The sequence below is a fragment of the Passer domesticus genome, chromosome 10 (assembly GCF_036417665.1).
Source record: "Passer domesticus isolate bPasDom1 chromosome 10, bPasDom1.hap1, whole genome shotgun sequence".
Lineage (NCBI taxonomy): Eukaryota > Metazoa > Chordata > Aves > Passeriformes > Passeridae > Passer > Passer domesticus.
This window is the reverse complement of record NC_087483.1, coordinates 34,803,069-34,875,157: the sequence shown is the minus strand read 5'-3', so window position 1 is coordinate 34,875,157 and position 72,089 is coordinate 34,803,069. Positions and strand designations below refer to the sequence as shown.

At 40.1% G+C, this 72,089-nt stretch overlaps 1 long non-coding RNA gene across 1 annotated transcript; it reads right to left on the bottom strand.

The window, feature by feature from the left end:
* Positions 1-36,842: 36,842 nt before the first annotated feature.
* LOC135309176 (uncharacterized) lies at positions 36,843-59,786 on the bottom strand. The gene is made up of 3 exons (XR_010369473.1): positions 59,689-59,786; positions 59,180-59,341; positions 36,843-38,040 (listed from the first exon to the last, which is right to left on the bottom strand). It is a non-coding gene; the product is annotated as an uncharacterized LOC135309176 (long non-coding RNA).
* Between the last annotated feature and the right edge of the window lie 12,303 nt (positions 59,787-72,089).

Genomic DNA, 72,089 nt, shown 5'->3' with positions numbered 1-72,089 from the left:
ATGCCTTCAAATGACCTGGTTTATTCTCCTGAGTATCTCATTCAACTGAATTTCATCCAGTTACTCTTCCATTGAGACCAATCACTCAGGCCTGATGAAAGAATTTTTTTTGGTTTTTTGACAGAGCAAAATTTTGAGGATGGAATACAGTTTTATTTTGTAGACATCAAGAAATGAAGAATCCCTCAGTTCTCATGACTCTCACTGCCAAGAGATTTTGTCTGTTTGGGGGGGGTTTTAATTACTAGTAGTATTGTCTGATATGCTTTCAAAATCGTCAGTCTTTCATTCTTCTTTTGGTGGTAAATCCTGAGTTTCCCCAAAAGTATTTTAGGTATTATGACCAAGTGATTATAATACTTAAAGTGAGCCTCAAGTTGTTGACTCTCAGCATTTTTTCTAGGCCTTGAACAGATTTTAAAACTCTTTCTTCTGTAACCAATTAGTTTTTTACCATCCTTTGAAAAATACGGAGCTATAGGCTCCAAAGGCAAGGCATGAGGCAATATTTTGTAGGTCCTATAGCAATGCCTTTCTAGTTAAAATGTTTTACAGCTGCATTTAAAAGGTCTAATCACTGCAGAGAAGCACAGCCTTCTCCTGCCTGTTGTGAGTTTACCTCAGGATTGCACCAGCCCTGTCTGACACAGGATTTTACTGGCAGCTCAGGTGCAGTTGCTGATGTGTTATTATCCAAGAAACTTCTCAGCATCCCCACTTTACACTATATCAGTCCTTATTTCTAAAAGCATGGCCTTCAGTTCTGGACCTTGAATGTCTGTTCTTGCCTTTGGATCTGCTGATGTGAGCTTTATTTGGATTTCCCTGGTGTTGATTCCTCCAAGTGACCATCTTCTCCTTACAGCATCAACGATTCCACCAACCTCTGCATAATCTGTGCACTTTATCAGAAAATATTTTTGTTCTATTTATCCTCACAGGCTTGATGAAAAGGGCATATACTTATTGGCAGAAATTATTCCTGAGAAAAAGTATAAAATATTCTTGTGCAGTGGTGGCTAAGTATTGTTTATTGTAACTCATGCTCTACCATGCTCAGCCTCCAGTAATTCCAGGTGATATTCCTGAGCTGTTCATATGGGTGATTCAAGACAACCTAGGATAAGAGTTTAGAAGATGCTCTTGTTGCTCTGTTAAGTGTTTGTGCTGTGATTTCAGGGCAGCTCAGCCATCCCTTGTTTCAGTAGGTTCCCTGCAATGCTCCCCGCCAGAAGGTTTTTCCTTGTGGGAGTCAAACATTTCTTCTAGACTGAATGAGCCCACTGAGCTCTGGTGTTCAGAGGAAGAGCATATTTTAGAGCTGTAGAGGAAATTTTGTTTTTAAAAAACTCAAGACTTGTTGTAATAAACTTACTTGAATATATCCTGGTGCATATCCCACAAATTCTGGGATATGAAAGGCCCAGAGGTTTGAACCTATCTCTAATGTTCATCTTACAGAGGGGGTCAATTGCTTATATATCACAAGGGATTTAGAGTATCTCCTGTCAGTGGAGTATATGCCCAACCCCATGGTTTAAAACCCATAACAGCAAATCCAAGTAATCTTCACATATTCTCATTAATTTAGAACTCTACATACTGTAAGAGCATTTTATTTTGATTACCATTACTGTGCTGGTCTGGTAAATTTACTTCTTTGGGGGTATTTACTGCCTCATTCCCTTCAAGTCTTTTGCGGGCAGTGAGGTGGAGGAAGAAACAAAAGTCTTGAATTGTGGCCTAGAGAAACCTGGAATAGTGAGCCTGCCTTCAGACACAAGATCAGATTCATTAAAAAGTTTTATCTCAAGTAATGTATCTATGGCAAGAAAGCCTCACTACAGGTTGAATTAGAGGACATGGGGTGTTGGGTTTTTTTATCAAAAAAAATCCCCAAAATCAAAACAGCTGTATTTCAGCTGCCCATAGAACAGTAGCACATGAAGCACTTGTGCCAGATAAATACATAAAGTGTGGTGAGCCACAGAAATAAAATATAAGTGGGTAGCAACACTATGTATTGTTTACATAGAGACTTGCCTTCTGGAAAGGGGTACAACCCAGACTGGGGGGAAAAAAATAAAAATTGGAGGTTTTGAGTAGCTACAGATCATTAATAAACAAAAAAATTCCCTAAAACATTAAGGAAATGAGAAGCTTAGGCAAATTAGCTGAAAATTGAGAGAGAGTTCATTAACTATCATAAGAGAAGCCCTGTCTTTCCAGCACAATGTTTAACCACATAAAATGCTATGAAGAGGGCTTTAGGAATTTTTCTATTTGAACTTTGAGATTACTAAATAGTTGTGCCTAGCTTGCTAACATTTTTCTGGTTTAACACTCACAGTTTTCAGAGATGTGACGTTTCTCTGGTAAAAATCAGCTGCTATCCACAGCTATGCTGTGATGTGCAGATTCGTATTCAAAATCAGAATTAGGTCTGAAATTTTTTCCTCAGAAAATAATAAAGTTGCTGAGTCTGAATTAAGATGCTTTTAGCTGGGTTTTGTTCCCATGAAGACCATTCTTCTTTGCTATGTGAACAATGTAGAAGAGTCTGGGGCTGATTTTCTAGCTTTAGTTACTTAGACTAGTGAGAAACAGAATCAGGTCAAGGCTCATACTTTAGTCTTGATTTGAAAGTTTAGATCTGATTCTAAAGAGTATTTAAAACCCTTGGATAAAAGTCCCTGGATTAAATAAATAAATAAACAAAATACTGAAATCTGTGTTTCTCTAGGAAGATGTTTTCTTCAGGAAGACATTTTCTTCAGGAAGTCTTAGGTGCTCAAGATCTTTTCTGAATTTTATTCTTTCAAGTGCTGACTACTTTCCAGCCAGACACAAAGGCTTGCAGCTAAATTGGAGTATGGAAGTACTGGTGCTCCCAAGAGCATATTTTATATCATATAGCCCTTCCAGTGAGGACAAGAATAATTGTTCATGTGCTAATAATTAAACATGGTCTTGATTTATTTTTGCTAAACCTAAATTTGACATTTTTTGCAGAACTGAGAGCAGAATTTGGCCCACTGTATTGAGATGTTTCTTTCAAACTGATTCTTTCATTGTCTCCTCTTTTTTGCAACTGAATGTGGAATGACCCTTGAAGTCAAATAGAAGGAGTAATGTTTTTATAGTTTAGGTTTGCATTGAACATTTAATGCAGGTAAATCAACAAGTGGTGCTCTGTGTAGAGAAATTGGGTTTCAGGGGTTTTTGCAATGGATAACTAGAAGTAAAGAAAGAAGTCAGTGTAACTGTCCTAGAATTATCAACAAACTGGAGGAAAAAAGTATTAACAGAGCAGTAGAGTAATTGCTCTTCCACTAAGAAATAGGAAATGGGCTCGAGTGTGCTTCTCAGCCAAAAGGGCACTCTGTGAAGAATGGCATTGTAGGGTGCACCCTTGAGTCCAGATCAAATTTGTGTATTTTAATGGTGAAAAGATTATTTTTCTATCCAGCAATGCTGCCAGCTAATCCTGCACGTGAAAGTTGAGCTGCACCCTGTCTGATTCACACTTCATCACCTGTAGCAGGGACTGGGCAGCTGGAGCAGGCTTTTGCTGGTGATGGAAGAGAGTCCTGCTCCCTCTCCATTAGCTGGGCTGTGCTATGCTAAGTACAGTAGTAAAAACGTATTTTTATAATGAAATTCAGTAGATATGGTTTGAATGAGTGCTCATATTGAATGGATCTGTTGAGTCAGTGTGTTACTAACTACAGCTGCACGTTCATTCGAAGCCACAGCCTAAGGCCAGCTCTGGGTTTAACTTTGTGAACTTAAAGAGTCAATGAAACAACTCCCTTCTAAGCTCTAAGAGGTGGACAGGAAAAGTCAGCAAGAGCAGGAGGAGCCCTCCTGCATTCTCATTCATAAGAGATGTGTGGCAAGATCCAGTCACCTCCTGAAATCAGGGAAGCCCAGAATTAATTTCCACTGTAAAGGCTCCCATTGAACTCAGTCTGGATCAGATCCCGAGCGGAAGCAATTCATCTTCTGACTGCAGGTCAGCTTTACAGCTGTGCAATGCTTCACTTGTGCTCTCCTGTTTGGAAGTTCCAGTGTTTACCTTGTGCTGAGCTGGCAGCAAGGGGCTGGGTTTCACTCAGGCTCCAGCACTTTCCTTTTATCACTTGGGCACAAGCTCCTTTCAGCGCTTGGGCACAAAACACAGCAATAGGAGCCTGGCTGTCAGGAGGCAGAATAAGATACTCAGTGCCCAGACTGGGCATCCCAAAACTGATGGAAAAAGTTCTGACAAAAGGCCAAACTCTTCAATTTGCAGCTGGTTGGCAGAGAAAGTGGATGTGATCAAGGGCTTCACGTCTAGGTATGGATAAGGATCACAAAATAGATGAGAGAAGGATACTCAGACTTTACTCTGAAGTTTAGATGGTTAGACTGATCACAGTTTAGAGGTTTTTTCATATTTGCTTTTTAAAGGGACCATGTGTACTCCAACTTTATTTTGATTTGTTCTCAAATATATATTTTTTGTTGCCTCTTTCTAAAAACTCCCAAACATCACCCAAAAAAACCACACCCAAAATCCATTAAACCATTGAAAGAGAACTCTATATTGCAACATTCTACAATACCACATACGGACAGCAGCCGGGGTGGAGAACCCTTGTACTAGAAGTGTCACAAAACTCCAGTGGTCTTACTGACTTTGCAGATCTCTGTGAGAATACCATCAATTTCTAACAACTTCCACAAGCCTGTTCATATGAATAGACCCACATATTGCTAGAATGACACAGTTTACATGTTCTGTGAAGTTACAGAATAAAATCTTCAGTTTAAAAAGAGGTAAAACTAATGAGAAATTAAAGGAAGCGGGAAGAAGGCTATGCCTTTCTTACTTACTTTTAAGAGTTGGGAAATATCCTTGTCTTGTGGCTCAAGGGAATTTTTCTACTGAAGGAATAGAGCCCCAGCTTGGTGCAACTTCAGCAATGCATTCAATGCATGTCTCATTTGCTGTTTGCTTAAGTATTTTCCTGTGCCAGTGTTTGGATGAAGAAGCTTTTCCATAGACTGGACACTGTTTACATTTTAGGTAAAAGCAAAAAATATCCTCATTAAAGGGCAGGCTTGATTCACAACACAGTTGTAGTTTTTAGTGCCTTATATGTTCTTAAAAGACCAGGTTAAGGAATTTTTCCTTTCAAAATGTTGAATAAGATATTTATCTCAACGGTGTCCCTTATAATCAAAGCCTTGATTAGAGGTTCCTGTCATGAAAGACCAGTAGCTGCTGCAATTAAATATATAATACTTCTGCTCCTGTTACAATTTAGCTTTTTTTTTTCCTTAAGACACATCCTTATCTGATGAAGAGTTTGAGGGACAGCAACTACTCTTTCTTCTTCCCTTCCCCCTTGTCCTGAAAAATATTTCCTCAGCCTCACAGTCATTCATTAAAGGAATTTTGGTAATACTTTATATCATTCACTTTCCAACTATTTTGGGGAAAAAAATAAAAAATAACAACAAAATAGCCAAAACATGTTGATGCTTGTTTTACAATTAAAGGCATACAAAAAAAAAAGATAATGATCAAGAGGAAATGTCAAAGAATCACTGACTTTGAACTACTTTGTGAAAAATATGAATGAGGATGATCTGGGAGTAAAGTGAGCCCTTCTGGCATGGCTCAGTGGGCAGGTGACATTGTATGAATCAGCACTGTCTGCACAGGGATCTCAGTACATATGGGTTCAACTCTTAGAGAAGACATTGAATTTAGGCCCTACAAACTCCAGATCTGGTAAATCTTATGCACTTAGAAATACTCCCAAGAGCAGCTGCCTGAGTTATAATGGATGTAGAGCTCATGGGCTGGTTGGGTGGGAAATGAATGCCCCTGCACTGATCCCTGCAGCAGCTTCCTGACAACTGCTTGGGAATCTGGCAGCAAAGCCCAGAGCTGAACAACAGCCATAATTGACCCCCATTTATGTTCATTCCTACTAAAAATGGTAAGCAGACATTTACTTCATTTATTTGTGTGAGAAACAAACAGGATGCCTAATTCTAGACTGTTCTAGTGAGTTTAATATATCTAAACCAACAAAATTTTTCTTTTATTTATGGTGAGATAAGGGGAGAGTGGAAGGAGAGATATTTTCCTTATTCTGATGTTATTTTTTTGGTTGCAGGGCAGAAAATGAAAGTTCTGACATTGTGGCAGTAAAAGCTGACCAGTATCCTGAAACCAGAGAGCACATGTTCACTGATGTCTGAGCTACCATGTAAAGGAGAAGTGGGGGAAATAACTCATTTAATTATCTTACCCATCAGAAAAAAAAGCAACAATCACTGTAAAGTGGTTGGAAAAATGTGAGATGTATTTTTATTCCCTTGAAATGCTCACATCTATTAGAGTCTAACATTCTCAAACTCACAGATAACCCCAATTACTGCCCACATGCAATTCCAGATGGAAATCACAATCTGTAGACATAACATGTCCTTTAAAAGACAGAAAAAGGAGTGTCATTTGGACTCAGAAGTTTGTAAAGAGAAAAAGAGAGCAAAAGAGGAGAGGAGAGGAGAGGAGAGGAGAGGAGAGGAGAGGAGAGGAGAGGAGAGGAGAGGAGAGGAGAGGAGAGGAGAGGAGAGGAGAGGAGAGGAGAGGAGAGGAGAGGAGAGGAGAGGAGAGGAGAGGAGAGGAGAGGAGAGGAGAGGAGAGGAGAGGAGAGGAGAGGAGAGGAGAGGAGAGGAGAGGAGAGGAGAGGAGAGGAGAGGAGAGGAGAGGAGAGGAGAGGATTACACTAGACTTTTATTGTCCTATCAGGCTTTGCAGTCACAAATGATTTGATTTCCCATAAGACCAGAATTGTGCCAACATTCAGAACATAACTCACAAATCCTCAGTTTTTGCAGCCACAGACAGCTTTGTGAAATACAGGTAATTTTGTATAAGAATACATGGATATGGGTGGATATATATAAATATGTGTCTTTCCAGTATATATATGTGCATAGATATTTAAACTCAATTCTCACTGGAAAATTTTTTACAGAACTAGTGATACAGATGCACAAAGGTATCTAGACCAAGTTTGCCTTCAGGGAAACTCAGAGGTTTCAATACCAATCTGTAGAGTTTGGCTGTTAGGTGTCAGAGAATCTGTTTCTGCCTCTGCCCCACAGTGATCTGGGCTACCTGAGGGCTACCTCACCTGGAGCTGTTGTGCCTCAGTTCATGTGACTGACAAGCATTGAAATCACATTGTCAGCAAACCCCCACAGTGTGCATTTTGCTTTCCCATTTCTCTCAGTGTGTGAACACCTCACAATGCTCAGAAGCTGTAAAGGGGCGATGCACTCACATGCAGTGCTGATAAAAAAGTTCTTAAAACTGCAAAGAAAAGCTGAATTATGTGGGTAACTTGATGGGAGAGGTGGTGCTGTGGATTCCCTGAATTCATCAGACACAGTTGCAGTGAATCCATGGAGCCTTGCACCACCGTGCAAAGTTGGCCCTTTAATTATGTTGATTATCCTAAGCCAGATTTTTCCTAGCAGACAGATCCCTGCAGCCACACAAAGACTTTTGTCTACAGTGACAAATCTGCACAGAGAACTGCCTGGGCAGTGTTCAGAGCTGGATCTGGCCCTGAGTTTGTGTGCATACACTGAATGCCAGGTCTGCAGCCTGAGCACACGTGGGCCATGGAATGTGTGTGCCTGCCCCACTCAGTGCTCTGCTGCAGAGATGAGCTCTGCCTGTGCCTGTGCCAGGTAGGAGGATCTGCCCCTGCTGCTCCCACAGGGCCCAGGAAGGCAGGTTAAAAACTTGCCTCAAACTTCAGGCATGGTATTTGTTTCCATCACTCTAATTTAAAATATCAGGTGATAATTTGCACACAGAACAATAAAGACTATGTCTGTATCTATGAAATCATAGTCAGTGTCCAAAACCTAGATATCTCTAAGGGAGAGAGAGAGCAGATACAAAGGAAAATCTGTTTTGATTATCACACCTGATAAGCCTCATTGGTTCATCATGTCCAGCATCTGCACTGCTGAAACCTAATGATCATGAGTGAAACCTTTCTCCGTGACCCATAATAAATTGTACTTGAAAGGTGATGAATTACTTTCTGCTTTTTGCATCTTGGACAAAAGGATTCTATCACCCTTTTCTGCAAAATCCTACAAAGGAACTAGCCCATTTTACGTTAAAAAAAAGGAAATAAAGAAAAAAAGAAATAAAAGACTACATGGGCTGTTTCATACTCTTGTGGGAAAACTCAGTCTAAAAAGAAATAACAAGTTTCTGCCAGTTAAAGCGAGGGGAACATTTTAACAACAGTCTTTGCTGTTTCATTAGTTGCCCTTCACATATATTGCAAAATACGACCTCCAGTTTCCACATTGTTGTGCCAGTGACTTTCCAGTGCCATCCTAGCTCTTCCTCACAGCAGTAACTTGCCACAGGAGTAGTTTTACTGAAGGCATAGGAGTGCCTGCCCATCACTGAGGTTTGGGGCTCATGATCAGCCCCAGGACGGCGAGCAGTCTGTCCGAGAACAAATGAGGGAATTTAGCAAAATGTATAAGTCCTTCCCATGCTACCTACTGAAACAAGCAGATCTATAGTCAATTTATTGAGCATAAATTACTGCCAACCTTCACTAGAATAATTTATACTCCTGAGCCACTTCAGACAGGAAGGCAATAGGGAACTGTCAGGATACATGAAGTTTTATATAGAGATGAACGAATAGCTCATTATTCAAAGTCAAATGATATTCATATTTAGGGGTCAGAGAATTTGGGAAATGTTTAGACCCTCACCTGAGACTGAAGTATGAATCCTCTTTCCCCATAAGGTCTTCTCAAAATAAGTGCTGGCTTTTCCAATCCTATTGCCTTACCAGAATAGTTAACCCAGGCAACAGTTGGGTGGAGAGAATTAATAAGAGTAAAGGAGCAGGAAAATTAACAGAGGGACTCAGTTGGCAAAGGATTAAGGAAATTAGTAAAAACAAAGGGAAAGAGAAATGAAAATATACAGATATGCGATGAAAAAAAGAGGTGGGAAAGAAGAGAAATAAACAGACACTGAAAAATAAAATTATATCACAGTGTTATTTCTCAGAATGACATTGTTCATTTTTTGATTGTGCTTGATTTTTTGAAAATGTTTGCACAATGCAATGCAAAAGGCAGAATATTTTCTTCTGTGCTGCTCTGTATATCAGCCTAGGATAGTCAGGCTTTATGAAGTAGAATGACACTTTTGCCACCTTTTTTTCTGTTTATTGTAAGGTCATAAAAGGTTATCATCTCAACCAGAAACAAATCAGTTTCCTTTTTAATGAAATAAATCCAGACTTACTTTAAATCAATTAAATCACAGATCTCCTCTGGAGTGGAGAACTTGCAGTAGAAAAAGAACCTGTTCCTGTATCTTAAGCTCTGGCTTTCCAAAGTGACACAGGGCATTGCTTGCCCTTTAAGACTGAATTTCAATAGAAAGAGCCTGGCTGTTTTTTCAGCCCTTTCCCACCCCATCACAGTGGTATTTGGGGCACTGTGCAAACTCTCAGCCAGCACAACTCTCAGTTCACCCCGAGCCAGGGGGAAGCAAGAGGGAAGGAGCTTTGCAAGTGACAGGAAAAATGTCAGAAAGTAAGACTTGATTTTCTCTACAGTATCTCCATTAATTCTGAGGAAATTCTCGTGTTCAGTGAACTTGAGTGGCACAGTCACAGAGAAAGTTCAGGGTAGGTTTCACTCCAAATTTCCCCGGTGCTGCTAACTCCCCAATCAGCCATTACGTTAGTTTACTAAGTCATCTGTACTCACCTACAGCTCCTTCACTTCATTACTCCCCGGCCAAAATCTCTTCCGAAGGCTCCTCTGACAGATTTATATTCTGAGCATCAGACAGGAATGTGGTTCTCTGTTTTCCCTTTACCTATACTACATAAACATGTCCTTGCAGGGCTGGCCTGAATCCTGGTGCAGAGGATCCCAGGCTGAGCAGCACAGACACCTACAGAGAACTCCTGAGCTCCCTGTGGCTCCTGCAGACTGCTCAGGGGCTCAGATCAAGTCTCACCTCCATTTTGGGACCTGTTTCTTGACAGCAAGGGCTGTGGTCAAGGGAAGCCATGAAAGACAGGGAAGCATTTCAGAGCCATGTTATGCTCATTAGGACGGTGAAAGTTTGCTACACCAGTGTAACTAGGTGGAGTGTCCACAGCTTTTTGGGTAATTTAATTTTGTTCTGCAAATCAATGGGAATTTTTGGGGGGTCATTTTTAAGAAACTATTTTCTTGTATCACACAGGAGTGACTGCACAAAACCCAACCCTCCACCTCTGTTCAGGCGATAGTGGCTTTCCAAAGCCAACCTCTTACCCCTTTTCCCCCAAGAAGGTAGTGCATACTAAAGTGTTGCTAAGGATAAGAGTTCTTCCTTTCACAGAATAGTCCTCCTGTCTCTTGAGAACTTCAGCCATGAGAATTTATATTAAATGAAACTAATTAGCTAAAGGTTGCATCAAAACTCTCACAAAGACCCACTGAGATCAGATTCCTTTCCTGCTAGTTATCTCCCCCGCAGATCCCCAAACAACAGAAGGCATTGTAGAGACAATTGTAGAGATGCAGGTATGAGACCAGCACGAGCAATGAGGGCTGTTTCAGTGGTACAAGCATTGGGGGAAAAAGGAAGGGAAAAAAGGCATCCTTCTCAGCCATTTTCTGAAAAAAAAACTCCAACACGTTACTACAAAACTCTGTTAATATTGTGTTGAGTGTCCACAGTCCTGCAAAGGGCTGAAAATGGCACAATCTTCACCTTGAGCTTTGACCAGCCACATTGCTCTCATGCTTAATAGATTATTTACCTGGAAGCATTATTGGGATACAAAAGTGCCTTTAAGAGATGTAAAATTCAAACAGAGAAAAGTGGCCTGACCTGATGATTTTGCTCTTCCAAATACTCCCAGAAGAGAGACACAAGCACCAGTTTACACACAGCTTTCCCTTGGTCTGGAAAAGTGCTGCCCACACACGTGTAGCACCAGGAGGGGAACCAAGCACAGCACCAAGCTCTGGTTTGGAGCAGGGGCTGCTAAGGGCTGCAGAGAAATTCCAATTCCTGTTTCAGTGTGTGTGCAAGCAGGCACAAGGCTATTGATAGTGTCAGCTCCTGCCTGCAGAGCTTGGCTTGTCCCAAACCACCTAACCAGCCTGCAGCTCAGAGCACAAGGAATGGTGCTGTGTTACCCCAGGCACTCTCTGTGATGGATGTAAATCATACCTGTAGGCTCCTGAAGCATTTAGTCAAGAAAATAAACCTGCAATACACACATATTGACCCTAAGAATTCTTGCCTCAGCTACTCCAATATAATATAATCCTTATTTCATTTGCATTATATCGAGGAGCGAAGCACCTTAGAAATACATTCTTCATGCACAGACTGATGCCAAGAGTAATAACTGGAAGATCATAGCATACTCTAGAGGAAAGATTTTGTTTTCTAAGACCAAAGATGGAGAATTTTTGGTTGCAATTCCTTAAAGAAAATTAGAGAGTCAAAGAGACAAGGAATGGGAGGATTTCTGTGTATTAAACATTACAACTGGGTTTGTTAGCTTGCTGTTTTCTGAAGAAATATAGGTAAGCAAGGCAAGATAAATCACAGAAATTTGAAATGCCATTTGGCTCTCCTTTAGTGTTTGAAATTCTTCCATATTACAATAGATCTTCTCTCCTTGTGCCAGCTAAATTGAATTCCTCTTTTTGGGCTGTTTCTTTGAAGGGCTTTGGATGAAATGTCTCATGCAGTTCAGTTTGGAAGCTTCCCAAATCAAAACCCCAAACCCAACATTTGTTTCAGTTGTGGGGAATGGGAATGCAGATTGTTTTTTACCTGTTCATGAGACATCTGCTTTCACTATTTGGCATAGCGTGGGGCTGAGGTTAGTGGGGGAAGGCAGGCTGATTAGCCTCAGAGGATTTATTACATTGGATACATTGAAGGGCTGATTTTGCCTCCCTCGCTCTCATTCGTTCACAGCCCATACATTGAGATACACAGCAAACAATTTTTAAACCATTTAGATTTAATTATCGTCTCTTATTTAGCATTGAGAAATCGATAATAACTAGTTGGTACCTGTTGTTTTTGGAAGTTTTGCCCAGATTAAACTTCTGGATTCAGCAATGGAAGTCACAGAATGGGAAGTTGATTTACAAACTGCCTTTAAATCCAGTGACATAGGCTAGAGTGCACTGAATATTCACAAGCTCTATATTAGCAGCCTCTACTATTTTGTGCTCCCTGTGGCTCTGGTTCAGCTGAGGAACACCCAAAGTGATCCCAGATTTTAAAGTCCGGATGATCCTGAACAGAGCAAATTTCAAATTAAACCAGAATGCTTTCATATGCCTCCTATGCACACTTAACACTTGACTACATATGCTAAAATTTGTTGAGGTTTTTGATATGTGAAGTTTTATACAAATTTGAGTGAGAATTAAACCATTGGTAGACCATGATGTTTTGTTGGAAATATTTCTAAGTAAAGCATATTTGAGGATGATGCCATATCTCTTTGTAGGGACAAAGAAGCTTAAAATGTGCTGTGAAAAACAGCCAGAGCTTGTCAGATGTGGAGTTTGGCTGTAAGAAAGGCTGGTCAGAAACCATCTGATGACACACAGTTACAGCAGAAATTATGATATTTAATTGAAATTGTGAAGTTCACAGCGCCTGCTAGGTCCAAAAAAATATTACCCAAACCAAGGCAAAATTTTTCTGAGAGTCCATGCCCTGATCAGAAGCAGATTTTTTTTAATAACCTTTTTTAATTTTAACAGGTCCAGGACCCAAGAAATGCTAGAACCTCAACTAAAGTCAGTTTTTCTTCCAGCTTTGCTGCCAAACAGGATTCAGACCTGGTCACAGGCAGGATCCAGGCTGGAATCTGGTGCTGCTTGGTCCAGGTGACATTAGTGTCACTTTTTGCTGGACATCTGATGGATGCAGGGAGACTGGGTGCTTTGAAAACACAGGGATTTAAGCTTCTGAAATGAAATTTTAGCAGCTTTTTTCCAAGCTGGGGATTTTTGCTTTGGTCTAATTCAGGATGAATGCAGACTGTGGAAGAAAACAGTGAAACCTTTCAGGTCCAGTTGTGCTTGATATTCTCCCTGCAAAGGTTTTCCTGTAAACAAGGACACATGTGCACCCCCAGACATATACACACACCAAAATGTTCTTCCCAAGCTCTGTTTTAACATCAGCATGTTATTTGCTCTATTACCCTTCTGGGTGGCCAATAAAATATCAAACAGCAATTCAAGAAGGCAATAGATAACCACTACAGTGAGCTTTCTGAAAGCACAGTCCGGGGTAAGCAGGCAGATTTATACATTTCAATTTGAGGCAAGAGTGAAATAATAACAAACAATAACTGGTTGGGGTTTCTTTCCCAAGCAGCAACTGCACAGAATTTACTTAAGGTATGCAATAGCAATCTTGATTTTAAGATGAGGGCTTGGATTCTCACCTGGTGAATATCAGCCCAGATCCATCACTCAGAGCACAGATTGCTAAATCATGAATGTTATGCCTCAAGCAGAAGGCACTTGGCCAGCTCCTTCCCTGTGTTAATGATTTCTGTACATTGTGCAGATTTACATCAGCCAAAGATCTGGCTGAATGCCTCCTATTTTTGCTGAGACTGTAAATACAGCCCTGGTCTCTATACTCTGCAGAAATTTTCACAACTGTAATCATCAAAACCTTGCCTGGCCTTGATCTCTTTTTTCCAAGCTTTTAGTCCCATTCCCTGCCTTTACAGAACAGCTAACAGATTTATTGTTGTCAATCCCTCTGTGGCTAAGATGACATACTGGTGGTACATGCAAAAGTTGGTAGACTACTAGAATATCCTCATCAATATATTTTCATTTCTGGGAAATGTTGAAAGAATAAGAGATTCCATTACCTGGAAGTAAAGTGCTCTTCTAAGGAATGCATCTTGCCGTGCTTATAGTGTGGCATTATTAGTTCAGTAGCATCACAAATGGAGAACAAAGATGGAGAGGGAGATGAAGACATGCCCTACGTGGTAAAAGAAATGCTGCCATGCAGTAAATGAAGAGGAAAAGCACAGCATGATATGAAAGAGGAGGAAACTGGGGCTTATAAAACTGCTGGTAATCTTATACTGACAGAGGGAGGGGAGAAAAATGGGGTTTGAATAAGCAGGGAAGGTTTTAGTTAATGGGAATAATATCTATCTCTGACTTCAGGGTTTAAAGATTCAAAATCTGGGTTTAAAGATGAAATTTTGTATTTAATCTAGTCCTTTAAAACAAAACAAAATAAAACAAAAGATTTATTTCTTATAGCCAAGTCCTTGTGAAGGAAAAGACAGCTATAAAAGATGTAAGTTCAAATCCCACTGAGGACAGTTTTTGTGTCGATTTGCAGGTCAAGATGAATTCTAGGGTCTTGTATTGCCTTTATTTGGACTTGCTGACATTGTTCCTAAGAAATGGCTTATCTTTATTAGGGCTTTTTATACTAATGCTAGCAAGAAACTCACCTTTTCTGCTCTAAACTGAGAATTCAGTTCTCACTAAAGGCAGAGGAATTAAATGTCTCTGAAAAAAACCCACTCTGAAAAAAAGAATCAAAAAGTGTTTCACTTTGAACAAATCCTTCCAAATTCAAGTTTTTAAAGCAGCTTTACTTTTAAAGTGTATTAAAGGAAATTTCAAAACAAAAAAATCAGTTTGATTTCAAGCATTCTGGTTTTAAAATGATGAAATAAAACATTACAGCATTTTCAACATCATGGTTTTGTTCCAGACAATTTGGCAAAGCTACAATGAATTTAGAAAGCACTTCAGTATTGCTAAAACTGCATTTTTTTCAAAGAAAACAAAAACCAGCCAGAGCTAATGTGAACCCTTTGTTATGAATTAAATGAATCTGTGTTATGTTTTGAGCAAGCTCACTTTTACCCTATTAATCTGGGTAGAGATTTAGTTTAATTTCAAACCAACTAACACAACACAACTTGGTAAGCAAAATCTTGTGTGCATGTTCATTAACATTTTCAACTCTAGGGCTTTAAGTCAGCGTGAACTGGAACCTTCTTTCTCTGAACTGCAAAAAGAAAGAGTATAATAAATCACAAATCCATTGTGGAACAACATGGCAATATGCTTTCATGTATTTAACAGAGTTTGCCTTTCCACTTCTGCAGGAGCTAATGGTTGATTTAATCCAATGTTGAAATCATCAGACCTTCACTCAGATTTAGTTTTAGCAATGTGCCTCTGAAAAATAAACTTCCAGACTGAGCATTCCAATCTAACAGGGGATGCTACTTGGGATGTGCTAAACAGTGGCAAAAATGTTTGATTCAGAGAAATGTAGTAACAATGGGCAACATTTTGTTTTTCATCAAAGAGTTTAAAAATGCAAGTTTCTGTTTTATCTTTAAACATATATGGAATCTGTCTGTGGCACTTTTTTGTTGTATATCATCTCCCTTTAGAAATACCCTAAAATGCTTTATAAATAGAGTATTTTTTTAATAATTCTTTAAGTAAGGTTCCAATTTTTTTTTTCTTTGAGCACATAGAATCTTATCTTGTGTATGTTTTTCCTCTGAATTCAGAGCTATTAATGTTGTCTTATTTTTTCATATTAATTAGTAATAGATTTTCTTCACCTGAAACCAGGCACTCTCTTGTGTTGTGCAGTCATTAAAGGCAGGAGAAGCTCCTGTCCCAGAAAGATTAAAAATTGAAGTGATATTCCTAACCAGCAGTCTCAGAGTTATGGAAACATTCTCACAGAGTTTATTCTTTTAATCAAAAAATCATATAAATAGCATATTTTCTAACTAGCCCTTTTGTCAGATCCCAGTACAGAGGCTGTTGTCCTCACCCCTTTCTTCATGCCTAGGAAAGCACATGAGGAAGAGCAAGCAATAATTCCTCCTCACAGAAGGAGCAGCTTCACATAGAAAGGCATGTGCTGCAAAGCTCAACAAAAGCTAATCAAGCCAGCTTGTCAAATTTTCTGCTCTTAGCCTATGCTGTCATTTTCCACACATGCAACTCCAACTGCAGTCAGAGGAAGGGTTCATATTAACCAAAAAACAACAATAAAGAGCCTTAAGGAATTGTACAAATCACAAAAAAAATTGCAACAACTCACGGAAAAATTATATCTGCTCTGAGTGTTAGCTGCAACTTTCTCCTCTCTGACAAGAAAAACTCAAATGCCATGTTCTACTTTCTGCTGAACCTCAGTGTATTTTCTAACTGCTCAAGGGGAGTAGTAGCTTCCTTTTGTCCCATTTCTCTGCCATATATACAATATATTTTGTGCATCTTATTAATACAGTGAAAATGGCTTGAAATCTCCCATTCTAGAAAGATAAGGGGAAAAGTTGTTCAGAGGGTCTGACTGCAGAAAAAGAGCAATAATTCATTTGGATTATGGTTTTACAGAGTAGAAATGGCATTGTTGACTAGACTGTGATTATAACATTCAGTGCCCCAACCCTGCAACCAAATTTCTGGGGACAAACACTCTCACTTTAGAAGAGTGTGCAATGTTCTCTGTAGTGTAAGGACAATATCAGATGTCCTTGGAGGCTTGTGTAGATCCTCTGGATATCAGGAGAGTACCTGGGTACATGTTCCCAGATTTTTGGGAGCTCTCCAGGCTTCCATCTTGCAGAAGCAGAGCATTGGAGAATTTCCTCCCACCAACATGCTTTGAGGCTGTTTACTGCAGATTCACATTTTTTTCCCAGAGCAGTCAAAATTAGTTTGGCCACTGGCTTTTCACAGCAAGTGGGGTTAAACATAAATCTGCCTTGGGCTGCAGGAAGGGGGGTGACAAAACCCCACCATTGTGGTGCCTGTAAGTAACAGATATTCCCCTGTATTCCTCTCCACTGCTGAGTGACAGCAGCTGGAATTTATGAAGCATGGTTGTGCTTTGCACTTTCCCTGTTTTTACATTCAGGAGAGAGAGAAAATGCCTCTGCTTTGTTCAGTTTGTCAGGCTGCTTCCTCCTTTGTGCCCAAATATGTGCTGTGCCTTACAAAAGGTCCCTTCTTAAATTACATCCCCAAAGGTGAACGGGATATGTGCAAAAGTCATTTTGCCTTCAAACAGTATGCCACACCTGTATGGGATATGTGACCTTCTGATAGAGAAAAATGACCAAAACTGACTGTGCAATTCCCACCTGAGTTGCTGCACTCAGGAATTTAAGATGGTTCCTTACTGCACTTGCACAGGGCGAGCCCTTTCACACGCTGGAGCTGACAGGTTTCATTCTGATGGCCAATATGGGCAACATGACTGAAACTGGACACAAAGTAAGCCAAAAAAATTAAATTTCGTATTTTCACTGCATATCTGTCTACAGCTATAGGAGAAATGCCTGAAACTCTTTCTCCTTTCTGGAGGCCATTCCTCCTTGCTGAGCACAGCGCACACGCGCATGCGCACGCACACACTGCTACCACTGCAAATGACTGAAAGCCATCAGGCTTTCATGATGGGAAGGGGAGGAGAGAAGGGAATCCATAGCTCAGCAGTATTATTTCCCCCACTTCCTTGCAAAACCCCTCTCACTGGAGTTTCATAGGCTCTCTTCTCCAAATTATTTATGGGAGAGGGGCAACCCACTCGACGCTGTATGTGCCATTATCCCCAGCTATTATCCAACAAGTAGTTAATGTTGTTTGAAGCAAGCATGATTCCTTCTGAGCTCCTCTGTGGCTGCTACTGCATGCCTAGGGCCTGGTTGTACTCCCTTAAAGTCGATGCTAAAACTTCCCAGCCTCACAAGGTGGTTGTGAGGATAAGTTCATTAACGTTTGCAAGGCCCCCAGATATCATAGTGCTGGGAGTAATATAAGTATCTAGATAGCTAGTTCTCAAAGACAGCATCTCTGAGGGTCAGATTCTGCACTAGAAATTCCCTTATGCCCATCAATTAACATTTGCTCTTGAATATGTATGTATCATGATGTTTTTCTATTATACATATTTAATTATGACTTATTCTCCAACAGCTATATAGGATATGGAAAGAAACATCACAGAAGCTAGAGTTTTGCAGACTACCTCAAGAAAAATAGGTTCTGAAAATCTGGAAGAGTCTAGGAGTTTTATTTTTGTCTGAATAGCTCCATCTGAGTTGCCATTTCTCCATAGCAAAGTGTTACTTGTCCCCATTGTGACATGCCCATGACTGTAAATGTTTAAATATCCCTTATTCCCTTATGATTTCCACTATAATTTATTTCTGTTGCAAGCAGAAAGATGTCTGGGTCAAACTTTCAGCCAGGATGAAACACATAAAAAGGGCAAAGCAAAAGAACAGTAGTAGTCAAGAGAAGTTTGCTGAGGGGCATATGTTGAGCAATCTTTTGACTGAACTGGAAAGTCTTGTGTCTATTTGAATTCTTAAAACCTTTTCTCACCTTTTTTCAATGCAGTGGGTCAAATTCACTGCTATTGTCAGTACCAAAATCATAAATCAGTGTTATAGTCAAGTCAGATCAGTGTTAGAATGCTTAAGCATGTCCTTCGTTTGAAACATAGAAATGGAAGTCACTAGAAACAATTGTATCCATAAAATGAAATACACACTTAAATTTATTTCATTGGATTGATGTTTTAATCTGGTTTTATGACTTTAGTAGCGAAACAGAGTCATTTTCCTAAATTAAAATTAAATGGAATTGTTGAGAGTGCAAATTATTGCCAGATACAGTATCTGTAACTGGCATGAGGAACACACATACAATGCAGTTGGCTGTAAAGACTCAACTTCTTAATTAATTTTCCTGAGGCTTAGCCTTTCATTTAAAATACAGCTGTTCCAGTTCCAGAGGAAAAAAAAAATAAAAACCACCCTTGGAGACATGGCCCAAATGCAACCAGCTCAGCAACGTTGGTTTGAATTTGCAGAGAGCCTGAAACAACATCCATGACACATGAATTTCTCTACCAAGTGTATCCCGGAGCCAACCAGAATCACGCTGTTTCAAACAGAGACATTGCTAGCTAATTTGTCATTTATTACAGAATTAAGAAATGCTATCGTGTTTTGAAGGTATCGTTTTCAAAGACTGGATGGGGCATCTGCTGGAGGGCAGTGCAGGAAGAGCAGAACTCAAGGCAGAAGGTGAAGAGGGAGACATTAAGCTGGAGATGTTGAGCAGCTCATTATTGGTTTTTAGCCTGCCATAACTCTCTGCTTTGTGCCTTCTATTTGGGCTCCAAGTTCTTACTGAGAAGGACTTGTACAACACATGGCAAAACATCCCTCACTGTGCCTAGAAGCCCCAAATCTAATACCAACAATAAATAACAGTAAGACTCTATTTTCCCAAGGGAATGGGCTTTGCTCTCAAAAGCTTAGAAACCACCCCATTTCAGCAAACACATAAATCTCCATTGTAAAAACATTATGTCCATTTATATTTTTTAAATGAATTCATTCCATTTGATCACTTTCCTTTCAAATAGTTTGGCTGTTAATTGGATACAGGCAGGACACACAGTCAGAGCACTCCAACTTCCCTGTTGATTCCACATTTCCAAGCAGATATTTTGAGAGACAGGCATTGTCTGTTAAATGGGAGTTGTGAAACACAACTAAACCGGGCACTTTTAAAACTTTTCAGTTGCCTTAGGTAACTAGACAATTTTCTCTCTCTCTCTCTTTTTTTTTTTCGATATTCCCTAGGTACTTGCTGCACTGCATGCCAGGGAAAAAAGCCCTGGAGGGAATATTAAGGTCAGGACGAGATGGAACTAACAATATACAGAATATTTCTGCCGTGCATAGCCATCAGTGCAGGGTTTGCCCTCAGCTTCCCTGGTGAGCCTTAGTTACCATTGCTTCAGTATTCCCTGGGTATCTCTTGTGTTATGAAAGTCCCCACTCTGCTGTGGGGAGGGGAAGAGCAGAATAGAAAACAGAATAACAATGGGAGGAGAGGAGCAGAAACTAAACAGTTATTCATGAAACTGTGCTCATAAATAGGGAAAACAGTTCCCTGGGCCATGCTGCACCCTCTGGCTCTCATGGCCACACAACCCCTATGGCCAGAGGATGTCCAGCACTCACCCAAACCACGGCTTCAAGCAGCTAGGGGACTGACATGGAAAAATGAATTTACAGTGGGGTTTGCTGGGCAGTGTGAGCTGTCCCACCTCTGCCCAGCTCCTGCAGCTGTGCCAGCTCCTCAGGTTGCTGTTCAGTGGGCTTTGTGCAGCTCATCATCTCAAAGTGCTCCTCATTTAATGCCTTACAGCTTTCACATGGCGCGAATATTTTTGCATCAGTTGAAGAGAACTGTAAACGCTATTGTCAGTTTGGTATAAGGGTTCCTGTATAACTGTAGTAACTCTGCTTCCTATTTCAATAACCCAGCACAGTAGGGACAACATTCTGCCATAACACAATAAAAGATTTTTCCAGGCAGGGCTGACACACTCTGAAAAGCAGAACAGATAGTGCAGTCTCATCCTGATGAAATTAGCAGGGGAGAAATATAAAATCTCCACCTTCCATTACACACATTCATGGACATTTGGAATCTGATCTGAGTAGGAATCTGAATCATTTTTTTCTCTCCTCTCATTTTACAGCATGTATATTTACTATATAAAGCATAGTATTTTCTAAGATTAAACAAGTGTTGTATTAGGAAGCAAGGAATACAATAAACCTTTAACTCCCAGGTCAATAATCATATAACAAAAGGACTTGATGAAGTGCCCTCTATACCTTTTTTTTTAATATGTCAGCAGGAATAAAAACTGCTTTACTTTTTACCTCAGCTTCACTACTTTAACCCAAGCTGATGGCAAGAAGCCTAGAAAATATTGCTAGCAGCCTGTTCTCTTATGACACCCACCCTTCATCTGGATGTAATATCTCAATATTGCTCCAGAAGATTGGATTTTATTTAGTCTTTTAGCATGATGTGAAAAAATGAACCAAATTCTTAGATGGCAGGGGCTTTGTCAATTAAAGGAGTCTCGTTTACTGGGAGCCAGCTGAACAGCTGACTTTATCATATGCAGGAGATTAATGAATGCTACTGCTAGTCAAGAGAAACAAGAGGTCATCCAAAGACTACTTTGTTTGCTCTCTGGGTACTTTTAAAAAATGTTTCTTTAAATACTTTTAAGGCAGGCCTGTTCAGTGCTGTAAGGAGCACACTTGCCAGTTAATCTGTGATACACACCAGCATCAAAGATCTCTCCCAGTTTTCAGGTTTGCATCTAAAGAAGCTTTTGTGACATCCAAGCTGGATAGGGCTGTATTTTTTTTAGCACAACTCCTGCTAGGAGGGCAGAGAATGGGAGATGTTTTCTGCACCTTTCCACTGCCCTCCTGTTACTAGTCACACCAAACATTTTTGTGGTTTGGCACCTCGCTTTACGCAGAAGAAACTTCAAATTAAGTACTTGGAGCAAGGTTTTGAATGAGGGTCACTTACTGCACCGAAGTAGTGTGAAAATCATCTGTTTGGTTTTTCTTATACTGAAAGTTTCTAAAAGTCTCAAGTTCATTTTGCACCACAGTGAAAACAAGAGCTGGAACCTTTAACATTTCAGAAAAATACATTTTTTTTTCCTGGGAGCCTTGGACTTGAGGAATTCTGGGTGTGCACTGTGCCCACCACCAGCAATCCAACAGTGGCAATGGCCCTGCAGGGTGCTGGGCATGGGAGCAATTGCTGCCTCCCAGGAGGATCCCACTGGAAAGCTCCAAGTACCCTGTTCCCTTTTATGGGAATGTTGATGGCTTTTAAACTCCTGCTCTTGTTCAGTGGGGAACAAATTCCTGCTGCTACCAGGGCAGGAGGACCTTCTCCCCACTTTGTGGATGAAATCCTCCCTTGAAGGCTCAAGCAGAGCTGCTGTGAAGGCATCACTGCAGCCATGAGGTACTAAAGGAAAAAGCATAAAACTACAACTGGGTGTACAAAACAGAGGTTCATAGCTCTGAGTGAAGTAATGCAGAGAGGATCCCAAAGCTCCTGAGCTCTGAAAGTCTCTGGGGTCCTTTCAGCTCTTTTCTTTATTTCCTGCATGATTCAACAGAGCAGAATCTCTTGACACTCAGTCTTGACTCTCTCAAGTATGCTTCCTTTCCCACCCCATATTCTTAGTAAAATAATAAGAGGACCAAACACTGTAGATAATATTAATTCAGAATTCCCTAATCTTCTCACAGCCAGCAATAGGTGCTTAGCAAAAAAGACATTCTGGCTATAAAGATGCAAGGGTTTCCTTTAGTTTTCCAAGTGCAATAACAAGTCTTGGCTGCAGTAGAACATTTATTTTCCCATCTGTATGCACAAGAAGTAAGAGACAAGTTTCTTAGCACTTCTAAAGGAGAATTTATCTCTTAGCTGGCCAGATACTTATGGAAATAGCCTGTGAAAGGAGAGGGCAGTAGTCTTGCTTGGCTCCATTCCCACTATCACTAAAGGAATAGCTAAAAAAATAAATCCATATTTTATCATTATTTTTACCTCCCAGTGTACATCACTAAAAGGGTTTATATGCAGCCCTCTTAATTGGCACAGCCCCTGCTGGAAATAGAAACATGCCAATGAATTGCTCATTCAGATTAGGCTCCCAGGAATATATTGTGCTGAGAGACACTCACTTTTATTTCCTGAATTGCTTTAACGATGAGCACTGAGCAGCTCTGCCTGCACTCCCTCCCTCCCAAGAACCCTGAGCTGCACAGCAAGGCAGCAGCTAGAAGCCCTCAGCCAGCCCCCACAGCAAGAAATATCTGCACGTAAATACCAAAGCACACCTGTGAGTGGGCCTTCAGATATTTTATTTGCCAGCTAAACACATAATTCTCAATTAAGTGAGCAATTACCTGTTATTGTTTAGCCTGTGAAATTCAGCGCTGTGCTGAATCTATTCCCTGGCAATGATCCCAGTGAAAAAGCAAGTCATCTCTTTAGGGTACAGATTTATATTCTCTGCTAGTAGGGTCACTAATAACATTTGGAAATAGGATTCACAGGTAAACTACAAAGATTTCAAAAGACTTTGAGCACCTTCAGCTTCCACTGTAGAAAGGCTGTTCTCAGAAATCATGGCTTTCCTTTTCTTCTAGGTACTTGTTCAAGAGCCTTGTCTACAAAGTTATACCGTTGTTTTTGCTGTTGTGAAGAGTGGGAGATAAGATTATAAAATTTGGCAGGCCTAGGTTCTATAACAGGTTAAAAGCCCCAGCGCTTCTGAGAAAAATCCTCCTGAATTGTTACAGTGAAAAAGAACATCATAGCCAAGAAAAGTGGGACAAGTTCATCTTCCAAGAGTGTTCGTTCAATAGACTCAAATTGCAGGACATACAAGGCTTTGTTTTCTTAAAAACTTGTAGTCATGTTGAAGATTAAAGATCATTAATTGATAACCCCAGACAAAGACTTTCTAGCTTTTAAAAAATGAAAATTCTTTTTTTCCAGCTGAAAACCAAAAGCTGGGTTCCTGACATGGATAAGTTCAGCATAGCTGGTGGAAAGAATCACCTCAGACCTTTCTTGTGCTTTGTAGATACCTCCTAAAGAGAAGAACATCCAGAAGAACTTGAATTAATCTAAACCCAAATTTTCTATCAAAAAAAAGTTGTTACCAAAGATTTCCAGCACTCTCAGCTGTAATACAGACCTGTGAGTATTTATATGCAGACCACAGCTGTTTAAAACTGTGTACACAGCATAGATGAAAGGTTGACTTCAATCTAATGGTATTTTAACCTGTTGTTTCTGGAAACCAGATTATTTGGGTTGATAGGTTTCTGATTCTCTTCTTTAAAAAAAAGTGATTTCTTGGATAGCTTTTTAGCTCCTCAGTCCTGCAGAGGAGAGATGAGGAGGAGAGCAGCCTCCAGAGTTCAGGTGGACTGAGGACAGCAGAACTTGTTGGGCTTTGAAAACTCTTTGAGAAAGAATTTTGGGAAACAGTCACATTTCAAAATCTGGAAAGAGCTGGAGCAGGGAAGGCTTTTAAGTGTTGCTCAAAGTTAACTTGCACATTGGGTTAGGTTTTATTCAGTTCTATCTTCAGCAGCACCCAACTTGGGCAATACAAATCTGATGCCACTCATGATGGATTGCACACAGGACCAATTGGAGCCCTACGAGCTTTAAAATTGATAGTACAGAGACCAACGGCGGCGGTGCAGTTTTTCATCAAATGAAATGGAAAAGTGATTTAATAATTCTTTCTGTCTTAAATTGCTTAAAGGAATTCTAGACAGTTAAAAATTGCATGGATTTTGAACCATATGTGTGAGAGTGGAAAAAAATAAGGGTTTTGTTTTTCCTATTTTTAATATGAGCCAGATGAAACAAAAAGATTGTTTCCTTGCAAACTATAGGTCAAGTACCAATGTAGGCTTTGAGATGGCTCTGTAAGTTATCATGTTATCTTTCTTTCTTGACAGTATACCATTATGTGGTGTATCATTTCAGCATTTACTATCTTTCATGTCCTTTTATCTTCACACTAGGATTTCTTTCTAAATTCCAAACTGTGCATTTGGTTTCATTATATAACACTGGCTTTTACAAAACATTGGCTCTTCATATTCTTTGGTTTCATATTTGTCGGCATCAGGCTGAAATAGTAAACCCGCTACGTCTATTTTATCTTGTTAAAGATAAAAACAATATGGCAAATGAACTATTTGAAGAACACTGCTTTCAAATTAAAGGAGAGGAAAAAGTATTAAGTGTCACCACTGAGTTGAACTATATTGAAATCTTGTACTGAAGTGATTTTTTTCTAAAAATTGAATAAAAAGGTGACCCAAAATGCTACAACTGTCATGCAGGACTCTGTTATCTTAAATTATTTATTTAACATCTGGTAAATATTATCCAAGCTATAGTACAGATAAATTGAATAAAAGAATACCAATGCCAGGGGAAAAGAAGAATTGCTTAATACTGTAAGTATATAGAACTGTTCCACAAAGCAGCTCATTCTCTCTCTGCAAGGGGAGATGAGAAGCATGGTATTGGGGTAAAATGCATCTGCTTCATTTCACCCTAAGTATGAAGCTATCAAAGCAGTTTTAGAGATTTAATTTAATCTCAAACACAAATTCTATGAAAACAGTCTGACAGCGACATGAAATTTTACATAACTTCTTTTACCCCTCCCCCTTTATAATGCAGCTTCCCAGCTGATTCATTTTATTTTATCCTATGCGTATTGGGGATCAGATTGAATTTTCTTTGAGAAAAGAAAATAATTAAGCCATCTGTAAAGCTCTGGCTGGGCATGAACATAGCAGCACAGGATAGAGTTACTTGGAGGGGGGAATGAGGTCAAACAAAAGTACTGCAGGGAAAAAAAATCAAGTTCTGTAACATGGAGAACAAAATAAAAAGAGGATGGAGTCTGAGAAGGGGGAAGGGACCTAAATTCCTTGTCAATTTGTGGGTTACAAATGAAACAAAAGGCTTATCTTAAATATATGCAGGTTTAGAGATTTTTTTTTTTCCTGGAAGCTATTGAGAACTAATCAAATTATGGTCAAGTACTAAGCATTTCTCCGGTGCTTCCACGGTCAGTTTCTGCTGAGCTCTTCTTGGTTACTGGATACTGCTTACGAAATAAAGATTGATTCCCAAATATTTGTTCCTATTCCCACTTTGTGGATTACTTTATACCACTTTTCATTCTTACAGTCTTTGCTTAAGCTGCAGGATATAAGGGCCCTATTCCGCCTGCCAACTGCAGCACCCAAGATTAAGAGGCTGCTGTTGCACCGGAGTTCAGGAGGGTAATGAGCAATTCAGACCACCAAGAGTCTGCAGCTGCCAGAGCCTGGCTCTGCACTCCCAGCACTGAGCAGCACTTGGGACACCCCAACTGTGCATGCACAGGCTAAGCACAAAGATTAGTTCACCCCACTCCATGCTCACTGTGTTGAGAAACAAAATCTGGCAGGCCCTGGAGTTGGCTTAGTCCTGCCTTTGTCCCCAGGCAGCCACGACAGCCTGGAGGCTCCAAAGAACACTAAAGCCAGTGGGCAAACTGGGATCAAGCATGCTGGTGTGAGGGTCAGGATAATACAGCTGGAAAAGACTTCTAGTTTCATACTGGATTTAAATCGCAGGTCTTACAGGACCAAACTCAACATAACAGCACCCACAATCTCCTCCTAAGTCCCTCCTTCATCCCCACCTTTTGGCCCTGCTAGGCAGCCTCCTCCTCAGATAAGGGCAGAGAGTGCCTAAAGATGTTATGCACCCAGGAGCTGGTGATGCAGGGGTGGATTGGCACATCTCCCAGCCTAACAGGGTTTTTGTAGAGGAATTTCTTGTCTCCTGCCCCAAAGCCAGTGGGTTGGAGCAGTTGCCTGTTAACCACTCAGGCTGATGACTTCTGTTCCAGCAGCCCAGGCTGTGGATGCCAAATTGGTTTCCCAGAACCTGCTCTCTCAGGCCCTGCCACCTTCCATGAGCAGCAACCACCCTGTACAGGGCTGCCTCTAGACCTGGGGAGAAATATCCAGACACGTGAGAATAACCTGATGCCTGATCATGACATAAAAGCCCATAAAGGAAAACCAGAGGCCAAAACATAAGCCATGAGAACTTCCTCTGGTTAGTTCATGGGCAGTGTGGAAAGTTTGAACCCACTCACAGTTTCTGTAAATGGATAATCATAAAGATTAAGTGAAATGCCACTGAAATCTGTAACTCACAGAGCCAAAAGCCTTCCTCTATAGTTGTTCCAAGGTAAAGCTTTGCTTGTAAGAAATAATTTTTTGCCATACCTGAATTTTTCTTGCAATCATGGTTAGTAGCAAATCTGAATCTGTCAGCACAGCAGTATAATTTAAATAGTACAATTCACAGCTGACAGGGGATTTCCACCGACTTCACTTGGAAAATATGTCATTTGCTAGCTCTTGTTAACAAGGAGTAAGGTATCCATTGCTTGCCCACGGTTACACGGACCAGCAAGAGACATTACTGAGGAGGAAGAGAAGAGAGAAGGGTTGACAGCAGTAAGCCAGGTGCAGAAATGAAGCTTGTAAATTTGTGTAAAATGCAGAGCAAAGACCTGTTAGTAAGTTGCTGACACTCCAGTTTATCCGAACTGTCTGTTGCAAAGTCTGTATTGGAAGTTCTTACTCCAAATGCCAACTAAGCAAAAAACCCAGATCTTGAGATAACTCTTGGAATTATGTGAATCATATTAGAAGTGAAGTTGCTGGAAGACTCCCAGACACAGGCAGGCACAGTCAATGTCTCCTTGAAGGGCAGAGGCAGCAGGATGGCTTGGCACCTAAAGCATTATACCAACGTTTTCATCTGCTGCATTGTACTCACCATAATCACACGCTCTCTTGGAAAGGTACATGCTGTCTCTGCAGTTCTCAAATGAGCTTTCCATGACCCAGCATGAATGCTGCAGGATAACAGGATTCCTTGCTGCTTTGTGGTCTCAGTCATAAAATGATAGCTTGAGAGAAAGTGGGTAGGAAGCTCTCTGTAACATCATCTTCCTCCCTTCCTGAAATCCACCCACCTTTCATACAGTCTCCTTTATTTACAGGGATAGTGTCAAAATCTTCTCTTCCTGATTGCAAAATCACCATCAGCAGAAGGCAATTTGCCTGATCAGAAACCTGTAAACCTGCATTTCTGATTAATTCACTGTCCAAGGAGCCCTGTCTCCCTGCTTCTTCCCCTGACACCCCTTGAACCTACTTCTCTCACTGATTATTTCTCACTCTCTTTCCCCCACGTGCTCAGATAAAAAGAATGGATTCACCAGCCTCCTTATCAGTGATTCAGATTTTTTTTCAGGGGATTAGGTATGTGTCTTTATCATGCAACCCAACACCAAAAGTTTGGTTTGAACTGTCAATACACAAGAGAGCTGTTTCTTCAGCTGGATTTGAAAGAGTGTTTCTCATTATTTTTCAGTAAACCCATAATTGTTTATAGATAAAGTTCCATTTGATAACAGCTATAAATATGTTTCAGTATAGCACTCTTAATATATTAGCATTTGAGTTCTTTTTTCCAGAGGAATTAGACCAAATTTTCTATAAAACTGACCCAAACTTATCCCAGGAGTTTATCATGATAAACTTTTTAAGCAATATTTTGGCAGGTGACACCTAATTTTCCCAAACTCATGCTACAGCATTAATGATAGATTCTTCCATAACCTACAAAGTCCAAAAGAGCTTTTCTTCACTGATTATCCCCACTATCTGTACCCCATCTTTCACCTTCAGAGGGGTCTGTTCTTTATGGTGACAAATACTGAGACTGGGAAGGTCTGTTCACCATGTACTGTATACACAGAAGGTCCTTATGTCATTTGCTGTGAAGGTGGGGATGCTTCCAAAAAAGTTAAATAGGTCAAGAGAACTTACTTCAAAATATTGGGGTTTTTTAGTATGGACAGTTAGTCCTCGTTGCGCAACTGCATTGCAAAAAAAAAAAAAAAGGCCTGATTTGTGAAATACAGAAATTCTAGATATTCAGTCTAGAATTAAAAGCACTTTCCAATTAATCCTTCTTTAAATCCAAACTGAATATCTTTTAAAAAAAATACAGTCAGTACCAAGAAGTTATGAAGCTGAAGAAGAAAATAGGAGATCTTATTTAGTATTTCTCTCAAAACCAGAAGAAATCATTAGTAAAATCCCTTCCAGCCCCAACATTTCTGGGTGAATATAAGGAGCTTTTTTGTTTTTTGGAATGCTGCAACACCTGCAAGATAAGATTTTCTGAATGGTCTAAGTGAATCAATGTGTATATAGAATATGTTTTACTGATCACATAGGTGATTTCTTACTTGGTATAATTTTTAAATTATTTTTAACTTTTAAAAAATATAGGCAAGTAGTACCTGGACTCTTGTTACTGAATGTACCTAACCTCAGTGTAGTGGCGACTGTGATACAAATCATCTGAAGATAATTTCTCCCCATATTTATTCTTGGTTAATGATTGGTTAATCGTTGGTTAATATTCAGGGCTTCTTAGTGTGGCTCAAAAGTCTTTAAAGCAAAGCCCTGTACTTGTAACTTGTTACATCTTCACTCACAGGAATCACATTTCTCTTCCAAATTCAAGAACAGAAATCAAAGGTCTCCATAGGAGTTTGTGAAGTTTGTCAAACTGCTATTGTAGTGTAGCCCAGTTGTTTCAAGTAAATCATATAGGACAATTTGCCAGAACAACCATTGCAATTCCTAAGAAAAAACACCAGTACTAAAAATAGTCCAGGACTAACCAAGGTTATTGAGAGGGGACTGTGGAAAGACAATAAAAATTTCACCTGAAGGAACATTCCTATTGGCATAGACTATATCTTGCCAAAGCTGTTAAGTAGTGTTGTCTAGTGCTTAATATTTTTATTACAGAGATTACAGTCCTCGAGTCTGTTCACAAGTTTGTATCTTTATTTTCCTTCAAGTGTAGGATTTAATCAGCTTACCCCTCTTACTAAAGGACATACTAGCTTTGGAGAGAGATGCCATGACATTCAAATCACAGCTTACATTGTTATTAGCTAAGCTTAGAAGAAATTTGGAGAAGTGCATAGAAATTACAGACCTTATTTATAAGTCTGCCAAACATACTGAGTCTAAAATCTGTTAGAATTCTCTCCTGTTCTCCCCAGGAATTTACATCCTTAGGTGGATTATCATCATAAGGTATTACAAAGAGCTTATCTTGGAACACAGGCTGGAAGTATTTTTCAAGTGCTTTGTAACAGAAAAGACACAAATAGATGATGAAACAATGAATATTACCAAAGAAATACACTTTATTTCACTTCTTTAATTTTTTTTCCTCATTTAGAATCTCTTAATTGACAGGAATTTTGCTCTTCTGATAGTTTAATGTTTCTTATCTCCTCTGTGGAGAGATGTGTTCTGGTGGAGGTTTCTCCCTACATGTTATGGAAATGTCTCTTATGAAAAACCTTAGAAGACTTTCATAACTATGGCTGCAGATGCTGAAAATTAGTTAGAATTGATTTTTTTTTCAGACTTCCTAAGCAATATTTCATTAGTTGCACCCCAAATACAGAATTCATTTGCCTTACAGAAGTGACAATTACATCTTAGAAAATCTTACACTCAGGAGTAGTCTTTATGACACATAGACTAAGTACAAGAGGAGCGCTCCTATAAGTTGAAAGTCCTAAAAACCTGCAAATGTGTTTATCTTGTTCTTTAGCTTCCCTGTGAGAACATCATGGCAAACACAGTTCAAATATTTTACTGCAAGCAAAATATATAACAAAACAGCCTGTGACCTGCTTATAAGCCCTTCCCCAAAAAGAAGAGTCTGTAGCATTATAGTCCAGCCAAATTAACATGAAATCCTGCAATACTGCTGGAACAAAATCCTGCTTCAAGCATATACTTCAGGGAAGAACTTGGAATATAGCAAAATTAATAGGATCCTATGTAGCACATAGTATATATTGTATGACACATCACAAGCCAGCTGCTTTCTGCTAAAGAGCAACAGCTTCTGTGCTTGGAGAAAAGATTTTTATTATCATATATTTTCATTCTAGTGACAGTTTTTACATGGCTTCTATGATACTCTCATAAGAAATCAAAATAAATGAGGTATTCACATAATTTCTAGTGAGAAGCAGAAAAGCACCTCTAGAAAGGTCTGAGGTGGTTTAGTCAGACAGGAGGACTGAACAAATGACAGGAGTACACTCCTCAAGTTTCAGTTGCAGCTAGCTTGTTTTCTATGTCCATCATGCACAAGATAAGCACTAATGGATTTATATTTTAGTTATATAGATAGGTGTCAGCAAAACCTTTGGAACACTCAGGATAACAAGGCACATGAAGGCTGGCTTTTCCCTTGTGGGAGATCCCTAAAAGCAGGCTAGACAAACGTCATTCAGAATTGCAAAAGGGTCACTGATCTTGCCTTAGGGTGGGGATAGGCTCAGGAAAGCTCTCAGTGTCCTCTCTGTCCTATGATAAAACATTTTGCTCCTTCTCAGAGCAAAACCTGTTTGCACACTGGGACTCCCAGGGCAGGCTCTCCCCCTCTTTCTGTTCAGATGACCTCTGACATCTGCCCACCCATTAATCAATTACAGCCTGAAGAGTGAGCATCTTTGCCAGGAAAAGATTCCTGGGGAAGGGACACTAACAGAGCCCCTGAAACACACTCAGACACACACAGGCACAGATGCAAGGTAGAGCTACCTCCAGGTACTCTGCTTAGAAGTTTTGTCCACAGTCTCTAGGAGTAAAATCTCCTGGAGGATATTTCACTGTTAGCATGCTTAAAGGCTCAGCAAACAGCCATTCACTGCAGGCTGCCCACATGGCATGCCCAGGTGGAGCATAGCTAATAGGGAGTGCACAGTCCATGTGTGAAACACATGGGTGTGTTCTGCCCCAGTACTGTGGGAGCTGCATAAATTACACATGTGAAGTGTGTCAAGCACATGCAGACATGCCCTGAAACTTCATGAATTTTTGGTACAAAATAACACCAAGAGTGTTTATTTCAACTGTTTATTTATTTATGAGGAGGGACTTCAGGAGAATCGGTGTAATATTCAAGTTGCAGAAAATGGAAGATATTATTTATCACTGTGCTGTCCAAGTTGTAAAGCTGGATGCCAAGATTTTCCTTCCCTTCTGTGACTTTTACTCCTGCGCATTTATTACTGTGTAGAATTGGAAACTCTTGCTGCAAAATGTAAATTAAGACAGCACTGTGCGAGCTTCTGGAGGTAACACAACATTTTAGCCATCTGAATGCTGCTTTAAGCTGTATCTCTACTTATCAGCACTATTTAGTAGCAGACACTTAAAGCAAATGGGAAGTGAAGTGACTTTAATCTTTCTAACAATATATCAGTTGAGTTTTTCAACACAGCAGTGGAGAAGAAAACAAATTAGAAGAGACAAGGTCAAATTAGTACACAAAATCCAGCTCCCAGTTCTTCAGGGCTCAAAATCTGCAGCCACCACTTACTTGTACCTGTGGAAGTAGGACATTGAATACAAACTCTGAAAAGAAGAGTTTTGCTTCTCAGACTGAGCTTGCAAGTCACTGAAATTGTCACTGGAACAGGCACAGGTTTTAAACTACCAGCTTTTTCTGTGTGTTGCCTTCCTAATGGAAGGTGGGATTGCTGCCTTCTTCAGCTGGTGCTTCTCCATGTTGGGTAATTACTCTATATCAGGTTTTTTATTCTTTTTTTCAGCAGAAAAAAAAAAAAAAACTTGGTTGAAAGAACAAGAAAAAGAGACCTCTGTGTATGAAAGAATAGTAACATTAAGAAAATTGCAAGTTTTCCCTACTTTACTCAGATGTCCTTGCAGGGTAGCAGGAGGTCAGTTGAGACACGCAGCCAGAATAATTCCCAAAAGCAGCTCTGCAGTCCTGCTCCGTGAGCTCTTCAAATCCATTAAAAATGGCTGCTCTCACAGAAAGTTATAAGCCCAGCATTTTGTTCCTCTGAGACGTCTCTTTATTCTTTGTTTCCCTCTCTTAAAATAAAAGTTATCCATTCTGTGTTGACCTTGAAGTGCAGGACTTTCAGTGTCCCCTTGCAGAGTTTGGCCTAATACAAAGAACAGCTGGTACCACTAATACTAATGGATTTCCTGGTTTTAGTTCAAATATAGTAAACTTTTAGTTTCATATGTACTAAATCTGAAGATAGGGTTTTCATATTTGTTTTTCTCCAGTGAGAATCACAGGCTTTAAATGTACTTTTAGAAATAAAAAATTGGAAAGAGGGAGAAAGAAAGCAGTATTTAATATGTTGGCTAAAAAAAGTATGCCATTTTCTTTTCTCACTGCATTTTAGTCCACTCCTGTGAAAGATCCTAATCATGACCCCAGAACTGATCAGATGATTTGTGGGACCCCAGTGAGAACATGTATTGCAATGGAAGAATTTAAAACATAATTATATGCGTTCAAGAAAATATCTGTCAGAGCTGTTTCAGGCTTTAAATTAACTGTATATGGAGTGTGAAGGGGTCAAACCAGTATTAGCACAGCACTGTATGAAGTTTCATTTCCCTGTAAAATGGGAGAGTGCAGAGGAGTGGGCAGACCTAGGGCCAAACCCTGGCAGGGCTGTGGCAGCCTGAGAGCAGTGACAATGGGGCCCCTCTTTGTGTCAGAGAGGAGCAGCCCTTGGCAGGGCAGGGAGATGTCAGGAGAAGGCTTTGCAAGTTGTTTTGCACATCAGAGGTTCAAGCAGGCAGGAATACATAATGATTGGTCTAGCAAACCTAGGGTACTAATTATATACATTTATTTTTCATGCACAAGGTTCTTTTGAAACTTGCCAGTCTCTACAGAGACCTTAACCATCATTTACATATTTTTGTGATGGCACCATATAAATCTATAGTCTCTGGTATCCCTCCCAAACACAGTGGGGTTTACCTGTAGCCAAAGGCACACATGCTGACATGACAAAGATTAATTTCTAGGCTAGAAAGTTGGAAAGTCAATAAAAACAAATATGTTCTCAAAGGAATTCAGACTGCTGAGGGAAGTTTTAGCACCTGGAAAGCAATTCTTTATGTAGTTGATAAACTGAATATTAAAAGTATAAAGTAGTCTCAGAGCATAAGGTTGGTCACGATAAGTGTGTTCAAGGCAAGTTCTACTAAGGGATCTTGAGGGAACACTTCTTAGCAGGGTATTGCTGAAACTGAACCAAACAATCCTCACTTCATATGAGCACTGAACTCCCACCATGATGCCCTTAAGGATAACAGTCCCTCAACATCATTAAGGAACTGGTTTACTTCACGTGAGTTGTTCTCCTTGGAACAGATCTGATGATTGTGTCACAGCTCAGAGTGAAATGTGATTTGGGGTGAGTTAAAAACATTTTTACATTCCTGCTCTGTCTGGGTAGCAGATCCCCATACTGGTAGGTAGCAAAGCAGTTTTTAAGATGTCTTTTTGTCTGCTTAATAAAGAGAAAAGTGCTGTTTTCAGTCTTCCACACCCCGTGGAAGACTGGCCTGGTGTTTTTTTCTCACAGCAAGTTCTGTTTCCACAGGATTGGAACTTTTGCCCCAATGAGAAGAGTTTGTCCTCTACCTGATCTTCTGGAGAAGATTCCTCTTGAGATTTTTCTCTGATTATTCCTTCTGGTTTTCCTTCTTGCTTTTTTGTTTAGCGCCAGTGAGAGAAAGGCAAAATGATAAACATCTGCCTAACATGAACTCGAACTGTAGCCAACTTCAATTCTCGTCAGCATTGATTTTAGTGCTCTGATTATAGCCCAAATCCATTGCTTTCTTTTGATCTTCTCTCTGAGTATTTCTCTACCTTGATACTCTGATGATGAGACAGTATTTGTCTTAAGCACCAGCAAACACTTCATTTGGGTTTGTAGCATCAGGCATCCTGCTGACATACATTAAAGGTATCGAATGTCTCTGCTTCCCAATTGTCAGTTCATATTTTGGTGTTTATTTGCAGAGTCTGGCAAATGTGTTTTTCAACTATCAGTCACCCACATTTTGATATCAAAATACTGTTAGGACTGGGTGTTTATTACTTCCTGCTGTTCATTTACACAAAACAGATATTTTAATGGAAGTAAGTATGGTGCATGATTAAAACCTAACAACAGCAGTTCTTAGAAAATGATACATGGATGTGTGTGCTACACCCAGCTATCTAATCATGACTGCATATGAAATTTTTTCTCCTGAAGATAGATTAATGGATCTTTAATCTATTTACTGCCAGTACACTCTCAAATTTTATTACATCTTTTAATAAGAGGCTATTAAACTTATATCTGTGCACATGTTGACTATTTGGGTAGTTGATCCTTGAAAATGCCATAACTCTTATTTATACTCAGTCATATCATTTTTCCTATCCTTTCTAGGCAGGGAGGCACTGTAAATATCAAATTTGTATGCATTATCTTTGATCTGTATTGTTGCTGTTTGATATTGGGCAGGAATTAGGAAATGGTCCAACTTGTGTGAATACTGCACTATGATTGTACAATAAGAAACTTATTTCAAGTTCATTCATTCCTGAAAAACAGTGTCTGCTAAGTCAGAGAAATGTGATGTTCCAGTCTTTACCCCAGTACACTTAGCACAGAAATGAGCTACAGTCACTGTGGAGTGTCTTTGGAAAATGCTGACTTTTCCAGCAGTTGCATCTGTGTCATGTTAGTGTCTACACACAAAAGGTTGTGGGTTTGCTTTTGGTGTTTTTGATGTTTAATGTTGTCTAAGACCTCCTTGGAAAAAAAGAGTTAGGAAACTTTGAGGACTTCAAAAATTCTGGGTCCGAGTTTTGCAACACAGAAGCATTTTGAATTCAAACTGCTCTGACTTCTCCAAATAACCTTCTGGGACTGAAGTAGTGGAGTTTTTGCACAGAAAAGAATGTTTTCAGGACTGAGTGAAATTTTTGTTTATTTGCATCCCTAAACAAAATTATCTCCATCATTTTTTGTCCTCCTAACACCATCTGTAAGTCTGTTGGCAAAGTTCCTCTTCACAAAGCCATTTTTGCAGTTTGTTGTCAGTATTTAGGAGTCCCTAAGTGTCCAACTATTTGAGAGAAGCAGAAGCAGAGGAGGAATAGGGCTGGAAAGGAGCTGCTGAGCTGCTCTCATGAACAGACTCCATCCCAGAGGATGCAAACCCAAGTGATGGTGCATTTATTGGAGATTTCAGGGAAAGATGAACCCAGACTCTCCATACAGCTGGACAGAATCACCTGTAAGCTGCAGAGATTTTCCCAGAAGTGCTTTGGGAGGGTAACCTTCAGGAGGTTAATGCAGTGGGGTTTTTATGGGCTTTCTGCACTGGGGCAGACTTCTCCCATGGAAGTATCCCCAGGAAAGCACAGCAAGGGCTTCCAGAACTGCCTGCCATCAGCAGCAGGATGATGCTGAGGAACTGCAGGATGTAGTGGTGATGGAGCAGTGAATTAGAAACTTCTCAGACCTTTTATGGGCATTCTGTGCATTTCTCACTACCTGCAGTCTGGGCAAACTGGATATAATGAGTTTCCTCTGCATATTTTAGAATAGTCTTCCTGGCCTTCTTACTGTATCAGGATCTTTTTCTTTATTTTCTATTCATTTCAATGATTCAAAAGTGAAAATAAGTTGCAGAAGAAAACATATTCAGTGAATATTTAAAACCAACTGGTACTTCTGTTTAAAACAATGCAGGTAAAGAACCTCATAAATTCAAATAGTAACTCAGAAAACCAGAATTTTACCTATAGCTCCAGTGCTTTTTTCAGTTCTTCCTGCTTATATATTTTGCAGCTATTATAGATGTGGAATTGTAAGTATATTTAAGAAATTGGCATATTTTATTTAAATTTCCCTTGGTTTTTGATCTTTAAGTATGTTGCTTTAAAATTTTTTCCATGTGTATCATCATTACTATCATCTAGTATTAAGGCATCTGTTTATGTACCTCAAGCATATTTTTATGGCTTGTAAGAGCTCTGAATCTGAGCTTTTATCCTTCTTGTCCACAAAACTCACATGGCAAACTGACTGTTCAATGAAAATGCATATATAATATTCATTGAATGTACTTCTGAAAAGAAGTGCATAATTTTTTATCTTTGGTGAGAAATATTACTTCAAAAACAGTCTAAAGCCAGAGGGAATTCCAAACACATATACTTTAAAAAGTAATTATTTCTTTTTAAATTCATTTTTAAAATGATCAGACAGGATTCAAAAGTGGAAATGTATCCCAGCTTAGCTGAACAGAGGGTAATAAATGCAGAATTTATAAATGAGGCATGCTTTAAAAACATAACTGTAAAAAACACTAAATCAATAGAGATGTACAGAGAAGGAGTCTGCAGAATAGATTCAAACTACTCAAAGATTTATAAATATGGGATCTTCAGCAATACTGCTTACAACTTGTACAAGTAAAGAAAGTGACCTGATTCTCTTTTGTCTTACCAAGTGACAGCATATGGAGAACAGTTGAGAGCACGTACAGTGATTTTTACTGTGTCATCCTGTAACTTTCAGAGTCAATAGGGAAGACCATCCTCGTGGGCCCGTCTGTGTTTTCTTTCCATGTGGAACACCATGGGCTGGTCAAAATTTCAGAGTAATTATTTCACTTACAAGCATCAGGCCTTTCATAGGTTATTGTTGAAACACTGATGTGAAACTGCCCACAGACAGAGTGGGTCCAGGAGAGTCGGAACCCAGGAGATCCCTCTGGGTGCCCTGGATGCCTCAAAATCCTGGCAGGGGCTCAGAGACCCTGGCAAGAAGCCAAAACCACGTAGGATTTCGGTCTTAACCCATGGAGCAAATTACCAACCTTGTATGAAGAATTACAAGTCACAAAATTTTAAGTAGCATAATAGTAGTTTTCATCAGTTCAACAGTGAAATTTTGAAGATTTTTACTATAGGAGTCTAAGAGGCAAGACAGAAGGATTTAGGCATTGTCCTGTTCTTCTTCCTTCTTCTTCCTAGCCTCCATCTTCTTGGTGATGGTAGTACTTTGGGATTGGTGCAAAGTAGAAAGTCACTGTCTAACATAGGTAATAAATATTAGAACATAACTATAAATACCTAGTTTAGAATATAAAAAGCAACGCCAACCCCATAAGAAAGCAATATGCCACAAACTAACCTGCTGGACAAACCTCAGCAGGCCAAACAAAAAATGATTTAAATAAGAAATTATAAACAGCCTTAAAAACTACAGCCGAAGACTTCTGACTCCTTCTTCGACAGCTGGGTTGGGGAAAAGAAACTTTTAATACATCTCAGGGTCATCTTGAGCAGAGGAGATCCTGAGACAGGAGAGGCACATTTACAGCAATAATCCATTTCAGTGGGATCTATGGGTCTGTCACTCCATGTGGGACAGAGCAGAATGGGGCAGGAAATCTTTCAAGCCTGTGCTTCCTAGAAACAATAAGAAGTTGGTAAAATATGAAGGTTTAATTAAACCATTTCTATTTGGCATACATGTAATGTTAATGCTGCGCTATTTGAATTCAATAATTTATAGCAAAATGGATTAATAGTTATTGCAATGACTGATTTTTTTCAGTGCAGTACCTAAACATCTGCACAAGTGTAGCATGGTGTTTTGCCACTCTCTGTACAAACAGCAGTGACCCAAACACCCAGCCTGAACAGACGATGCAGAGGAAAGGGGGACACAGGATGACCAGTATTACAGGCACCAGGAGCATTTTTTGTCAAACCAAATGCTTTTAGAAGCCTGGAAGGAAGAAGGTTGTTATATGGAGCTGAGTTTCTGGCTGGCTTCCAACAAATGGAATAGAATATATGGAGACGATGAAATGAGAATCAAATGTAGACAGAGTGCTTTATCTTTTCTTAAAAAAAAAATCAGAACTCTTTTTTCCTTAGCAACAGGTAAAATTACACAAATGTATTTCTAATATTAGTGGCAAAGTACTTATAAGAAGTGACTGCTGTGTCACAGTAATATATATTGTTGTATCTTTATTTTATTCATCACAGTAGTGTCTGGAGAACCCAATTAACAGTCCCCACAATATGTGGACTATTTTAAAAAAATTGAACCAAATTATTCTGTGTAGACAAGAGAAAAGAAGAAAATTCAGAACAGAAACTCAAAATTTAAAGTATAAATTTTAAAATATAAAAACATCTTACTGTGTAAGATGTTTTTCCACTAAAATGAATTTTTCAATGGAGAAAATCCTTTGTACATAGGAGGAGAGCACCTGCATGTACCACTGAGAAGAAAGTTCATTTTGAGGTACATAGTGAAGGTGTAAAAGAGAAATATTATTGTGTAGTGTGTCACTAGCAGAAGGGTGATTTATTCACAAGGAACTTCAATAATGAGTGACTGAGCTATGTAAGTCTGTGGGGTCCATTCATTGTAAATAAGTGTGAAATGAGGTATGTTGTGGAAAATATACTGGTGGACTCTCACTTATCATAAAAATGAGAGGCCAAAAAACAAACGAAATGCTAGGGCTTGTTTGGAAAGGAAAAGACCCTCAGACCTGTGTCATCATGATGCTTGTGTATCCACTGTGCTCCCACATCATTAATATTTTATTTAGCTCTGCCCCTTAATCCCCAATCCTTTAATTTAAAGAAAGCCTATCCTAGAACTGGAGAAGGTTCAGAGGACATTAACAACCACCAGAATTATGGAATGCCTACTGTTAATCTGAAAAAAATTGATGCCTAAGGAGGTCCATAAACTCATGGAGCTCTGGGCTGGATAACCTGACATGAGTTGTACACTGTCTTTTCCAAGGCACCTTAGGAAGCCAGCAAGTAGCAGCTTCAAAAAGAAATAGAAGGAAGTGGTTCTTCATAAAAGTGCACAAGGAAGTTGTGGAATCTCCTCACCCCAGTTAAAACCAGATGCTCAAAGTTTGGTTGCACATTTTGATCCAGTGTCATCATCCTCGTGTTATCAGCCAGCACCATTTTACACTCCTAGCTTTCTTTTGGAGTGCCTCCACTTTCTCTGCACTAGTGCACCAGCTGCTGCTTCTATAGTTGGAACATGCATTTCATCTCAATGAAGCCTGGAGGGAGCAGTATTTAAAACAAAGTTTTAACTGCTTTACTAATTGCAGATTCTGTGTGAATGCTCACAACAGAATAGCAACCAGATTGAAACAACGCTGTCACAGACCTGTGAATTGTTAGGGAAAGAAAGCCAGGACACAAGCAAAACTAGGAAGAACTCTCTGCCACTGCTATGTGTTTACTGCCACACTAAAAATCTTTTATCTTGTCAAAATTATGTCACTCAGAAACCATGAAATACTTAGCAGTAAAACAAGCAATCATCAGTCAGACATGAAAAGACAGATCCAAAATGTGTTAAAAATACCTCCAAACTATAAAGAAAAATACTTTAAAAAAATAAAGCCTGTTGAAAATCTTACTTACAGAAATTATTAGTGAAGTCAATAAAATTAACTTGCATGAGTAACCGTGGTTTAAATGAGTAACCTGAATTTACGGTTGAAACAGAGGTGCTGAAAGTCAGACTCCTAAATTATTAGGATAACTTATAAACTGCCAAACACTCTCCGCTGTTCCAGTTCCAATGTTTACTGAAAAACAGATCTCTTCCTTAGCTACCCCACATGTACTTTTGTTCTGGTGTAGAAGCTCCTGGCCAGGTGTAAGCTCTGTTAAACCCCAGACAGGCACTGCTGCTGTGTGATAGCTCTCCACAGACTGAGGCAAAGTGGTTGGTCTCTCTCTAAAATGCAGAAGGCATCAGTCTTCTTACCACACTATGATCTGGGTAAGTCAGAACATCATGAAAGATGCCTAAAATCTCCACAAATTGAAAACATGGAAATAACTGCCTACAGCTGGTCTGTCACAGCCCAGTGTCCTGTCTCTAAGACTATTTCAAAGCTGAGGAGGGAATTCTGTCTCCTCCACCCAGCCCTTGTCCCTCCCAAATGAGAGCCCTACCTGCTCAAACTCTGAGAGCTTTCACCTTGAGAACATGACATTTTAGAAATGGGAAAACTCCTCCAGGGCATTATGTCTTCCATGACATTCTGGTCAGAAAACAGAGTGCTGTAATTAGATAAATAGGCAGACAGACTAGACAAGAGACAACCTCAAAACATAAAGGGGGAGGAGGAGAAGATTATAAAGCATAGAATTTGACATACTTGCTGTCTCTCAGTTTTTTCTGGCATATACAAATCACATTTTAGAGTGACAAATGGATCCACATTAAATTTAAGGACAGCTGAAGCAAGGTAAGAGTAATTTACTCAGCTTGTGATTTCCACATATTCTGCATTTTGCTCTGTAGATATCTCTGGGAAAAAAAGAAAATTATTGCATGGAACCCAACTTTCAAAACTATCTTTTCATATTGTACTTATCTCAAGAAAGCACAGACCAGTTGCTCATGGTACTAAAAGTTACATGTAGAAACAGTACTGGGGGCAAAAAGTGATTCCCCAAAATATTTGGGCAACTGTAAGAACTATGGAAGAATACATTTGCACTGGTTTATGTCCTGTGGAAAAATAATGAACAATATAAGAACTTCTCACCAGAGTATTATTCATGTTGTGGATCAAGTCAAATTTTCTGTAGACAGATTCAGAGATTAATTCTAATTCTGATTCCCTCTAGTACAATTATTGCAGTTTTTAGGTAACTTGTCATACAAGTCAATTACTTCAGGCTGTCTGTGTATCTAAAACTGTTCCTTTGGGATGCTGGAATATGTTACTTTTTTCCCTTTCCTATCCTACACCTTTTTTTTTTTTTTTTTTAATTTCTCTGTGGAAGCAATTCTAAAGTAGATGTCATTTTGACCTGGAGATCTGGTTGGGGAATTAGATCTTAAAGACTTTGGGGAGGAAAATTCTGATTGTTTTAAAAACTGACCGCAATCTTGTCATAGTGAGTATTGATGAAACTTCCTCATGGACAGCTTCATAGAATCCAAAATGGAATTTCCTTTTCTACTGTTTCTAGGAGATCTGAAAGCCACATCTCCCTGCAGCATATCATGAAATATCAAAGATTCAGGCTGAAGATTCTTCCTCAATTACTTAATAGAGGGAGACCTATCAGGGATGAACAAGAAACACCTTAAAATCCTTAAATAGAACCTCAATAGTTAAATACTACTTAAAAGCATAGTTTAGATGTGAGAATGACAGAGCAGAATCTCTGATTTGCCTTTTCCTCCTCTGAGTGGCCTGTGCACAGTAGTGTCCTGGGCTTGGTCATGTGGCCCAAGGTCATGGGGGAAACTCTTCTGCATTTTTCCCAAAAACTGGAAAGAGAAACTCACATGGCTTTAAAGAGGGGGGGAATCACAGGTTGCTCAGAAGTGAGTGTTTTAGCTTTGGAGTCCCAGAATCTGTGGGGCAAAATTCTGAGAATGGGAGCATTTCTAGATTTTTTTTTTTTTTTTTAAGTTTTAAAAGACTAAGAAAAGTGATTCAGTTCAGCTAAGTCAGGAACGGCTCTAGCTTCTTTACAAAAAATGAGGAGTCTGTGTAAAGGTTAGCTACAAAGGAGAATACAAATAATTCTTGGTGTAATTTCTGGCTAGTACACACATTATTCTCACTGATACTTCTTTGACAAGGTTTCTAGCAAATCTTTAGAAATTAACTTTTCACTATTCCTGAAGGAAATTTTGAAGTATATAAATGGTAATTTTAGTGCAAAACACATTCTGTGAACTGCTTTTATGCTGAAATATGAGCATTTTAAACCTTTTCCCATGCTGGGTAGTGAGAAAGATCTCTTTATATTAATTCGGACTTCATAGATGTCACATGATAGGAATACATTCCAAAAGTTAAGATACAAGATTACTCTTTAACCATAGAACAAACCAACAGGAATTTTAATCAAGACAATATCCAATAATGACTGAATGTTTTTGGAGGCAATCCAGAATACACATTTGGGAATTTTAATCTTGACTGCCTTTGAATTTTGTAAAAAATATTTTTAAAGTTAGGGAAATATGCCACTCCAGCTGATTCCAGAAACGAGCCATCTAAGGTATTAAAGTGTTTCATCTGTTCAGACATTGAATATTGCAAATCTGTTTCAGTAATTCATACCAGATAAGTTTGCAATGAACGAGCCTAAGTGAGGAAACTTGTTTCCCTTAAAGTAGAAGAGCAAGTCAGAAATGGAAGAGAATATAACTGAGCCAAACTTTTGTTTTTAAATCTTCCTCATATTTCAGAAGATATTAAAGCAGCTGATTTTCTTAACTTCTCATCAGCTAATTTGAAATGATTGAAACTCTGCTGTTAGCAGCACTGTGACAAACTGAAATTTCTTACACTCTGTGTTCCCACATGTGTATAGATTCATCTGTGTTTCTGCATAGTTATTATAATCGAAGTGTTCAGAAAATTTCAATCACTGTTTTGCAGAAGGATCATGTTATCTTCAAAATATATGTGTTGGTATATCATGACTTCAATGCTTCAACCCACGTGTTGTGTTTTGTTTGGGCTTTTTCCACCTGAAGCAGATTCCAACAGGCTTTGCTGAGTTCTCTGAAATGCTATTGTAAACTTTGACAGTACTAAACTATATATATTATCATTAAATTATTGGCTTATCTGTCCCACAACTTCCATTTAGAGTAATTTTATATGCAGCCAATTTAAAACAATTTGAGAAAATGAATCCATCTAAATTGTTCATTTGAACCTTGCACGAGGTCTCATTTGAAATATCAATATCAATATCAATGAGGGATAAGATTTTAGGCAGAAGGGGATTTAGGCTTCTTAGAATTAACAGAAATGGGCATTTTAGAGAGCTGCTAATCTTCCCTTTCTAAGAAGAATCCACTTTCAGCTCTTTTGAGAACTGGGTATGATGGTAACTAATATTTTAGTAGAAAAAAATGTCAAAAGTATTCGTACTTTTGTTCTTTTTTTGTATTAATATAAATTGCCATTCCTTTGTTTTCTCCTTGTAGCCAATCTCACAACTCAATCTTCTCTGTGCAGTGAAAGTTTAAAAGCCTAATTCTGTAAGTCATAAAACAAACTAAGCACAGAAAGGAATTTACAGTATGTTAAAAGAATAGGAGAAGAGGCTAATAGAGTTGTATACATTTCAAGGATAGATATAATCAAGTGTGTACAATATAAAGCAGAAGGTTCATAATGATTGAAAAAGGAGAAGGGAAAAAAAACCTATTTTGTAGTAGCTGCATGAACTCTGGCTGAACCTTGCTATTTGGCAGCCTCCAGTAAGGACAGCCTAAGATGAGGCATTAGGGTTTGAATCTGAGAAGTTGACATCAAGCAGACAGCAAGACATGATATCTTATTTTCCTGAGCTATGCTGACACAAATTGAACTCCACTTATTATTTTCTTATGCCAGTAAAGTTGCATTTGGCATTTAAGCATTTTGCTTGCAGATGTTGGAGTGCTGGTTGTCTTAATTTAAATAATTTGCAGATTGTTTGGTAGTATTAAAAGATAGAAGCTCATTCTTCATATGAGTCCAATTTTATAAGCTTTATTTTTTTCTTTGACCTTGTGCAAGGTAAGAATTTGATATTAAATCCAAGTAGCCCAAGGGTACAAAGCCAGTGTTCTGTGCTATTCAAACCTGGGAGTGCAGAAAACTTGCTTTGAGCTATTTAACTGGTAGATATATGAAGAAAATATGAAAATTCTTCAAAATTATTCAAGCTGAAGAAAATGACAGTGTTATTTCTTTGTCGGGCAACATAAATCATTACAATAATACAGAACATAAATGGAATAGCAATTAGTTAATGCTTCTAGCATGTTCTTCATTCTTTAAAAGGGTTATATATCAAGAGTAACATCTATCCCTTTTCACAGAACTGAAGAAATAGGTGAATGGTTGTCATTATTTCTGTACACAGGATGCTTGAACATTTTCAGGTTTTCCATATAGATGTTACACTTTCCCTTCAAAAACAAACAAATACTCTTTTCTCTTGTATGTTCTGTTGCTGTTATTTCCTCGTTCACATTTATAGACAAAACATTCTGAGAGAATGCTAGTGATTTTTGTGAGAAGAGAATAAGATGTCAGTTTACATTACAACCCCCCAGGGTAAATGGAGAGAATTCATAAAGGTTTAGAAAAAATGTAGTGCTTTATAATGAAATGTACTTCATGTAATTTATGACTGTACAGTTAGAGCGTAGTCTTTCTGTTCCATTTTTCCTGTGCTGCCTACAAATACTTAACAATTGTCATGGGGAAAAAATACTTTATCACTTATTGAGAAGCAATCTAACTTGTTTTCATGTCATTTTGCCAAAAGAGTTATCTTGTAGAAGTACATGGCCACGCTGTCAGATTCTGCTAACGACCTATGGAGGTGAGGCTGGGACCTAAGGCAGAGGAGATCAGGTGCAGAGATGAGATCCACCAGGTGAGAGATCCACCAGGGTCCTCTTCACATCCCTCCTTTTCCTTCCTGAACAACTAGAAGTCATAAAGTCTGTCCATGTCCACAAAAAACCTTGAAATCATCACCTGAAAAACATTTGGAATTGCTAATCGCAAGAAAAACTAGAAGTATCTGTGATGAGACACAAATACTTCTCTGTATTTGTGTCTCATCACAAATACTTCTAGATTTTTCTGCTCTGCCTTAAATGCAAGTTAAATATCACAAATGGATTGTCCATGCAAAATTATTTGCCTAGATTGCAGTGAGTTATTTATGAAAAATGTGAATATATATGTCAAATCACAATGTGCATCTTAACTAAAGTGACATTTGAGTGCGATTTGATAGATTGCCCAGAAAGTCATTGAAAAAATTGTGTCTGTTGGACTACCAGGGATTAATGAGAGCAATTAAGGATTACACAGACAATGCAGAAAAAATTAAATTATTTATTCGCCTTTGTCTTCACCACAGATTATGTTTGTAACACATTTTCTCTTTTCTGGAAATAAAGTTCAGATATTCTCAGAGGCTGCAATAGCAACAGAGGACATACTCGAACAGAAGGAAAGAATTAGAGAACCACCAGCTATTGAAGTGGCAGAGTATATTTCCAGGACTTCCAAAGGAGCTTAAGAATGAAATGGTTGAACTGCTAAAAGCCCTAAAATTCAGGCTCATTAAAATCAACTACTGTGCCTGATCACCAGTGACTATCTTTAATAAGAGAGCTACAGATGATCCTGGGAATTGAACACCAATTTCTTTTCTTAATGCCAGGGGTATTGTGAAACAAAAATAAATAAATGGGAATCATAGTAGAATAAAGACAGTGTCTACTTGGCAAAGAAAAACATACCTCCTTACTGTATTAGAGTCTTTCAGGCACATTGTTCACAAAGAAAAAAATAATTTAAAACACCTTTGACAGTGTTCTGAAGAGATTATTGAGAAGTGGCCAAAGAAAAAGAGACTAAGTAATATCAAGGATCAAAGCCTGGCAGTTCATCTACAGAAGGACTATGAGCACTTCACAGTGGGTCACTTCTGAACTCCTTTTGTGGGTGCTCCTAATGAGCAAGTGGAAAATTATTTAAGTGATTTTTCACCAGTACAGACGTGGATGGAGAAGGGGGGAGCTAAGAAAATCATTCAGTAAATTAATCAATGATTTCCAGAAAACTGGAGATGTTATAACAAGGGAATATCATTTAATGTACTATTGGTTTAGGTAGTTATGTAATGATTAAGACCTTGGATTTAAAGCACCAACATCAATTTAAATGTAGACTGGAAAAGCAGAGGCTTGCAGCAGTCAGATATCCCCGGACTGGAATCAAATAAACTCACACATCATGGCTCCTGTGGCTTTCACTTTCCAGCAGGACTTACTCCATGATATTAATGGTCAAAAGGACCTACAGTTAAACTCAAAATAGAAATGTAGAAAACAGCTGTGTTCTCTGCAGCAGAGATGAGCTCAGCTGAAAACCAGTGCACTAGGCAGAGGCAGTTTATCTGGAGACTATATAAGAAAAGCAAACTTGGTATGCAACACATTTCTTCCAGAAAACCATAAGGCACGGTGAGTGCAGGAATGTTGCTCTTGCAATTCTTCCTCTTGCATTACTTCAAGTCACACCAAAATAAATTAAGTTGCAGATCTATTATTAAACTTAAGTCAAACTAGCTCTGAGTTTTCCTAAATTTTATTCTGTCTTTTAATTATTTTTTTTTTAGCCTACATATGCTGTACTTTGCAGTCAACTCTGGTCAAGCTTTCAAATACAGCGTGGAGCTAATGAATTACTTCTGTATTCAGTCACTTAGACTTCATGAATCCGTCATCTCCTCCTGAAAACTGCTCTGGTCTGGATCTTAAACTAGTGTAAATTAGCACTGTGCCAAGAGAGACCTGAGAGGTACAATACTGTACAAAAGTCAGGGACCCAGCACTGCAGCTCTGTCCCACTATTGCTACAGTGCCATTTCTGTGTTTCAGATTGTAACAATTATATAAGGCAGATCATCTACAAAAAGAAATATAAAATTTTCTTCTTATTTATGGAAGTTTCCTCCTTTGTTGTCAATTCTATTAATCTAAGACAGTGCCCAGTGAATAGTATAGTTTGGCTAATACTAATTTATTCTATGTGATTTGTGCTTATACTTTGGAAAATAATGGGAAAAATATGGAAAGTGAAATTTTTTGGTTGTTTTTTGCCAGCATGTTCTTTGTTCCTAAAATTTTATTAGCAAACTCATTTCTACTTTTCCAGTAGAAGACTACTTCAAGCCACAGGTTTTTATTCCTTGGAAGCCTTTTCAGCAGCTTGCAGCTCTCCAGGCAATGAATTTAGGCTGCATCTTTGTTGTACCCCTTGGGTGCAACACACCAAGCACAAAACCATGGCAGTGCTAGTAGAGAGCCAGCCAAGAAAAACAGAAATACAGCAGGAAGGAACCAAAAAGAAAACCCTCGTGTATCCTGTCCTTGCCTTTAGGCAAAAATACTGCAAGCTGCTCTGATACCTCCAAGACAGTGTGTATGAAATATCTTGGGAAGGGCTGTGCTCAATCCTACTCTCTGTTTGTTTAAATTTATAAATATCATTTAAAAATCAAAGCTATTTAATTGCTGGGTACCCCAGCTGGTTAGAGCATGCTGATAATAGCACCAAGGTTGTGGACTTGATCCCTGTATGGGTCATCCTCATAAGAGCTGGATTTGACAATACTTGTGGGTCCCTCCCAACTCAGAATATTCAGTGGTTCTGTGATTATTTTTCAAGTTATTCACCTTCTTTATAAGAACTTGGGATTTGTACTTCTGGAATTGCATGTTATGGCTTTTCTGGAAGCAAAGCCAAGTGGTTCTGTGATTATTCTTCAGTGGTTCTGTGATTATTCTTCAATATTCAGTGGTTCTGTGATTATTCTTCAAATTATTCACCTTCTTTATAAGAACTTGGGATTTGTACTTCTGGAGTTGCATGTTACATCTTCTCTGGAAGTAAAGCTGAGTTCCTGCCCTGTGAAAGACCCTTCTTCCCTGCCACATCCCCTCTTCTTTCTCCCTTCCTCTCATTCCACCCCATGGCCATGCTGCCCTCACACTGCAAATTTTGTCCACGTTACATCTTGTACATGATCCAGGTCATAAAATAATCTCTGACATCCTGCTATTCCTTGAGGGTCATCGTCTCCAAAACCAATATTCCTAGAGAATCCCTTTTCCCTCCATGGCAGTCACCTGCTGCAACCCCAGCACCAACCTGAATGCCAGGCACCCTCGTGGTAGGGGGGATGGAACAGGGACAGACCTCTGCCAGAGCAGTGTGTGTGTGCTGGAAGTCTTAAGGAAACTGAATACTGGGATCACTTTCCTCCCAAGTTTCTTCATGCAGTTAATAAGCTTGAGGGGAATATTAATATCAGTAAAAGAGCATTGCTTCAGGGAGGGAACTGGAAATTTTAATAGCTATTGGTCCAAATTCTCTCTCACTGGACTCCACAGACATTACTGAACTTAATCCAGAGAGGAATTTGGTCCACTGGGTTTAATTTAAGGATGTAATATGATGCAGTGTTGGGAAAAGAAAAACACATCTATTTGGTGAATGTATTTTTGGGATGTCTCTGCTAAGTTCAGAGAGTTTGAAGCTCATTTTTGTTCACAGTAGTGTGACCACAGCTGGAATGTCATGCTGTGTTTTGGTTTCAACAGAAAAGGCAGAATGGAACCAGAGAAAGAAAAGCAGGGACACAAGCAGATGATGAGAGAGCTGAGGGTCCATCCTGTAAGGAGAGCCTCAGAGAATTTGAAGAACTGAATCAGTGCCTTTTACAGGAGAGGTGGCAAAGACAGCATACATCCACACTATAAATATAAGGGTTATGCTGACATTAAAATGAAACAGCATAATGGCATCAAGGAAAGGAATTAGAAAATAGATAAAACTCTAAATTTAAGAAAAAAATATGAAACAAAAAAACTTTATCGAAGCTGAATTCCATGAATCTCAATTTCAATGAGTCTCTTGATACTCCAGCCAGAATTATGTAAAGGTGGATCTCATGGACACTGTTCCAGTGTGTAGTACTTTCATGTGAAATTTAGCAGGTGTTTCTTTTTTTCCTGCTGGACTATATTCCATCAACCTTATTCAGTCAAATAATCTCCCTGAAATCAGTGCGACAACCCTTGTGAAAAGGCAGAATTATTTATTCTACTGGTGGCACAGAATTTTCCTGATATATAATGGCAAAGAAACAGAGGATTTATGGCTGTAATATCATCTGACTTCTGTATCCGAAATTTGAAACATGAAGGATAAAATATGCTTTCTCCGCTGGAGAAAAAAGGCAGAGGAATTACTTTCTTGGCATATACGTTAGAAATGGCAGCACTGGTGAGATTATATCTGTTATCTTCAAAATTGCTTTAAACCAGAAGCTTGGGTAACAAAGGACAGAAGTTACTTTCATATTAGCATATATGTCATGTTTAATCAATCAAAAGAGAACTGTAATTACTTTGCTCTCTTCTTAGCTAACTTTAAAGAAAGGAAGTCATGAACCTATAAAGTAAATGTCATCCTGTTTAGATAGTTATAGTTTTATAGGTAATTTGTTGCAGATTTTATGCAGATAATTTATAATTATTTCCTTTCATGCTCATCTTTTAGCCTGGAGTCCAGTTTTAACACAAACATAAGGACTGCAGATGCACAGAAAGTATCAATGAAGCTACCTATTTTTTTTTTTTTCCCCAAATTTGGTGCACACATTTACAAGTTTATCAGCCACTGTACAGCTACTGAACTTGCCAGTAGCTAGAGCTGCATATGCAATATCAAAGTGAAAAATCAAATGGTGGTAATAATTAGTAGGCTTGTTTAGATGACCTATGACTTTCAGGAGGCATTTGTATGAGAAGGAATTCTTTCCTTCTCCCAGCCTGAGCCCTTAGTATCACTTTGTGTTGTACACTTTGCAGTAGGTGGTTTCCAGCCCATCATGCTGCTGCTGAGAAGGAAACAAATTGCAGAGTCAGTGGAGCAGGGAACTTTAAATTGTCAAATGTGTTGAAGTGCATATGCAGCAGCAAGATGACTGTGTTTGAAAACAGTCTCAAATTGCCACAGCTGCTTGACTTTAGCATGTTTCCCACCACAAAACAGTCTGTATTTTCTGCTTCACAGATAAAACCCCTATGTTGGGAAAAACTCACAAGTAGTCCTGGGAAGAAAAACACAAAGTGCATTTATGCAAGACAAGATTTGTTACAATTGCTTGCTGGCATCATAAGATAATTTGGCTTTCTTTTGCTCTTTAGAAAACTCTTATAGAGTTAAGAGGCAGAAAACTAGTATTCCTAAATACTTGAAAATGTTAAGCCAAAATGTGGATTTGATTTGTTACGAGTATTGGCAGTCTGACTGTTGACCCTACTTTCTCTTCCAACCTACAATAAATTCTAGGGAAAAAATCCATTGTTTCATCACTCACCAAACTGGAATGATTAAAATATGCACCAGGGAAATGCTCCCCCAGCCAGGAGAAATATTGATTAGACTCTAAAGCATTGGATGTCCCTTGCTGTGCTGAGACCCCAAGCACAGCAATCCCACGAAGGGCTGGATAATGGCATGGATGCTTCAGAGCTGGTCTTCTCTTTTCAGTTACCCAACACAAACCTAGCAGCCTGGTTAAGTCAAAGGTAGCATGCAAGCAGTGGTGCAGTTAGCACTGTCCACCTGTCTGTGCCTACTTGGCCTAAAGTACTAAACAGATATTTACCTCTGGGTTGATTAGCAAAACCTTTGGCAGGGGTCTGGAGCGAGGCTTAAGCTTCTGCTTCTGGATCCATAGGGAAAAATGCTTAACCAGCTTTAACCTCTCTGCAACAGCTCCCTTCAGGCTGTTATGAAACATGAATTCATCTGACCTCTTCAAGGTCTGTTTATATCTTCCTGTCTGGGAGATCCAGTCATTCCTTCCTTCAGCCTGCCGCAGACAAATGAATATCTCATGGTACTGTCATATAAAAAGCTACTTAAAACGTTTCAATGCCAAAAGGGCTGCTAGTTTATACTCTTTGAAAAATCAACACAGTGTCTAAATAGCTCCATAATACGTAGGGCTTCAACTGCTTGGATTTATTTATTTCCAGCTCTGGGTGTTTTTTATTCTTTTTGACCAATATGTTATCTGAGTTCACGGTATATTTCATTTCTATAGTATTAAGGATTAACTTGTCCAGCCAAAGGATGCTTCAGCTGCATGTCCAATTCATTCCATTATGGGACTGATTTGTCAAAAATATTAAGCACCCTGAAGTCCAAGAGCAGCACATGATACCTGAGAGCCCAGCATAGGTCTGGTGGCCAAACAGAGGAAACCAGCATTGGCAATACAGAAAAAGGTGATAGCAGAAGCTGGAAGGGAGAGAAGGGTTGGATCTGTGTTGCCTTAACACGAGGATAATGAAACAGGAGTAAAGGCAAAGGATGAGAAAGAGGAAAGGCAGGAGCATAGGAGGGCAAGAATGTGAATGTGCAGGGAGGTCCTTCCTCTCCCACCCTTGAGGGTAAATCTATAATTCTGGTCCAGTCTAGCCTGAGTAACTGAAGAATGCTAATGAAAATAATTTGGGAATTGATGGGAGAGTGTAATGAATAATTCCACACACCACTAAGAAAAGATTGTTGAATTATAAACAGTCCAAATCCCAAATTCTAGAAGGCTGAAGAAAGAATCAAGCTGAGTGAGGTTACGTGAGAAGATGGGAGCACTTGTGGAGAAACCACAAGAAGGTGTTAGATAAAAACAGGTTAAAACAAGAAAGGGTGAAGAGTTGAGAAGGAGCAAAGAAAGAGTAGGAAGGAAAAGAAGTTATCAAAAGGAAACAGAGAAGCATGGAAAGGAGGAGGGTGGTAGCTTAGATGGTGGAGAAGGAGGAGGTACAAGTAAAGCAATAAATGCCTGGTGGAGCCATCCCCTGGGGCCTCCTGGCTGCTCCCAGGCTGCTCTGCCACCCCAGCTGCAGGCAGCCTGTGTCTACAAAACTCCCTTGATTTTTCATCCCCTTTCTATCAACCAGTACTAAAGAGCACTCAGTAGCTTCAAAAGCTAGAAAATTCAAGGCAAAACAAAGTTTGAGGGGAAACAAAAGGAGTTTAAAAGAGCTAATTCAATTAATAGCAAAAATTACTAAATAGCCAAGGATTCTGGAGTCAAATACTTAAGAGCCAAGCATGCAAAGAAAGCCCATAGTGATTACTTATATATTCAATATAAGTAAACATATATATTTTACTCAGGTACAGTGGCATAATTTTCACCTTGAATCTTATTTATATGTAGCAACAGTCTCTTGTTAAAATCTGAGTTATACAACATTAAAACAAGCCTAAGTTATGGATTATTATACATGAATAGTGTAGGTCCTCACAATAAAAGAAGCATTATTTGAGTACAGTCAGTACTTCAAATATTTTTAATCTTATACATGAATAGTGTAGGTCCTCACAATAAAAGAAGCATTATTCGAGTACTGTAAGTACTTCAAATATTTTTAATCTTTTTTTTCTCTTTTTTTTTTTGCATCAGGTTGTGCTATTTCAACTAGGATATCTTACTGAATTCTTCTACCATTTTACCTCTTTCCCCCATATAAATCTATACATTTTTATATTTTCTATAATTTCTTTGGGGGCTGTTTCCTTTGTAGCATATGAGAATATTTTAATTTGGTTTTCTCTCCATTCCAATCATTTGGGGTTAAATTTTCTCTAATAGCCTAATCCCAGTCCAAATAAGTTTAATGAGAAAACTCCAATGTGATAAAATGGAACCACATTTTCCCTCTTAAGCCTGCACAGCAGACTTTTCTGGCATAATTGTGTCGTTCAAGGGTAGAATGAGGTGTGATCCGTGGCTGGCACAAGCAGAAGCTTTCAATGTCGTTGGAGGTAAACTGGTAAAAAACACCCTGTGGCCATTTCCACATGACTTTGTTTGGCAAGCCAAAGTTATAGCACCAACAGTGGAGTTTTGTTGCCGCGAGTTGCTTTTCCAGCACAATGGAAGGATATTTCCATTCCAGGAGGACCTTCCAAGAGTGGGCCTGGGCTGAGTTAGGCTGGTGTAAATTCAGCCCAACTCCACCAGGGCCGCGCAGCAAAGGTCGCGCTCACTCCTGGTGCCCACCAGCGAGCTGCAAGGATGGCTGGAGGAAAGGCTGCTGCACTCCCTGTGCCCTCTGAGGGAAAATAAGTCCCCTGCCCTCTGTCCCGGCTGCTGCAGCTCCCACTGAAGGAGAGGTGGTGTTCCCAAGCAGCCACACTCCCAGAGTCAGAGCCAAGGCGCTCCAAGTGACAGCCTCTTACAGGCTTGCCCGTCTCACGTGCTTTCTGTTATGCCTCTCGTCTTTGATCTCTTCTGCCTGCAACAGAGAAGGAGATCAAAGAAAAGCTGAGCTCTGCCTCTTATCTCTGCACTCCTGTGTCTTTTCTTTCCTTTCTTCTTTCTGTTTCTGACAATTGCAGGGGAAGGGAGACACGGAGGGAGCCCTGCTGTACCAACCACAGCCTCCTCCATCCCCAGCCCAGAGCTGCAAGGAGGCTCTTGCCCTGTAGCCTGAAGCAGTTGGCCTCTGAAAACTGCCAAAGGTGACAAAAACAAAGTTTCTTGGTTTAACTTGACAGGAACAATATCTTGATTCCTATCAAAGACACGAGGGTGCAAGAAAGCATTTAATAATGTTGTAGACAGTTCCTTCTGAAGAGTCAGCTGTAACCTTAAAAAGTCCCAGCAATTTTGTTAATGAGTTGAGACCTGTGTTCTTCTAAAGTAATAGAAAAATGTCTGAGCTCATGGTTTTACACTTGAAAAAAAGTAGAAAATACAGTCATGCTGAAGAGCAGCTGTTCTGTGACAGCTGGAGGAGACCTAACCAAAGCCAAATCAGTTCAGATTTATGTGTCAACAGTGTTTTGCCCTTAACTCTCATGCTTTACACATCTTTTCATATGTCTTTTCTCATTAGCCACACAGAAGAGACATTATAACATTCCTGCCTAGATGGTCTCAATCTTTCCAATTGTCCATTATCCACAACTTCTGAGTGAAAGAAATTAATCTGGAACTTCAAGGAAAAGCTTGCAGACCTTGTTTTCTGCCTTGTGGTTCTGTATGCCCACAGGGCTGCTCCTCTCTTCACTGTTCCCAGAGCATGTATTGGAAGTGAATCTGGTTGTCCTCACCTCCTCTGCTTCAGGTCAGCCTGGAGCAGTCCTGAGGACATCAAGTGGAATTCTGCTGGGAGGAGCTAATTTGGAGGACTCCAATCATTAATTGCAGTTGCAGCCCTGTGGTGGTGGACATTCAGCTCACAGAAATGGTAAAACACAAGCCTCTCAGTCACCTGGTGTTCACTGACAATCAAGAGTTGCTCTCTGCTCCTGTTGCACCACAGTGCTCCAAACGATGGCCCAGAGCCCCAGCACACTTTATCTGAGAGGCTCAGTTCCTCCTCAGTGGCAGAGCATCATTTCTGAATATATCAGCTTCTTTCTGAATTTGCTGGACTCTGCATTTTAATATTAATGACGGACCTCACTTTGGGTTTTTCTAATGCTTCTGGGTTCATTAGGTCAAATTCAGGATCAAGAGCTGCATAAAAATGCTATTTTTTAGGAATAAATTAATCAGTACATCTAAAAAAAAAATTAAACCACATTACTTTATGCAGGATCCAAAACAAAACTTCGCCACCTTTACAACTACATGAATAAGCTTTTAAAATATGACTGCTTGTTGGAGAGCTGGTATGCACACATTAACAGATTTTTTTTCTCTCCAGCGTACCGCTTTCATATTTTCAGTGGCAAATGAACTGAGACTTAAAATGAATGAGCTGTTTAAGAGTAACATGTCTCCCCTTGCACCTGCATATGTTGCTGGCTATCAGTGGAGCTCTGTAGCCTGAGTTTCAGTAGCTCTGATTCTTGTACCATGATTATTTTCTTTAGTAATGCATTTAAAAAGCACTAGCAGCCTACCAAGGCTGCCACTCAGCATAGCAATTCCTGCTATGCCTGAGACATCCTTGTTTATCTATTCACTGCTCTTCAGAGCAAACAAGCATCATGTGTAATTCTACCAATCTTATTTGTCTTGATTTATGTGATTATGCATATGGTGTTAATTCTTGCCTTCAGCTGTGTTTGTTCAAATTACACACCCTTCCCTTAAAAATGCTATTGTACTTCTGGAGATTGATCTCTTTAATTCCATGTTTACATCCATTTTCATGCTGCTCAGTTGACTTCCTTTTTATATTTCTAGAGCAGGAGCACTTGCTATAGAAGGCATGAGGCATATACACTTGCCTTGAATCTATCTTGCTATCACTGCCTGTCTTTTAATACTCTTCCTGAATTTTTTAATCTGAAATATGAATAACAATTTAATGCCTTCTGAGGGGCAGAAGGGCTTTCATAAAAAAATATCATACGATATGAGTTGCATGGCAAAAGGATTTGTGATTTGAATTATTACTGAACCTCGCTGAGTATCCTTTCACGATCATTTGCATTTATAGTGCTATAGGAATAGGGTCTTTATGTAATAGCTATGGCATCAAAACCCTGTGGTTTTGGCTGTGGAAGTCAAAATGCTGGACTAGCTCAGCCTGAGCTCAGTAAGGAGGGCTCCTCACACACGATGGCAGTCCCCATCAGTCTATTTTGTTTTCATTTAAACATAAACTCGTGTTTCTTCTTGACACCTGCCAGCAGTTTGCTAACCAGGTGTAAATGGTTATATTTATACCAGGCTAAACCAATCCTCACTGCTTGAACCCCTCAGTCAGCTTTGTTTCTCTGTCTAACCTTGTACACAGCCAGGATGGCTGCGTGTGTTATGCTTGAGTTTCAGTCTCTCAGGTAATGAAATATTTGTGGTCTAATTTCAAGAGCAGCTGGGATGATGAGTCCTCTGCTTCTCTTCTGAACTCCCCATGGTCCTGTGTGCTCACTCTGCACTTAATTCAGCTCCTGAGGGTTTCAGTGACAAAAGCTCAGGAAGGTAGACATCCAGAATTGCCTCACTGTTTCCTTTGGAGGCAGGTCCTCAGGTGACTGCCCTATGGAGTAGCTCCATCTCCACCTCTTCACCCTCTCTATCCAGTGACCATGTTGACATCTTAGCTATGTTTCTGCACTTACAGCCTGTATTCTGGAAAATTAATTCTTTTCCATTTCTTGAAAGACTTTTCCAGTGAACCTGCATTCCTTGAGTTTTCTGTTGGTGATCCAGGCCTTTTGTTCCTGTGCATACAGATTGTGTTGTATTTGCTGAAATGTGTGTCATTTATTAACCCCCCTGCCACATAGCACAAACATTGTTTTATTCTCTGTTGTGAACCAGACATCTGGCCAGTTACACCATTCTTAATGAACTTACCAGGAAAGACCTCCCAGTTCATGGAAGGTGCTGGTGTGTACCTTGACAATATTTGTAGATCATTAGAAGAAAGGAAAATGAGCAGGGAACCAGGGGTTTGTTAATGGTAATCTAAACCAGTAGTTTTTTCAGGATTTTTTCCATTTTTTATAGAAATTAAAAATTGAAATCTTTGACTTAGCTCCTTTTTTTCAGCAGTCATTTTTCTGACATTTCACTTATTTTGATTAAATACTTACATACACATCCTTTTTTTTATTGTTAATGAGATGAATTGGAAAGTTTTTTGTAATCCCAACAATTAATAACATTGCTTAAGAAAAGCCTTCTTCATGGTAAGTGGAAACATCCCCAGAACATGTTAATTGTACATTTGCAGTGACTTTTAGAGGACCTGCCCATTACTGACCCTTGACCCGTTTAGTATGGGCACCTTGGTACAGGCTGCATGAGCAGATGGTTTTTGCTAAGTTAGAATGCAAGGGAGGACTCTATCAGTTTAGCCTCAGTGAAACAGATAATTACTTTCATTTTAACATTTCTTGTGTTGTTTCATGGATCCATTTTGTCGTGTTGCAAAGTTGTGGTAAGATGCATTTTGCTTGCAACAAAAATTCCTGGAGATTGCTTCACTGTCAGGGCCAAGGCAGGAGAGAGGAGATCTGGTGTGGGTGTCTCAGCTGGCAGCCTGATCCCCAGGAAAGGCACCAGTTGCTTTAACATTTCCCCTACCCCAACTTTTGTCAATAGAAAAGAAGGCTACAAGAGGCAGAATTTATCTTCTACCCTGCTCTTTCCTATGTTTTCTATTTCTTTCTTTCTGATTTGTCTCTAAAAAGCCTGTGCTCTAGCAGAGCTATCTCTTGTACTGATGTGGCAGAAGGAAAAGCTGTTGGTTTGTTGGGTTTGATGAAGGAGAGAGAACATTGCTCTGCTCTCTGCTCTTCTTGCACCAGGCTGCTGGCAGGACAAGCCTCTCCCAGGGAAGGAGTGGGAGGGTTCCATGTTGTGAGCAGTGTGTTTGCAGCTCTGCTCCTGAGAGCAGCCCGGCTGAAGGCAGGGCAGGCAGAGCTCCTGCAGGATGGAGCAGGATAAAGACAGAAAGCAAAGCACAGGGGAGCGAGTTAGATGTACAAGCACAGTGGTCAGGGTGATGATAGGCACACATGTTGTTAGTTCCTCTCCCCCTCCCTCCTGCCAACCACTAAAACAAGCAACATGTGATAGGAGGAGGAGAGGGGTGAAAATCCGAAACTGTACTGGATAAAACCCCACCCATCTGTAAGAGATACATATTTCATAGGTCTGGTTTAGGCTTCATTTACGCTCTTGCAATTAATTTCTCTCTCATACAGAGAGCCTCGTGGTCCACTCCAGCTCCTTTTCAGCACAGTGGAGGGAGGTGGCAATAATCTGAGCTGCAGAGCACTGCAGTCTCCTCATTTAGGGAGGGAGAAATATTTATTTTGGCAAGCAGAGGTGCGCCTGTGCTCCAAGGTCTTAGGTGTACTTAGTGAGGACGGATAAGAAGTGATGACTACATTTGAATTTCATGAGATGACTCAACTCTCCAGTAGGTGTTTCTCAGATTTGAAGCAAAAGAAAATATGTTTTCAATTTCCAGTGCAAATTAATCCTGAAAAAGATCTCTTTTAGTCAATTTTCATTTCACAATTTTGATCTAACAATTTTATTTTGCTTCCTTCATCATCTTTAAGTCTTTCCAGAAGCATATTACTGGCATGCTACATCTGGTATAGTATCATTAAAATCTTCCTTTTTTAATGTCTTAGTTATTCCTAAAGGATGTTTATATTCACTACTGATAAAAAACAACTTCCTCTCCCTTCCTAGATCAAACTCTCTTGCTTTGTAATAAGGCATTATAAGAATGTGTATTGACTTCAAAAATAAGTCAAATTTCTCTTTACACCTAAAGAGTATAGTTTTATTACTGAATTTTGTAGGGTGAGGGAACATTTAAATTTTAATAGCTTTATTCTGAAGGAAGGCTTCAAGCACAGATGTAAATAATTCTGCACTGGATAACCTACAATGTGCTGCAATAGCTCCTTGTGTGCCTAGAATTCATCTAGGTAGACATGAAAGCAGATATTAAGCTGCTCTACCCACAGCAGTGTCACCATGAGGCTGAGTGGTTGTAGGTGAGCCACGGAAATTCCCTGTCTGGTTGTCTGCAAAATGGGGATAAGCTATTCATTTCTCTGGAATGCTGTGATCCTCAAATAACGGATGATGTGAACATCTCTGTTGAAATACTGCATCATTAATTTTCCATTTCTCTTTTGCCAACGTTTGAAGACATTTAGATCTATGACGGTTCAGACTTTAAAGCTACCAGCAGTGCTGCAATAACTGTTTTCAATTTTTTTAAAAAATCTTCTTTCCTAACCTCTTTCTAAGCATTTGCAACTTGAGCCTCAAATGCACTCTTACAGAAATCATGGATTATGTTTCCTGTGCTTTTCTTCTTCAAATAATGTCAGATGGTGTTCAATAATTAATTCAAAGCCAAGAAGAGTTTTCTGTCCCCCCTGTATTTTTGGAAGCAGGGTCCTGGATGTTGTTGTGCTGTGACATGTTGGCCAGGAGTCTTGACTGCTCTGTAACTCACCCACATAGCAGCAGCTTTAATTCTCTTGAGAAAATAAAGCAGAAATCAGAACTGGAAATCTTTGACAATCATTTTGTATAAAAGGAAGTACACAGTGGGCTCAGTTCTTGAATTGCTGGGTTGCTGCAGCCCTCACTCCAGGCTTTAGGCATTTTTTTCCACCTGAAATGACATTAAAAGCAATTTTTAAAGTTGGTGGACTTTTTCCAGACTTTTTCCTCCCATCAATAAAATTAAAGTTCAGCTGATTGGAGATTGCTCATGAAAATTAAGGGAGTTTTATACACATTTTTAAATGCACATGTTTATCTACTTTTAGTACAGACATCACTCTAATAAGATGCAAGGTGTCCTGTAAGCAAAGCTCTTCACATAGCCAGCAGTGGGCAAATATTAATGAAACACATCATCCCAGGAATGTCCATATTATCGCTTTTGTTTTAAAAGCTGTCCACAGTAATGAGCTCAACATAACCTTCTGCCCCTCAGATTTCTACAGAGTGATCCACCTGGCAAAGAGTTAAGTCCAGACCATAACTGCACAGCACAGCCTGCAAATGTCAGCATCTTTTCCCTGCAAACTCTGTGTGCATGTGTGTGTGTCTGAGCCCATGTTTTAAAGACTTTGCCTAATCACACCTCACTTATTTATAAGTAGAACATGTGGTTTAACTTTGCACCCACTTTTCTACTAGGAGACTAAATGTTAACACCCAGGGGCACCTGTCTTAGATTAGTGAATAGTTTACTACAAATGATGGAACCAAACTGATGGGATTATACTTGGTTCAGAAGCACAAAATCAAGTCAAACAGGCTTTTGTCTTTTCTTTATTTATTTATTTCATGGTACAGAGGATGACAAAAAAAAAAGAAAGAAAGGGAAAATGTGTCTATAATGCTGTAGTTAAAAAACATCTGACAAGTTTTGCTGACATGTTTTCTGTGTGGAAGGACCTGAAAATCTCATGTCCACTTGACAAGAGCATTTTTGTCATTCCACAGTGGCAAAACAAGTGCAAAATGTGAAGTGGTCTGCACATATGGCCTTAGAGGGCACTGAGGTTTGGTGAGGGTCAACTTTTTTTGAATCTGGGTAAATTTCATGGTCCCAGCTGTCCAGATGATTTGCAGAGGACACCAATATACTGAGCCAACCTGCTGTGAATCTTCATCCAAACAGGTTAATGCATGGCAGGCACCCTCTATGGTTCTCAACAACTTCACAGGAGAAAAACAAACTTTCACCAGCACTAGCTACCTTGAGCTTTCCTCTCCTTGTCTTCTCTGACTGGATATAAATTACATGATTCTCCTATGATCATCTAAAACTCTCTTCTTCCGTAAATATCAATTAATTCTCAACAGTGTTGTCAAGGAAAGAGTTACACTTTTATGGATATTGTGTTTTTTAGAGTCTGAATTAACAATCCAAGTACTTCAGTACAACCATGATTGAATTTTTTTTTTTTTACAAAGGTAATATTAGAGAGCCAATAATACATTTCTTTTTTAATGCTTTCAACCACAGCCCAAATACACACATATTTGCACACTTACACATGCATTCATACCAGCACACACATGAACACACATTATTACTTTACACTTAAGCTGTTGACTCCCTTTAACCTCTGTGTGTGTCTAATATATTATTTACCCTGTTTGTCATCAACCTCTGCTTTTCAATGCCCCTCTGTTTGATTAGTGTTGTGAACTGCTTTGGAGTGAATACACAGAGAGGGGGAAAAGTGGAATTGATAGAGATCAATTGGTTGCTTTTCTGGATCTCTTCATATTGTCTGCTGCTCTGCCCACAGAACCTTTCTCCTTTCCCAGGGTATTTTTGTGGTGTCAAATACTGCAGCAAGGCTTTGTCATTTCTTTGGAATGCACACTGCATGGCTGCTGTAATTCTGTTGCTCCCATGTTTTCAAACCTCTATTTTAGATGTCTTTGCTGACACAAATTGGGGTAATTTAAGAGGCAACTCACAAATAACTTATTTTTCTGTATTTTATTATGATCCCTTAATTGCTGATTCACAGGCATGAATGGAGCAGCACTATCCAACTTCTGCCCTTTTTAACTTTCTAGTCAGAAGGGACTCACAGTATTTCACTTCACGTTAAAAAATGGTATCACTGGATTGCATATTCAATTATCCAAATATTTTTCTGCCAAAGGAAAGCTCGGTGTTTGACTGCCAGCACTCTGAAAAATAAGATACAAAGTAACAGCACAAAATTGGATATTTAGAGCCACAGGTCTCTACCTTAGACAGTTTATTATAACACAGCAGTCCTGGATGAATTCAAATATTCTGCCTTGTGTCTTGGCACAGAACATTGCAGAGCTCTTGGTGACAAGCTGGCAGATACTGTCCCTTCAGTGTTTTTTTCCAGATAAGTGTAATTCCCAGCAATTCCTGTCAGCCACCTCTCACTTCCACTCCTTCAGCTGTCCCACTCCTTCATCACATCACAGCAAAACCTCCACGGCAGCAGAAGAGAAATGTCCTTTTATTCTACTCCTCCTGCTGTTTCAGTGCACCTCTCTGTGCTGTGGTGCCCCTCAGGAGAAGCTGGTGTGAAGCCATGGCTGGCACACACTCCAGGCTCTCTTGCACTGTTGGAAAATACTGCCCTGAGCTCCTTGAGCAATGCACCAGTCACGGTTTGTGTCTCTGGACACGAGCCTTCTCAAAAGCATATGACTGAAATGGTTCTTTATTGATTGCAGCTCTTTGATAGGGAAAAAAAAAGTCAAAAATAGACTGTGAATGCCCATAAATACAGTATGGGAATGGTGAGTTATTAGGGACATCAGGTTTCCAGCAGATGTTTTTATCCCGTAACAGAAGCTGATTTACCAAGTCTGCTTACAGCTGGCCTTGGAGCCCCACAGAGCTGAGTCAGCAAGCCAGGCTTTGTGGGGCTGGATCTTCTCTTGCCCTTCACCATTGGCCATACAAATAAGCTTTAATGATTTGAGAGAGAGCCTGAATTCGTGCTCAGCACCTCAAGAGAAAGTGTGAGGTGTTCATGCAGGCGCTGCTGAGGAGAGTGGTTGTGCTGGTAAATTTAAGATGCTGATTTCCTCCTTCTGGGGAAAAGCTCCCACTTCTCTGTGAAAACAATCCATGTGTTGAATATAGCTGGAGCTGCTTTTGCTGGAGCTGCTTTTGCACCAAGATGCCTGCCCTGCAGCTGTGAAACCTGCAGATGCATAAATCTCTACCCTTTATGATAAAATCTGTGTCGTGAACATTTTCTTATCACAGCGGATCAGGGAGAGGAGAAGAAGAAGGGAAGGCTGAGGAAAGGCTGCTGACAGATTTGAGCTGCTTGGGAACATGGGCCACTATTTAAAGAAGGCATCTGAGTCCTGCTTTCCCTGGAGCTGGTAATAATTGTGCCTTTCCCTTCCATGGGAATAGGAGGAGGCCTTTGGCTGGCAAATGTTTGCATATAGCCCAAATCAAGTCATTAGTTGCCATGTGGCCAACCTGTATTTTAAGGCCCTCCAGCTGAAAAGTCCATTTGCATATTTATCCAGCCAGGAACATGGTAATTAAGTCTGTGGCATTGTACACAACCCCAAGGAAAGTCTGCAATTCAATAGTTCAGAGAGACTCCTGCTGATTTCAATGGGGCTTGGAGCAGTCACACACTCGGAGGGTGTTTACTGCATCCCAGACAATCCCAGTGTTTGAAGGAATGATGAAATTAAAACTTCAAATTATCAGCGCCTCTGCCATGGGACAGAATACCAGCTCCACCTCTTAGACCAGAAGAAAAACATCATAAAAGGGGTGAAGTTTGCTGCTGGGTGTGCTCTCCTGGCTGCCCATGGATGAGCACACCCAGCCTGTCCTGGCTCCCAGCAAAGCAGCTCATCCCTGCCTGCCGAGGGCTGGGACAGGGCTTGGAGCTGAGCAGTGCACAGGCACAGCAGGGAGGGGGAAAGGATGGTGCCAAAGATGCACACAAAGGCTTTAGGCTGCCATTAAAAGATGGTCTTGCCATAAACAAACAAACAGCTGTAGCAGCGGAGGGAACTTGAAAGGTGGATGAGTCTTCCATGTGGGGGGAAATGTCTATGGCAGGAAAAAGGCATTTAGCAGAAGTGAAAACTCTTAACTATGTTTTATGGAGGCAGGCCAAAACCAGTTCCTGCATCTGGAGTGTTACTTTCCTAAAAGAGATGTAACAATCTTTTGTGTAATTTAGGGAGAAAACAAAATAATAGTGTGAGCTGAAATTTTAACACATGACTGCAAATGGGGTTTCTTTTTTCAAAGGTCTGTATCTTATTTATTTATTTATTTGGATTTGGATTTTCAGGGACAAATACCTGGTGTAAATCTGCAAAGTCCTTTTGATTACAGTGGAGGTGTACACCATCCAAAGCTGCTCTTTTCCACAGCATACATGTGAAACTTTCACCCTTCTGCAGCAACCTAGGGCACCATTTGTCTGGTTTGCGTCTGCTATGCAGATAATTTTTTCATTTACACAAAACTGTAGCAAAACCGAAGAAATATTGTCAAATATGAGGGCCATCTCAAAAGTAAATTGAAAATATCAAACCTTTTGAAAGGTAGTTCTACCTCCAAGGTTTAGTTCAAGTTCTACCAGCCAAGGTTCATGCACTGCAATTTCTACACTTTCTTCCAGCTCCTCTGTCTCACTGGCCCTCAGGTATCCCTGCCAGCCTGGGTGGGCCAGGCAGGAGAGAGGAGATTCCATAGCATATTCCATATTGCTGGATGAAAAGGGAAGGGAAGAAGAGGCCTTGCAAAAAGAGAAGAAATACTGACCCAGAGGCAGCAAAGGATGCCTGAAAGAGACAAAGATGTTGGGCCTGATTCCAATTCCATTGAAGCTGATGGAAACATTTCAATGGGCCTTGGATAGGTCCTCTGCAGTGAAATGAAATGGGGAAATAATGAACGGCTTCAGAGACAAACAAATCGGGAAGGGGAGGAGGGAGATGGCACATCAGCATAGAAAAAGTAGTCTGGCAGGGACAAAGGGCCTGTGGAGTTGAGAACTCAAATAGGAGTTGGCAGCTCACAGCACAAGAGCCTGGCAATGGCCTGAAATACTGAGAGAGATTTGTTTGCTTGGGGTTTGTAGTGTGTGGCAGCAAACAAGGCCCAGAAATGCAAAAAAGAGAAGAGAACCCAGCTGGCAGGGTGGAAAGCAGAGCTAGTGGTTCCAGCCAAGGGAGCCCATCCCAGGGGATTTCCCTTCCCTCTGTCCACTTGGTTTTAGCCAGGAGTTCATTTGCCAGGAGGCTTTGAATATCTTGCCTTGAAAAAAATGCATTCCAGGCAGGTTCTGGTGTAGCAAACTGTGGATGTGACCTAATAAAGTCTCAACTGCTCAGCAAAACAACTAGGGCTTTTTTTTCTTTCTTTCTTTTTTTTCTTTTTTTCTTTTTTTTTATAAAAATACATAATGATTCACCATGTAACTGTTAAATCCAGATTGTATTCCAGAGTCAAGCCAAACCAGCCTCAGATCCTTCTTCCTCATCCCGGCAGAAAATCCTTTGCCTAAGGTTTCTGGGAAATGGGAACATATAAGAAAAAACCCACAACAAACAGAAGTATGAATTTAATTACCAATACTATGCTCCAACCTCAAAGGGGAAGAAGAAAGATAATTGCTTAGGGTCTCTGAGTGGAATCCTGTCCCCATGGCCAAGACAACAACCAGTCTAGCCAGCATCTCAATGACAAGAGAGCAACGTGCAGCGTGTTTTCTGGTGTCAGTGATTCTGCATAGAGTCATAACAGGTAAGTGAAATGGTAATTAAAAGCTAAAGGAAGTGCTGGCCAGAGGTGAGAACAGGTGGCATGGGGAGGGGGCAGCAATTTGTTGAGTATAAAAGGGCAAGATAAAAATATACAGCAACAATAAAAGCAACGTTCTCATGGGGAATTTTTGCAGAGAGAGAAATAAGGATCTGAAATGGAAAGGTGGAGGGGTTTTTTCCCCAGGCTGCATAAAAGAGCCTGGACAATATGTGGCAGTCCAGCCAATGCTAACAGATTGTTATGATAAAGCAAAATGTCCTGTGGGAAAACAGATTTGAAGTGGCAAACGTGCTTGTGAGGGATAAGTGTGAGCTTTGGAGGAGGAATGGCCACCACAAGGAGGGGAGGATGTGATGGTTTCTGGGGGATAAGGGCTGCTGGGGACTCCCAGTGTGCTGCCTGCAGGGACACATGTGCTGCTCATGGCTGTGCCAGGACAGCATCCAGATGCTGCTGGTGACACCATCCTGCTTGCTGTCCATGCAGGGGGATTAACTTCAGGGATGTGAGAGGGGAGACAGAATCTTGCTCTGACTCTCCAGTGGTGGAGGTTTGAGGCAGCACCTTTCAGAAGCTGAGGGGAAATGGGCTTAAGGGTGATCTTAGATGCAAACAGAAGAATAATTTGGACAGGAAAACCTTTTAGTGAGTCCCTTTGGTCATGTGCTTGTTTGGTTTTGGTAAATGGACACACAGCATCTCTGAAATATTTTATTGGTGTTACAGATGACTGTACTAAGAGAAAAATGTCCTCCTTTCAGCTTGAAAAGCCAAGGTTGATGTGGTCCTAAAATTTACCTATTGGATTCATCTTTTCCTTATTAAAAACACACACAGGAAGCATCTGAACTTGTTTAGAAAACAGGGAGACTTGAAGTGTTAATATATCAGATGATATTTCTCTTTGGCTGGGGGGGACAGATTCCCTTCTCCTGAGGTTACAATTCCTCACTGCCAGCCTGCAAGTGATCTTCCCTTCATGCAGATAAAATGATAGAGAGATATACAAGAGGATTCCACTCCTGAGTGCTTCAAGCAATCCCTTCATTTTGACCTGTATTTGTTTTGGAGTTTTCACCTGGTTTCCTAAAAGTCTCAAACTTGTTTTCTCACTTCATTCAGATAAAATTCTAAAAGCCTACTGAATGTTTCTCTGACATAAAATGCCTTCTAGTTTGAAAACAGCACCTTTTCATGCAATGGCAGCTCAGATCTTTTGAGCCTGCTCACTGATTATTTCTGTAACAGTTTATGAATTATCATTCCTATGTTTGCTTGTTGCAGCTAAATGTCCCTGCAAGTCAAGGGTTATAAGGTGCATTTTATAGACACAGAAAATGAAAATAGACTATTTTACTATAATTATTTTAAAAATGCAAGCAATCAAGAGACAGAAGTCTGTTGGAATCACTCCTTTCACAAGTCATTTCAGACTAGTTTTAAATTTTGATACACTGGGGGAGAAAAATATCTCCCAGTATGTTTGCAAAATACCTACTTCAGTGCAAACTGTATTTTGACAGAAATCTTTGATCTCTATCAGAGTGCAAATGACTAAAAATTAAACATGAGGAAAAGCATGGGGAAAAGTATTCAGCACAAACTAGACAAGGGGATCTTTTTCTTCTTCATTTGAAGTATAATTTAAATTCTCCTTCACAGACAGATATTAGGAGACATCACATTGGTTCTGATCCTGCTTTGTTCCCTTCCTCCTCAGTCACCTGCAAGAGGAGATAGGTTGTGGAACTTAGGTTAAAGATGTGAAGTGGGACTGAATGTTCTGGCTCTGGGGCATTCCCAGCCTGTGTGGGGCTGTGCCAGACCCTGTGGCCCCTGAGCTGCAGGAATCAGCAGCCACAGAGGGCTCCAGCAGTTCATGAGTGTACAAATAACAGAGATTACAGATGCTGCACAAAAAAGTCAGAAAATATCTTTTGATGTCTGGGAAATTAGTTTGGCTTAATCCACAAAAGATTCAACACTTTGTGGCATCTTCTGTCTGCCATAGGTCTACAACTTTCTTAGCTTCTCCTGTGTAAATCCCTTTTTTCACAGGTGCCTATTGGAGATACTGGTTGGCTAGTTCAGTAACCCATTCCTCCCTGCTCATTGGAAGGATCTGATGAGAATAAGAACAGTGTTATATAGGTGAAAGGCAGGTGGTGAACTCTTTATTCCCTGCCAAAATCAGCCTCTACCCAAAATTACAAAAGTAAAATATTGTCCTAATATCCTGATTTACATTTACATCTCTCACACATTTGTATGTATTTTCATCTTGGAACATTGTACATGATTCAAATCTAGCCTGTTTGTATGTCCTGGCAGCTTGTAGTGCTAAACAACAATTTCAAACTGTTCAATTAACGCTTTTCTTCATTTCTGTTCTAACAAATATGGACAAATGAGTGTCATTTTTTAATGGGTGTTTATGCTGAGAGCTTTCAGCTTCTAGGTGTGCTTTATGGTCCTATAAAAACGTCACCATTTAACCCATGCAAATTTAGTGAGATCCACAGATTTAATATTAAGCACATACTTAGTTTTTTTCTAGGTATAGCTTCTCACCTCCTTGCCATCTGGACGTCTTGGAGATTATGCTTTTTTGTGTCCTACAAGTCCAGGCCCACATAGGGAAGGAGAAAATCAGCACAGCCCCACCAGCACAGGCTGTGAGTGTTGCAGGGGAGCAGAGCACTGCAGGATTCCCTGAGCTAACCCAGCACATTGGCTGCTTTGGGGATCTCCCAATGTCCAAGCACGGGGGTGTGGGGACAGTCCCTTGGCATGGGGACAGTCCCTTGCCTTTACATGATATAATTTGCCACGTTCTTTCAAGGGCAAAGTGTAAAATATGTATAGATATACATCGCAGCATTTTGGGGAGTGCTGCAGAAAATTAAAACATCATTTGAAGGATGACGTGGGGATGGCTTGTTGGGATCACACGTCGCTGTGACAGGCCCTGTCTTCCCGGTGACAAAGTTCGGTGACTGTCTCGGATGGAACACGAAGCGCCGCCAGTCTCCAGGCGTTAAACGCTGCCTCCAGCCCCGCTCTCAGCGCGGGCACACCGGCTCCTCCTCAGCCTGCTGCAGCGGCTGCGGGAGCCCCGGGGCCGAAGGGAGAGCCCAGCCCGGTGCGGGTGGGCAACAGCCGGGACACGGGTGGGCAACAGCCGGAACACGGGTGGGCAACAGCCGGAACACGGGTGGCTGCGCGCCCTGGCTGAGCGGGGAGCGCAGGGAGCGCGCAGGGCCGGGATGCGCAGGGAGCGCTCGGAGCTGGGGATGCGCAGGGAGCGCGCAGAGCCGGGGATGCACCGGGAGATCACAGAGCTGGGGATGCGCAGGGAGAGCGCAGAGCCGGGATGCGCAGGCAGCGCTCGGAGCTAGGGATGCGCAGGGAGCGCGCAGAGCCCCAGGGATGCGCAGGGAGCGCACGGAGCTGGGGATGCGCAGGGAGCGCACGGAGCTGGGGATGCGCAGGGAGAGCGCAGAGCCGGGATGAGCAGGGAGCGCGCAGGGCTGGGATGCGCAGGGAGCGCGCAGAGCTGGGATGAGCAGGGAGCGCGCAGAGAGCAGGGGATGCGCAGGGAGCGCGCAGAGCCGGGATGCGCAGGCAGCGCTCGGAGCTGGGGATGCGCAGGGAGAGCGCAGAGCCGGGATGAGCAGGGAGCGCGCAGGGCTGGGTATGCGCAGGGAGCGCACGGAGCTGGGGATGCGCAGGGAGCGCACGGAGCTGGGGATGCGCAGGGAGAGCGCAGAGCCGGGATGAGCAGGGAGCGCGCAGGGCTGGGATGCGCAGGGAGCGCGCAGAGCTGGGATGCGCAGGGAGCGCGCAGAGCCGGGATGCGCAGGGAGCGCGCAGAGCCGGGATGCGCAGGGAGCTCCCGCGCTGATCGCCATCTGGAGAGCACAGACTGCAGCTCACTCCGACTTATTTTTAGGCACCAAGCTTCGCAGTCTTTAAGGGCAAAGAGAGGGGAGTAAAAATAGGCCAATTAGTGTAATTTCTAAAAAAAAAATTCCTTGAAGATCTTGAGCGTTTGCAAAGGTGACTTTAAAATTTAAGAGGAATGAAAAACAAATGGGCTGGGTAGGAAATTTGGGGCCTCTAAGAAGATCGCTTAGCCAATAAATTGCCTTTTTTATTCGAGGATCTTTGAAGTATCCTCCCAGGAGGGACTATCTTAAAGCTAGCTTTAGTTAGTAGCATTGGGCTGTTAATGGCTTCCGAATGTACCTTCACTATTTTCTAATCTTACTGTAGCCTCTTACCTTCCCTAATTGTTTTGTTATTTTTCCACTTTGTGTTTGAAGAGCAAACTTAAAACTGTGAAAAGTGGGAGTTTTGTGTAAACACAAGGAGATATGTGGCATAATTTCAGGCTTGCCGTGATCTGTTCCCCGTTTGTCACACACGTTAGTCTGCCTGCAGCATTGAGAATTTTAGGGAAAGATTTCAGTCCGGCTTGGAAATCTTGCCATCAACTCTTTGGACATCTGGTTTCAATTTACAGTGTATGTGCCTGAGGGTACCTAACACCCCCAGAGTAAATAATAATAATAATGTTAATAATAATAACAATATCTATAATATAGTAATAATAGATGTAAATGAAGTACATGTTCTTGTGTTTCCAGTGCGGGAGAAAACAAATTAGAAAATGAATTGCCTGGAGGTTTGCATTTACATTGCACGGATGGTTTACATTTTAAGCAACATGAAAACAGAGTGCCTTCAAGGAAGACCATGAACATTTTGGGAAGATTTATTTAAACCAAAGATTTGAGGAAATGTTAAAACCAGATGAATTCTATACACAATAAAAGTGCTAGATCAGGGAATTTGGTTCAGCACCAACTGTGGGTCTAAGTATATAACCAAAATCTATATTTCAAATCAGGGATGGGTAAATGTCTGCAACCCAACAGGAAAGCAAAATGATTTCTGAAGCTAAGTGCAGATATTCACCTGTGAAGGTTAAAAAAAGATGGCTCAATGGAATTGCATATGTGGGGGAATTTTTACACTCTCTAGCATTTCCACTTGAGTCTGTCTTGGAGAAAGCAAAATCTTTCCCAGAAAAATATCCATTTGAATAAAGATTTCAAAGAAAGTGAGAAAGACAAATTAGTGATGACACCAGTGATCATTAACTCACTCACATTTTGTAACAATAATCTTTACTTTTATTCCAAAAAAGAGAAGCAGGTTTAAGACAGACTCCACAAGTCTGTTGACTGCATCTTTCACCCAGCTGTCAGGAGTTCAGGTTCAAGGTGCCCCTCAAAAGCAGACACAATCACAACTTGAGCCTCCAGGTCTCATCTCCTGGGACCTGACTCTCCAGCTATTAAATATTCATTCAGGTGTGTGTTTTCCTTCCTCTTGTTTTTCAAGGAGAACTTCAGGGGGGGTCTCAAGGTCTTCGTGCAGACCTTGATGCAGAAACCTCACAGGTAAAATTCCCATTTCACAGGAAAACCGAGAGCAGTGGAAACTGCAACAGAAACAATTCCAGTGCTGCAGGTCACTGGAAAACACTGGAAGGAGGGCAACAGTGTGAGACCTTAAAAAGCACTGTGCTCATGGTGTGAGGAAGCACAATTTGGCTTTTAAGGAATTTACACCTGGACATGTCTGCATGTGGAAGGGAAGGGAAAAAATACATTGTTTATCTCCGTAGAAATATACTAAAGGGAAAATTCAGGGAAGGAAATCAACAGGGGATATGTTTAAGGAAATACTGACAGAACCATGGATAGTGTTCACATTTCACTACCAAAAGCAATTACAGGGCAGGAAAGCTACCAGGGAAGAAGCAGTCAAAATCCAAGTTGCAACCATCTATTCAAATAGAAGAAAATATTATTTGGAAATTAAATTTTTTCCCCAAGTGAAGCAAAGAAGGAAAAGTTTCTGGAAGGTGGGAATATATGGCTCCGTGTCTGAGAACTGCCAGAAATTGGAAAAACAAGTGACCAGAGGCAGAAATTAATTATTTGAGAGCCTCAAAACAGAAAATGAGCACTTTGAAAAATTAAAACGTAAATAAACATACAAGAGGAATATGAACCAGAATGGCATTTAATATTATTTTCCAATAAATTGAAATATTAATACCTACATTACCTGACACATGTCATCAAGTTTAGACAGTGTCAGAGACAAAAGACCTGGAAACAGAGGGCATGAACAACAGTAAAATTTAAAAAATAGCCCTGATTCAGTCAGATATTTACTTTGTTTTAGGGAAATTTAAGTCAAACATTAATTCTCCTGAAAATGAAACATGAAATAGATGTGCTCTATGTGGATATAGTATATTTGGCCAGGTAGCTAGTGCTGGCCATTATACTATATAGAAGTATATAGTATATATATAATATATATATATACTATATCTATATACTGTGTACATACTATATAAATGATATATATTATATATATACTATATGCTAGATATAGTATAATGGCCAGGTTAAACACACAAAAAAAGTTATGAAGATAATAGTAGCACTCTGTACTACTTTATCTTCAAGAAGATAGGAGGAAATAGGTGCAAATAAATCTGTTTTATTCCTCCTTACAAAGACTTAAACAAGAGGAGATGTGGGAAGATCAGTGGATATCAGTGATACAGACTTTAAAAAGTCATCACAAGACTAAACTAAGGGCAGCTGTAAGTCTGGATTACAGTTTTGTGTGAGTGCGAACTGTGGAAGAGACAGGACCATGAAGGAGGTTTAAAGGTCCCAGTTCTGGACTAGAACCACAGTTGTGCTAAGGGGCTCATGCTGAAAACTGAAATTAGGCAGCCAGCCCTGGCAGAAGTGTATGAGTGGCTCTGGGTAGATCTCACAAAAATGAGGAAATCAGACAGTATTCTGTCAGATGAGATTCCACTTCTTTACAAAATAATTTACTTTAGAAGGTACAAATTAAACTACATATTCACTCCTCTGGGATCCAAATTTGCTGTGAACTTGTGAGGAAAATTATTTAGGCATCACTATGGACAGCTCAGTGAAGACATCTGCTCAAATTCAATATGTAGCAGCAGTCAAAATTGTAA